This window comes from Pongo abelii, chromosome X, assembly GCF_028885655.2.
Source record: "Pongo abelii isolate AG06213 chromosome X, NHGRI_mPonAbe1-v2.0_pri, whole genome shotgun sequence".
NCBI classification, from domain to species: domain Eukaryota; kingdom Metazoa; phylum Chordata; class Mammalia; order Primates; family Hominidae; genus Pongo; species Pongo abelii.
The window spans coordinates 54,985,693-55,057,781 of record NC_072008.2 but is presented as its reverse complement, the minus strand read 5'-3'; the positions used below and the strand labels follow the sequence as shown (position 1 = coordinate 55,057,781).

General features: G+C 43.6%; 2 protein-coding genes across 4 annotated transcripts in view; one reads left to right on the top strand and one right to left on the bottom strand.

The window, feature by feature from the left end:
- The window catches only part of MAGED2 (MAGE family member D2), an 8,274-nt gene extending 3,909 nt beyond the window's left edge, over positions 1 to 4,365 (bottom strand). Inside the window, 6 exon segments of one of the 3 annotated variants that reach the window (NM_001131194.2) lie at positions 445 to 524; positions 786 to 849; positions 970 to 1,278; positions 1,886 to 2,377; positions 2,722 to 2,795; positions 4,295 to 4,365. In NM_001131194.2, the coding sequence (NP_001124666.1) occupies positions 445 to 524; positions 786 to 849; positions 970 to 1,278; positions 1,886 to 2,377; positions 2,722 to 2,766 (990 nt within the window). In that variant the 5' untranslated portion in view covers positions 2,767 to 2,795; positions 4,295 to 4,365. 3 annotated transcript variants of the gene reach the window in all.
- A 9,457-nt stretch (positions 4,366 to 13,822) lies between these two features.
- ITIH6 (inter-alpha-trypsin inhibitor heavy chain family member 6) lies at positions 13,823 to 56,778 on the top strand. Its single transcript, XM_024240901.2, has 13 exons — positions 13,823 to 13,969; positions 14,980 to 15,134; positions 19,852 to 19,962; positions 20,803 to 21,050; positions 23,236 to 23,405; positions 37,698 to 37,814; positions 45,806 to 45,977; positions 46,736 to 48,769; positions 50,596 to 50,688; positions 51,730 to 51,765; positions 51,931 to 52,044; positions 54,315 to 54,692; positions 55,589 to 56,778. The coding sequence occupies exons 1-13, from the start codon at positions 13,868 to 13,870 to the stop codon at positions 55,798 to 55,800; spliced, it is 3,942 nt and encodes a 1,313-aa protein (XP_024096669.2). The 5' UTR covers positions 13,823 to 13,867; the 3' UTR covers positions 55,801 to 56,778.
- Positions 56,779 to 72,089: the final 15,311 nt, after the last annotated feature.

Below are 72,089 nucleotides of genomic sequence, written 5' to 3'. Positions count from 1 at the left end.
TGCTGCAGCTCCCTATGTACCTAGGAGTTTTGCATGTGTGAGAAATCAGTGAGATAATGCACACAAAGTACATAGCTAAGTGCCTGGCACCCGGTAAACACACTGCAAATGTACCATTGTCATCATCATCTTTGTGATGAGTGGGACTCTAGGGAGACAGAGAATGGGGAATGAAAGGGAGAGGTGAAATCTCAAATACATGGCAGGAGCTGCGGACAGAAGGCAGGACTAAGTTGGGTGTCTTGGGTCCTAGCTGTACTTTTACCATTGACTTGCTGTGTGACCCATCGCTAATCTACACCCCTCCCTAGGCCACTGTCTGCCCCTCAGCATAGTGATGGAGCTGGATTAGCAGGTCTCTTTGGTTCCCGAGAAGGGACTCGTACATTTTTGTTGAATTCAAGGCTTCCCCACTGTGCCCATCCCCCAGGGCTGCCCCTTCACCTTCTCCAAGGAATAGCCTGCTCGTTCAATGATTTCAGGGTACACATCAGTGTATTCTTTGATGATGTCCTTCAACATGTCTGTAAGGGGAGAGTGTTGTGAGCACCTGACTGAAGAGATGCCAGGTGGCCCTGATGCCCAAGCTATAGACTCTTTGCCAACCACACCAAGGGTGGCATAACCCGGTTCTGTGCTTATCAACAGAGATGCCAGCACTGCCAAATTAAAACTTTGGGAGGACAGAGACATGAGCATAAGAGCAAGGGATATCCCCCAGCACAATGGTGTAAGGGCAATGGAGGGCAGAGCTCAGGGCAGAGGGAGGATTGGTAGGACTTTACCTGAGCGCTTGATGGGAATCTTTGTCTGGTCTTTAGCCAAAAGGTACTTCACCAAATCATTTGCCTGGCAGAGTAGAAAAAGATGGAAAGACCAAAACAAGTTTGCAGAAAACTTGAGACGATGGCAAAGAAAAGGGCAGCCAAGGCAGTAGAAAAGGCAGAGTAAAAACGACAGAGTTCTTACCCTCCCTTGCAAAAGGGCCACATCCCGAGGTGGTGGTGCTTCAGGCTCTTGGGATGACTGGAGCTTGGCAGCTCTACGGCGAGCCTTGCCCCTACGGGCTTTAGGTGATCTCAGGGAGAGCAAGGCTCTCCGGGCCCAAGCAGCCAACCGAGTCCTTGATGCCCTGCGGGCCCAAAAGGCTATGGGACCCCTTGAAGCCCTGCGGGCCATTGAGGCCATTAGGGCCTTTGAGACCCTTCGGCCACCTGTGGTTCCAGAAGCCTGACTCTGATCACTGCTGCCATCCTCTTCCCCATCCAGATGCTTCACCTGTATCAACAGAGAGGAAGCTCAACATCACCAGATGAAGCAAGTGGTCCTTTTCCTCTCCCTATCTCTTCCAGGAAGCAGCCGCTACTCCCACCCCTGTAGTAACAGTCTGACTCAATAGATGTTGGCCATGCTGAACCCTGGGTTTGTTTCTCACTGACTTCCAAGCAGGTGTATCATCTGCCTAGCAGGCCAGGAGCAAACCAAGGGTGGGTGGAGGCTGAGTCTTCTTCTCTTTCTGTGCCCACTACTGGCTCTGCTTGAACCATCCTAGACAAGCCGCTTCACCTCTCTGGAACTCAGCTTCCTTCTCCCTAAAATTGGGGCTATGAGAATTACTTTCAAGATTTAATGAGACAACCTGCATAAATGTGCTTAGCTCAAGGCCTAATACAGGGCAGCTACTATGTAAACATAAACTGCATTACATTCAGATTGCACCTCCCCATCAGTCTGCAAGCTCTCTGAAGACAGGAATTACATCACATTACTCTCAGTGCCCCCCACAGCCCTGATGAGCACAGGGATCTTTCTAAATGTTTGTAGAACAAATGAACCAACTGAGAGAGGAGTAGAAAACCAAGGGTGGTGACTGCAGAGGTCTTACCTTTCGGGCTTTCTTGGCTTTGACCTTGGGCCGAGTATCCTGATTCTCCTGAGACTGGGCAGCTGCACTCTCAGGCTCAGGTTCATCTGCTGAGGCCTGAGAGGGTGCAGCCTCAGTCTCCTGGGCCTTTGTATTGACCTTCGTATCAGCCACATGGCTGACCTTTTTGGTCTCAGTGGCAGGCATTGTCACAGCCTGCGGGTCAGCATTCTGTTTCTTGGTGTCAGCTGCTACACTCTTGTTTTCAGTTGCCAGAACCTGGGTATCAGTCAGCTGAGTAGTAGATGAGGCCTGGGTGGCAGGTGCCTCCTGAGCCTCCGGGGTCTTTGAGACCTCTGTGGCCTTTGAGACCCCAGAGGCTTTTGAGACCTTCACATCCTCTGAGACCTCCAGTGCCTTTGAGGCCTTCAGTGTCTCTGGGACCTCCACATTCTGGGTCACTGTCAATAGAGTCTGCATCATCGAGCTACTGTCCTTTTCTGAAGCTTCAGCCTGCAAGAGGAAGCAGGGAAGTTCACAGACCTTCTCCCCACCCCCAACTAAGCAAATGGCTCCAAAATTCCAAGGCCACACTTCTCTGACCTGTACTGACTCCTACCTGCGGTGTGCTCTGACCACCTCAGCCCAACAAGGCCTCCCTTTCCTCTGAGCAAGAACTGATGGCAGAAGAGGGGCCCGCCCACCTTCTCTCCCTCCCTCCACTGGGCAGGGGGACACCCAGGCAGGAAAGTAGGTGGAGAAGGACAAGGATGGGAGGGGAAGAGCCAAGGGACTTGGGGCAGCAACAAGGGCTGAAGAGGAAAAGCAGCTGGGGAAAGGACAGAAAGAGGCCTTACCTGGAAGCGAGTTAGACCCGCACCACTCTCGCTTGTGTCAGACATGTCTCAATTTGGCCTGGCAAGAGCTGAGCCTGAAGGGGAGAAGGCCTGGGTCAAGTTGAAGCCCACTGAACGTCCTCTCCCCTGTTGTGCCTGGAGGCTGATCCTCACCTTCCGTAGGTCCCCAATTCCAACCCCCTCCACCACCCCCAACGACTCCGTTCTCAGATACAAGAATTCAAAGCTTCTAAGTCTCAATTCTCTGCAGCCGCACCCTCCCCTTCGCCAGGAAGATGTGCCAGCGCGGCAGCTCTGAGGACCCCGCCCCTTTTCCCAGTGCACCCCCCACCCAGCCGCAGGTCGATAGAGCGCATGCGCGTCGGCTGCAGGGCCGATCTCAGCCCCGCCCGCTTTCCCAGCACGAGCCCTTTCTTTGATGTCCACCGTGCACATGCGCATTCAGCAGCTCGCTCTTCTCGGTGCTAGCCCTTCTCAACACGCCCCTTTCTAGCGAAACATAGTGCGCATGCGCAATGGTCGTGGTCTCAGTCTGGCACTCTGCCCCGACACACGCCCCACTCCAGGTCCGCAGTACCATTCGGTCCCGCCCCCTGCCCAACAAGCCTTCCTCCAAAATTGTCGCAGTGTCTGGTGGGCCCGGCCCCTCTCCTACTCACGCCCTACCGAGTCCAGTGTCTCTTGGCCCCGCCCTTCTTCCTAACACGCCCCCCTCCAGACAGGCGCATCTTGGTTCCGCCCCTTCCCTATTACACCCCCTCCTCAAATAAATATTGAGCTAGTGATTCCATCTTGGGCCCGGCCAAACCGGGTCCAGTCCCCTCCCTTCCCAGCCGGATGGATCCGGTACGATCCGGTCCTTATGGCAGGTTTTCTCCAGATCCCAGAGGGTGGGGCCGACCCCTAGCGGGGCTCCCATCCAAAAGCCGGCCCGGCTGCTCACCTCGTCCTCCTACAATTCCCGAGTGCGTCCACTCACTCCAAGCCCCTCCGAAACTCGGAGACCGCCCTCCCCTCTCTAGGCCGGAAGTGGTCCCGCCCCTTTCCGCCTCCCTAGGGGGCCTCCGTCCCAGCCTGTCTGCCCCTCCCCCGCGCCCTACTCCTCATTCCTTATGCCCCCCTCCGTATTCCCTTAGCCTGGCTCCCTACTCCCTATTCCTACCTCACATTTCCTATTTACTCCAGAATTCCTTCTTCCCATTCCTTACATCCTCCTCCGTGTTACGTTTGCACACCCTGCCCCTCAGTATTCCTTAACCCCTCTCTGCATCCCCGATTCTCTTCTCTGGATCTTTACTCCCCCTCAGTGTTCCCCTCCCTCCTTGTATTCCTCGTCCCCCTCCCAACATTCCTGGTTCCCCGTTTTTCTCCCCTCCTCCCTCCGCTAGTCTCTGCTCCCAGTCTGTACAGCCTACTACTTTCTCGGTCGTCCTCATTGCCTACACCCCACTCCAGGTCACCTCTGCTTCAGCTGCAGTGGTGCAGTAAGAATTGCTCATCTGCCTGGCTATGGGTTCGAGGGGTCTGAAACCACTCTCTGACCTCCATAAACCCCATTCTCAACGCCCCTCACCTTGTCCTCCAGCGAGTTCGGGATGCGTCTGCCTTCTCTAAGTCCCTCTCGAAGTCTCAGCCTCCTGGACTAGAGCTGCAGACAGCCCAACCCAGCCCAGCCCCTTTCCGCAGCCCCCTGCCACCCCCCCTCGCCTTCCTCGGGGGTGGGGCAATGGGGCCCCGCTCAGGGCTGTCTGACGCCAAAGCCCATGTTTATGCCACTGTACCAGGCTCAGTCTGAAGCTCTTCCAACCCAAACCGCCCCCTGAAAGCAAGTCATTCATTGAATTTATTTTTATATCTTCATTTTTTCTTATTACAAAGGTAATATGTTGTTGTTTTGTTGTTGTTGTTGTAAAAATTCAAACAATACAGTAATATATAACACACCAATGAAAGGCCACTCATCTCCCAGAAATAACCACTATTAACATTTTGCTCTCCAGATTTTTTTTCTATTTGTATACTAATTATTCAGGTTCTCTCTCCGACAAATGGTACACTATACATACCTTCTGTTCTGCTACCTGTTTTTTTCCAGTTATATATAAAACATCTTTCCGTCAGTGCACATTTTTCTAAACAGCTGCATGATCTTTTCTTGCATAGATGTCCCATAATTTATTGAACCAGTCCAGTACACATGTACATTTAGATTGTTTGGGGCACTTTTTTTGATGGTATTTTTTGCTAGCTCAAATGCTACAAAAAAGTCTTCCATTTTGATGCAAAATTTGTCAACTTACTCCTAAAAAGTACATGGAATAACATTCCCACCAGCAATGTCTCTCCTGTACGTGTCACATATTACAAATATTTTTCATGTTATTTATGATAACTTTTGCCAAACAAAAATGTTTAATTATTATATAGTCAAATATATCCATTTTTCCCTCATCACAACTGGATTCTGCTGCTTGCTTAAAGATGCTTTTCACACTCCTATAACAAACCCTGTTTTTTTTTTTCAAGCACTTTTGTGGCTTTATTACTTACATTTAGATGTTTGATCATTTCAAAATTTATTTTCTATACGGATTCAGCTTGATTACGCTTCAAAATCACAGTCTCTTACCCCTACATCATGTGCAAACTAATCCATCTTTTCCCTCTCTGCTTTGAAATGGCACCTCTATCACATAATAAATTCACATAAGCAATTGGATCTATTCAAGAGAACAAAATAAGATGTAAAATAATAGGACATAGACAAATCATCATTAATTACTGAATATATAAATGCAGACCTGGAAAACCCAAGAGCATCAACTAAAAAGTTATTAAAAACCATAATAAAATTCAGCACAACTGTTAGTTGCAGAAATAATGTTCAGTGCCTTTCCACATATAAATGTAATTCAAATGGACACAAGTCTTCTGCTTTATGTGGTCACCTTTTACTATGTAAATAACATATCATGAATCCCTATGTTCCATGGATAATTCAAGATAGACAAACACACAAATTTCTTGCATATTCAAGGCAGGCTTCTGTTTTCCTGTCTTTTCTCTTTCTCTGAATTATTGCTTTCTCCAAGTGTGTGATATCAGCTCACCATGTTCTTGACTCCTAGATTTTCTCCCTTATCCACACTAGACATAGCCCCTCCTTTTCTTCTACTTCTGGCACCTCAAATTCCCCACCCCTTCCAAATCGTGGCAAGTTGGCAAGTTTTGAATGCCAAGATGAGGACTTTGGTGTTGATCCTGGGAGCACCCAGGAGTTATTAAAGGATTCTAGGCAAGGATACAGCATAGGTTTGTGTTTTAGAAAGAACACCTAGCTGCTATATGGAGTATGGATTAGGTGTTGTCTTGGAAACAGGGAGAGTACTTATGACTTTTGTAGTCATCTAGGTAAGCAATGATTGTGCTTTGGCCTAGAGTGGTGGCAGATAGTGAGAAGTGATTGAATCGAGGAGATAGTAAAGAAGTAAAAAGTAACTGGACTTGAGTAACTGGATTGTGAAGAGAAGGGCAAGAAGGAGGGGAGTGTCAAAGGGAACTCTTGGCGATCTGATTTGAGAGATTGTGTGAATGATAACCCCTTTCACTGAGATCAGGAATACTGAAGGAAGAGCGGGTTTGAGGAGCAGGTTAGACGAGAACTGAACATTGCTTTTGAGGCACTTGTGGCATGTCCAGGTGGAAAGTACTACAGGCAGTTGAATATACATGTCTGAAGCTCAGAGAAGTGGTCTAGGCTGAGGTTATAGATCTAGGAGTCATCAGTACATAAATAGTTCTTGAATTCATGAGAAAGGGTAACAGCACCCTGGTGAATGCATAGTGCTAGAAGAGACATGGGCCCACGGAAGAGCCCTGCAGCCCAACAGCATCTTTGGTATAGGAGGAGGAAAAGAAACTCATGAAAGAGGCTGATAAGGAGTGACCAAAGAGGCTGATAAGGAGTGACCAAAGAGGCTGATAAGGAGTGACCAAAGAGGCAGAGAGAAAAACAGGAGAGGGCCGGACACGGTGGCTCACACCTGTAATCCCAGCACTTTGGGAGGCCGAGGTGGGCAGATCACCTGAGGTCAGGAGTTCAGGACCAGCCTGGTCAACACGGTGAAACCCCATCTCTACTAAAAATACAAAAAATTAGCTGGGTGTGGTGGACCACACCTGTAGTCTCAGCTACTCGGGAAGCTGAGGCAGGAGAATCGCTTGAACCCGGGAGATAGAGGTTGCAGTGAGCCGAGATTGTGCCACTGCACTCCAGCCTGGGTGATAGAGCGAGACACCATCAAAAACAAACAAACAAACAAAAAACAAGAGAAAGGAGTGTCACAAAAGTAAGGGAAGAGATTGTTTCAAAAGGAGGGAGGAGTCAAGGTCAATAGTGATGAATGGTGCCAAGAATCAAGAAAAGTAAGACCTGAAAAAATGTCTGGGGATTTTGACGATCAAGTGGTGGTCTCTGGGGACCTTGGAAGGAATAGTTTCAGTGCACATGTTTGTGGCATAGCTTGCTAATTGCTTACCCTGATATTCATCCTCCTCTTCTTCCTTAGTAATAAGCCATCTGATTTTTAGCTAGATACATAGCCTCCCAGAATAAAGGCCATGAGGACTAGGGTCACACTCTAAGGATACTGGATTAGTGAACTAAAAAGAACCTGGATCCGTAACAATTTCATGAAGCCAACGTGAACTGCCTACCTCTGGATTTCTTTTAGGTGAGGCAAATAGATGTATGTCTTATTTAAGCCATTGTTATTTCAGAGTCTATTCCATGCAGTAGTTTCCTGATTGCAGTAAGTTGAGATATGAATAGCAGGTGAGGTATACATGACAATGGGTATGGAATGCTTTCCCAAGAAATGCCTGAGCTTGATTTCAAGGCTCTCCCAAAATCCAGCCCTGACTGCTTTTCCAGCCCTTTTCCTGCTGTTTTTCTGAGAGTACTAGATATAGTTGCCTATATTCCACCTAAACAGAACACTTCACTATTACCAGATATGCCCTGCCTTCTCTTGCCTAGGAGCCTTTGTTATGCAATTTTGTCCCCACGGGGAACACCCTCTGCTACAACTACCCTTCTGGTATATCTACACTCGGTTACAACCTCCAACATTTTAAGTTTCACAATGTTTTAGGTCTCAGTTGTGGTCTTTGGAATCCTGGGGTAACTTAAAGGAATACAGAGTCAGAATGTTAGGAGATATTATTGGATTCAGGAAGTCAGGAAAAATCTCAGTCCAAATCCATCAGAGAGGCATTCCCAAAGATTGTCAAACCCAAACTTCCCCAGACCCCTCTCAATTCCACCACCTTCATAACATAATACCATTAACACCCTTATCTTATGACCTGGGGATCAGAGGATAGGAGGCAACCTTATCGGGGGAGAAAAGACAAATTAGTTCATAATCTTTACCCTTTGACCAGAGAGATTTCCTCCCACCTTCTCCTTGTGAACTCTTGGAATCTTGATCTTCAGCATCCACCCATAAACTCTGAAGAACCTAGGTCACTGGGTCTCAGGCCCATTTCTAGCACCCATAGATCAGTAGAGAAATATCTGAGACCATATAGATCCTACATATCAACTAAGAGGAAAGATGAAAGGCTGTTATCATCAGGCAGCTCTGTTCTGGAGATAAGGAAAGGCAGGCTAAGGATGGCTTAGTGCAGAATGTCGAGACGGAACTGTCTAGTCCCACAGGCATCCAAGACTCCAGACTCTTGAAGCTCAAATGGAAAGCCCAGAATATCCCCACCACCAATCCTATCCTAGCACATTTACTTTCTCCCAAACTATACAGAATCCATATCTCTGAATTTTGGAAAATTTGGGAGAGGGTAGCAAAGGTTTCCTTTTAAGGCTGCCTGTCACTTCTTTAGTCATTTAAACCATGCAGCTCAGCATAGAAATCAACTTTAAACTGGACATCAGACTTTCTTGTTCTTCAGATTTCCACAACCATTCCCACCACTGTGAAAGGCCTAATAATTGTTCCTTCTCCCAGGCCCCATGCCCCACCCCTGTTGGACCCTTTCTGTCCCCCAACATGCTGGCAACTTCTCTCCTTTCCATTTCCAGGCTTCTATATTCTCTCTCTCTCTCTCTCTTCCCCCCACCTCCCCCAGGGTCTCACTCCGTCACTCTGGTTGAAGTGCAGTGGTGTGATCCCAGCTCACTGCAACCTCCACCTCCTGGGCTCAAGTGATCCTCCCACCTCAGCCTCCAGAAGTAGCTGGGACTACAGGCACATGCCACCACGTCCTACTAATTTTTGGGGTTTTGTTTGTTTGTATTTTTGGTAGAGATGGGGTTTCGCCATGTTGCCCAGGCTGGTCCCAAATTCTTGGACTCAAGCGATTCACCCGCCTCAGCCTCCCAAATTGTTGGGATTACAGGCATGAGCCACCGTACCTGGCCTATGTCTTCTTTCTTGAGCTGCTGGTGAAATCTCATTTTTCCCCTTTTATATGTAGGGCAATTTAGTTAACTTTGTTTCACTCTAAGCCCTAAGGGTTACCTTTCCACAGCAAAAATGACATTTTGTCAAACAAAAGACAAATTTCCCATAGATGAGGAAACCTGCTACCCACTTTTGGACTAACCCTCATTCTCCCCTGTTCTCTGTATATTGAGTCCTTCCTTAGCACAGGCTTGTGAGCTATGATTAGGCCATTCAACAGAAAATGAGCACCAACTATGCATTAGACACCTCTACAGAGGTGGCCCTTGCTCTTAAGGGGTTTATTTTTATACTGTGTGAACATTAGCCTCATTTCACAGATGGCAATATTAAAAGTGAGAGGGGTAACTTGCCCAAGGCAAGGCAACCAATGAGTGGCACAGAAAGGACTTGAACCCAAGTCAATGGAATATCAAATACCAAAGACTTAACCACTACACTATACTTTGTCCAATGATTTAAGTCCCAGAATATCCTTTCCAACACTCTTCACAGACATATGCTAGGCACATTACAGTATGTTTTTCATCTATGGAGGCACGTCTAACTGACTATCCATATGCCCATTTAGATATTGTCATAAGTGTCATAGGAAATATAATTATTTCATTGTTTTGAGATCAACATGCAGTTGTTAACATTTGATTTTTATGAATTTCATGCTTGTACATGACAACAAATGAAATAGTACAGAAGATCACGTGATAAAAACGAATAGTCCCCTGCCTCAACCCTCCCCATCTCCATCCCATCCCCTCAAAGCCAACTTTTAACAGTTTTTAGTTTTAGCTCTACTGTTGGTTCCCTTTACAACTCTAGATAATATGTATGTAATGTTTCTTTTTTAAAAAAAATTAGACAATATCCTATTGACTCCCAGAGATGGCAGTAAGGATTTTGTTTATGTACTGTGCCTCACTTTTCCCTCTACTCCCCTGCAATGGTTAACACTGATGTTCCTTTTTTGTTTTTGGTTAATTTTATAACTTGAAAAAAATATACTCAGCCCTCTATTTTGTATTCCATCCATTTTGACAGATAATTTTGACTCCCCATTTTTTAAGCCAAGGATATTATGGCTACAACCCTCCGCCTGCCCATTCAATGTCCCACATTGTCAGTTTTATCTTTCCTTTTACATTGCCCTGGTTATTAACGTTTACATTCTGTTCTGCAGCCACAATCAGATCTTCCCTACTTTGTCTCCCCAGGTTGACTCTATGACCTGAAACCCAATAAACAGCATTCACATTATCATGGCTATGTAAATATTTTTCAAAATCTAGCCAAGTAGTGAGCCTGGAATACACTTCCTTCTCTTCAAGTTCAATGTCACAGTCTTTGGGCCTCTCAGAGGAGAATGTTTCTAGCATCAAGGTCAAATGGAATCTTTCTTATACTCTTATCAGCTGCTCATAATCATGTTACATTTTATTTTGCTTTGTATTTGGCCAAGACTTTCTTGAATAATTACACACACACACACACACACACACACACACAGTTTCTAAAAGCTTTTCTTTTTTCCTTGAATTATATGCTTTTATTGTATTCACTCATTCAACAAGTATTTTTTGAGTGTCTACTACGTGTCAGGTACTGTTCTAGAAGATTAGGCTAGGGCAGTGAAGAAGACAGATAGCAATCCTTGGCCCCCATGGAGCTGATTCTAGTAAGGGACAGAAATAAGATAAATCAGTAAAACGTATCCAAATTAAAATGTGTGATAAGTGCTATGGAGAAAAATTTCAGTTTTAAATAGGCTGGTCATAACAGTGTGTTGTATATTTCAAAATAGCTAGAAAAGATAAGTTGAAATGTTCCCAACACATAGAAATGATAAATACTCAAGGCAACGGATACCCTAAATACCCCGACTTGATTATTACACATTCTATGCATGTAACAAAATATCAATGTATCCCATAAATTTGTACAAATATTATGTATCAATAACAAAAAAAATAAAAATAAGTAAATAGGTTGGTCAGGGAAATACTCACTGAAAAGGTAGCATGTGGGCAAAAACTTGCACAAGGTGAGAGAACTAGCCAAGTGGATACTTGGTGAGAAAACATTCCAAGCAGAAAGAACAGTCATTGCAAAGGCCATGGGACAGGATCATGCCTGGCATTTTTTCCCCATGCCTGGCACTTTTGAAGAACATAATGGCCAGAGTTGCTAGAGTGATGGAGGAAGGCAGGAAGGGAAGTAATAGGAAATGGGGTCAAATGGGTAATGAGGGCTTGCCTCACCGACCCCTCTCACATAGGGCCATGTAAGCCACAAGCGGGATCCACAGGAGAGTTTGGAGCAAAAAGGGGACAGGATCTGACCTGGGTTTCAAAAGGATCCCTCTGGTTGTTGTAAAAATATACTGGTGGGAGGCAGAAAAGGGGATGATGAAGGCTGAAGCAGGAGGACCAGTAAGGAGGCTGCTGTAGTCATTGCTTGAATTGGATTCACTGTTTCCTGGATTCACTGTTCTGGGCAGCTGTCTGGAGATCCTCCTTCAGGTGTAGGAAATTATTATAACTTCTAATATATCTATTTTTTTGAGACAGGGTCTCACTCTGTCTCCCAAGCTGGAGTACAGTGGCACAATCATGGCTCACTGTAACCTCGAACTCCTGGGCTCAAGCAATCCTCCGCCTCTGCTTCCCAAGTAGCTGGGATTTACAGATGAGAGCCATCACGATTGGCTATTTCTTTTTACTTTTTTTTGTAGAGTCAGGGTCTCATTATGTTAGCCAGGCTGATCTCAAACTCCTGGCTTCAAGCGATCCTCCCACCTCAACCTCCCAAAGTGCTGGGATTACAGATGTGAGCCACCACATCTGGCCTAATATGTTTTCAATAAAGTTTCCTTCATTGTTTTGTTTTCTCTATCTAGAACTCTTATTATTTGAATGTCTAATTTGCTAGATTAATCCATCTCTCTTAAATTTTCTCTCACATTTTCTGTTGCCTTGGCTTTTTGCCCTACATTCTGGGAGATTTCCTCATTTCCTGGTCCTGGGAAATTTATTATTTCAGTAACTTATTTTTAATTTCTAAGGAATCTCTGTTTTCTCTGATTGTTCCTGTTTTATGGCATCTAGTTCTTGTTTTATGAGTGTTATATCTTCTTGAATCTTATTCAGAATAGTATCAATTTTTCCCCTGAAGTTCTCTTTTGTTTCCCAGATCCTCAAATTGCTCTAGGGTCAGTTGTTCTATTTGTTTCTTTTAGTATTTTGCTTTCATGCTACAGGCTTCCTTAATTTGCTTGAGGCTCCTTGGCTACTCATTCATATTTAAGAGAAAAGGACTGGGTAGCTGATGGAAGTTTTCTCTGTTACTGTATAAGCAGAGCTGTTCTCTAGCTAGGACTCTCCCTCATGAGGAAATCCTGAGAGGAAACTTGGTGCGGACTTGTGGGTGGTGGCAACTGACAGGTTTTGGGACCCACAGATGCCAGAATGAGAAGACTTTGTTGTGATGCCAAATGCCCTAGGACAAATCTGAGTGTTCCTGGGGCAGTTTGTAAAATGTCATCAGAGATTTTGCCCCTGAGAGTAAGTACTGGAGCTGTCTGTGCTCCCTGTGTGGATGGGTAGAGGCGGGAGGGCCAGGGGCAGCAGGATTCTGACTGAGGCTGATAGTCCTTGTGCAGACCTTCAAGTACTTTCCTTTTTCTCAGCCCCATTCCTCGCGCCCCCCCCATCCTCCACAGGACCTGCAGATCCTGAGTCCAGAGCACCTCAGCGTCTCCCTTCTCCCTCCACTCAGGTCTCTGAGGACAGGGAGCTTTCCAGACTTTTGATCTCTGTCATGCCTCATCCTGCCCTCCTAGCAGCTATTTACTGATCACTTACCATGTGCCAAGCATTCTAAAAGTACAAACTCACTTAATCTTCATAAGAACTTTATGAAGTAGGTGCTATTACTATTCTTATTTTATAGATGAAGAAACTGAGGCTACAGAGAGGTTAATTAACTTGCTCAATATTATACAGTCAGTAAGTGGCAGAACTGAGATTCAAACCCATGTGGTCTGGGTCTAGAGCCTGTATTTTGAAACCACTATGTTATATTCTTTCTCAGTCCTGCCCCAGCCTGTCTTGGCCTCTGGCTGTTCTAGAGATTGTAAGTCTTATTATGTCTATGGGACCCCTAAATTGTTATGGGATCCTGAGTAAGTCCCTCCCGGCACTAGGCTAAAGTCAATACCAGGGAAGACCAGTATTGGGGGCTTACCTTGCCAATCCCTCTCTCATCGCCACTACCTTTTTAAGATGATCAATGCTAAGTGACCTTTCTCTGGCCCCAGTTACTGGGCTCCTGTGGATGTTTATAGGAAAGAAAAACCCCACCCCGAGCCAACACAGCAAACAGACAGACCCAGCACTCTGGTATGTTTAGTTTCCATTCATCTTACAGCTGGATGAGGGGAAAAAAGGAAGCATGGAACTGGCCCTTCTCCAGGCAAGATGCCAGCCCCAGCTCTTGGACAATCCTGACTTGTGTGAGCCTCAATGCCACATTCAGAGCCTTCCCCACCCTTCAGGATGGTCCCTCCCTCTCAAGAGAAGGGATACCTGGAGGTTTAAAAGAGCAAGGGTTTGGAGATTGGGTTCAGATCTTCTGGATGTGAACAACAGATCCAGGCCAGAGGTGTCATCATGTCTGGGTGGAGGTACCTCATCTGTGTTAGCTTTTTGCTGACCATTCTTCTTGAACTGACATACCAGGGACCCCCTGTCCCTGCTTCATCAAGCACAAAGGTCAGTTCTGGGATGAGGGAACAAAGCTTGGGGATTTGTGATAAAATTAGCTTCTTGGGGGAAATTTGGGAAGGTTATTCAGTGTGTTTCTTCAGTCCTATGACTGAGAAGCTAGAGCCAGAGAAAAAAGGTACTATTTGCTGAGCACATGTCAGGTGCTACACCAGGGATCCCAGAATTATTATTTCATTTAGTCCTCACAGCATCTCTGTGAGATGGGCTATATTATTATCCCCATTATAGAGAAGAGAAAACAGAGGTTCCAAGGTTAAGACACAGTTAGGAAGTGGCAGAACCGTCTGATCTCAAATCGTCCTCATTTCCCACTGCCCCACACTGGGAAGGACCTAGCTCTGCATCACATGTGGGTAGATAGAGGGACCATTGCCTCAAGAAAGGAGAGGAAGAAGATAGATATTGTACTTGCTGTGTGCCCTCATCATGGATGCCAGATACTTACCATGCTTGCGGTGCATGATTGTGCTTATAAGTGCAACTCTTTACACCTGAGATCCTAAAGGAGAAAAAAATCAATATTTATCACAGTGCCTTGGACAGAGTAGGATTCAATGAATGGCGGCTGCTCTGCTATATTCTAAAGCCTTGCTACTCAAAGTGAAATCTGTGGACTAGTCCCAGCATCATCCCATGGGAGCTTTTTAGAAAGATAAAATCTCAGCCCTCACCCTAGTCTTGCTGAATCAGAATCTTCATTATAACAAGCTTTCCAGGAGATTCATGTGCACATCAAAGTTAGAGAAGTGCTTGTCCAGAGAGGTCCCTTGATCTCTAATCTTCTGAGTCTTGGGTTCTGAGACTTGATAAAGCTTGCTGAAGTAATCAGGCAGATCCACCAAATGGATGACAGAGGCTGTTTTCCCTCTCTAGGCCTTAGTTTATCCACCTGTATACTTTGAGGCCTGTGTAGGAATCTTGGGTTCCCAAATACTAGCCCATCTACGCTGAGGACATAGTCTACCTAAAACACCTCCTCCTGTCTTCTCTCTCAGCTGTTAATGACAAGCTATTCTATGCGCTCCACGGTGGTGTCTCGCTATGCCCACACGTTGGTCACCTCTGTCCTGTTTAATCCACATGCTGAAGCCCATGAAGCCATCTTTGACCTGGATCTGCCTCATCTTGCCTTTATCTCCAATTTCAGTATGTAAGTCTGCTTCCAAAGTCACCACTTCATTCATTTGTGCATATATTTGTTCATTCTTGTGCTTATTCTGTCAGCAGAGCATAGTGATTAAGAGAATGCACTCTGAGATCAGACTTCTTGAGTCTGAATCCTGGCTCTGCCAGTTTGGGACCCAGGGCAAGCTACTTCATTTCTGGGAGTCTCATTTTACACATCCACAAAATGGGGATAAAATTAGAACCCACTTTCTTTTTTCTTTCTTTCTTTTTTTTTTTTTCATTGTTTTTTGACATGGAGTCTTGCTCTGTTGCCCAGGCTGGAGTGCAGTGGCACAATCTCAGCTCACTGCAACCTCCACCTCCCAGGTTCAAGCGATTCTCCTGCCTCAGCCTCCCAAGTAGCTGGGACTACAGGTGCATGCCACCACACCCGGCTAATTTTTTGTACTTTTAGTAGAGACGGGGTTTCACCGTGTTAGCCAGGATGGTCTCAATCTCTGACCTCGTGATCCACCCACCTCGGCCTCCCAAAGTGCTGGGATTACAGGCATGAGCCACCACACCCGGCCAGAACTCACTTTCAAGGATTAAATGAACTAATATACATGGAAACATATGCTAAAATTAGCTCCAGGCACATATTAAGTAGTTGATAATATTAGCTTTATTGCTTTTTAAACAAACATTTCCTGGTGCTGAGTGTGTGACTTACACTGTGCTGAGTCCAACAGAAAGAGGAAGGTGAACTGCATATAGTCCCTAGTCTCAGAGAGTTCACAATTTAAGGGGGGGATATAAAAAAGGAAACTGGCCCAGCACAGTTTCACTCACACCTGTAATCCCAGAGCTTCGGGAGGCTGAAGTGGGAGGATTGCTTGAGGCCAGGAGTTCAAGACTAGCCTGGGCAATATAGGGAGAACCCATCTCTAGAAAAAAAATAAAAATTAGCAGGGTGTGGTGGTGCATGCCTATAGTCTCAGCTACTCAGAAGGCTGAGGCAGGAGGATTGCTTGAACATGGGAGGTTGAGGCTGCACTGTGCTATGATCTCTGCACTCCAGCCTGGGTGACAGAGTGAGACTGTCTCTAAAAAAGAGCATTGGGTTGGGGAGCAGTGAGTAGATTACTTTAATAAAGTATGCTGAGGAAAAAGAGAAGTCTGAATGTGGAATGGTTGGAATGGTGAAGTGGACCAGAAGACAATGGTGAGTTTCCTATTCCCAGGCTGGTGGAGAAAACCTCAGAGAGATAACGCCTAAACTGAGGCTTGAAATAGGACATCTTCACCAGGCAACTAGGGTGAGGGCAGGACTGGAGGAATCCAGGAAAAAGGAATAAAGGCACAAATGTTCCCTCAATTAGGGGAACTGCAAGTACTTCTGTGTCACTGTACTGTCAGGGACAGACAAGAGGTAAAAGAGCGGTAAAAAAAAAAAAATGAGATGTGAGAGGCAGAGAAAGAGTAGGCTGTGGAGGACTTCCAATGTTAGAGCACCTCCTTGGGTCTCACTTAATGGTCTCCAAACCATCTTATGTGTTTGCACACCTATCAGGAAAAACTTGATCCTATACTCCCAAAACATATATAGTTATTCATTTATGCATTATATAAATATACTGCTGAGCAAATATATTAGGTACATTATGAAGCATATAAATATTAATCCCTAAAGGATAAGGAAAAAGCCCTAAAATAGAGCATGAGTATTATTTTTCCACTCCCTTTCGATTTGTCTCCAGCATCCCCTGGGACATGTGCACCTCTCTTTAGAAATAAGCATGGGCCATAATAAGGAGACATGGTAAGGTTTTAAGCAAGCAGAGGTGATTGTGAAGTGGTAGCAGACTGGAGGGGCCAGCTAGGTGGCCAGGAGCTGAGTAGGCAAACAGGGACAGAATCCACGTAGGGGATGCTGAAGGTGGGAGCAGGACAGTGGTGGTGGATCTGAGAGACTATCGAGGGAGAAACAACCTGACTGCAGTGGAGAGTAAGTAAATATAGATGGTGTTTACCTTTTTTCGGCTTGTTAGACCTGGTAGATGACAGTACCCTGTTGAGGTGATAAACAAGGGAGCTGGAGCAAATAAAGGGAAAGCTTAGTAGGGCCTCAGTAGCCAGTATCACACTTTAGCGTGAATTACAAAAAGGCCCCTGGATTTGGGTAGAGGGACTATCAGATTTACCAGATAAGTGAGCCCACCACAAGCAGAATATCCACCCTTGTTCACCCCGCTTGTCCCTGTTAGTTGGGAGGAGGTTCTTGTGCCATCAATAATCTGTAAAACCTCAAACAGCAGCCCTGGGGTGGGCCTAGGCTGTGCCATCAAGAACCTCCTGGCACTTCCCCTGGAGAAGGATTGGGTTAGAGGAGGGGACTGGTATGGAGTCAGAGCCAGGGAGTTTGGGGGAGAAGTGCTGAGGCAGTCAAGGAGGGCTCCCTGAAAGCAGGATTTCCGTATGGGTAAGATTTGAAGGGACTAAGATCATTGCATGTTGGTACCCAGAGGAATCAAGGACCAAAAAGAGCAGGCGTGAGTTTGGAGTATGGGGGGCTAACCAGAGAAGCTGGCAGTCAAATGATGTAAGGGCCAAGTAGTCAGGCAGAATTTGGATTTTTGCTTCAATTGAAAAAAACACCAACAGATTTTTTAAAAAAAAATTAAGCAAAGCAAGCTGGAGGAAATGTTCTTGGGCAGACTCTGTGGAAAGTATGCTGGCTGGAGGCAGCACACACACAGAGGCCCCAGTGTCCTGCTGCCAGACCAGCTCCACCCTACCCCCCTCACCCCCCAGGAGACCTTGGGAAGGTGCCAGCTCGGCCCACCCCCACACTAGCCCAGCTACAGCAATAATCTGTTTCAGCTGCCTAGAAACACTTCTTCCCTGAGTGGTCTCTTCTGCCACCAGCCTATCCTCCCCCAGTGCTCCTGGAAGCTGCTGCCTTGGTCAAGCAACTTTCCTGATACCTGTGCCTCAGTTACTCCACTTGTAAAATGGAAACTGTTGTACTTGCGTCCTACAGAGTTGCACTAACTTTCTCTAGGACACCCAACCATCACTCCTCAAAGGCCAGCTCTGATCCATCCTTCCCCTTTTCAAGATTTGTCCAAGACTCTCCATTCTCCATGGCAAAAAGTCTTTGCTGCTGCATGAGCTCATTGAGTCTTGTGTTCAAAGCCCCCTATTCTCTAGGCCCACTCAACCATTCCAACTTTCTCTCCATACCTCCCTTCCCTGCCCCTCCACTCCAGTCAAATTTAACTACTTGCTGTCCCCTGAAACACATTCTGTGTTTTCCTGTTGTCTGTCCAGGATGTCCATTCCACAAATAATTGTTGAGCACCTCCTCTGTGCCAAGCCCTATTCCAGGCACCAGGGGTGCAGCAGCAAATAAAGTGGTAAGAAGTCAGTCAGATTGTGGATGTCTTCTAAAGATGGAGCTGAAAATCCCTGATGGATTGGATGTGGATTGTGAAACAAAGAGGAGAATCCAACATGACTCTAAGATTTTTAGCTGAGCAACTATGTCCTGAAACAAAGATACCAGAGGAGGAGCAGATTTGGGAGGGGAGAGTTGTCAGGAGCTCAGTTTTGGATATGTTCAGCTTGAGGTGTCTATGGAACATTCTAGTGGAGATGTCAAGTAAGAAATTGGATGGGTATGGAGTTCAGGGCACAAGTCCACACTGGAGATACAGATTTGGGAGGCATCTGTATATAAATGATATTTAAGGCCATGGTGCTAAATGACATCACCTAGAGAGCCAATGTAGAAAGAATAGAGGACAGAAGGGGAGAGGGAGGGAGGGGAGAAGATAAAAGGTTGACAACAGAGCCTTGGAGTGTTCCAAAGATTCAGAGGTTAGGAAGAGAAAGAGCCAACAGAGGAAACTGAGAAGGCATGGCCAGTGAGGATTATTTATCCATATCCTCCCTGTCTTTCAGGCCTAGCTTGAAGGCTACCTTCTCTAGGACCCTTTCCTGAAGACTTGAGCAAAAGTGTTCTCTCTCTTCTTTGAGCTTCTTTTCACTTTATCACCTTCCTTAGAGAAACGGGGAAAATGGGGGTAAGCAAGTCTGCTTGTAACTCATCAGTCTCTGAGCTCCCTGAGGACAAGGCCTCCTCCCTAGTCAGGCCCAGAAGACTTTGCAACAATTTGCACACTTCTTTCACAATTTTTACCACTTATACCACCCATAGTATTTACTTAATATATTTTTATATTAATATGGCCATATTATTTACCCAATATATTTTTTCAATAGGTATACTTTCTGAGATGATCTGAGTTAGTTTTATTCTGAGCAACAATATCTATGAGATCATGGGTTTAATGTGCTAGTTGTAATTTAATAAACATTACTGTAAATACATAACAATTATAATAAAAATATTTGGTTATATCGTACCTAAAATTATGTCGTGTGCCAAAAGGTAGAATTCATTCAACACTTTGGGAAACACAAAACTCTAACAACCAGATCCACCATGTGCTGTGTGGCCTCTATTTCCCCATCTGACAAATGGAGATAATGATAACTACTTCACTCTGTTATCGCCCTCTCCTTTCCTCTTCTTCTCTTTTTGCCGCTCACACTGGGGCTTTATGGCACTGTGTTGTTCTTTCTCTTTCCCTATCTCTATCCTCCTCTTTCTACCTCATGTGTCTCTTTCTCTGTCTCTGACCAACTCTTTATTTTCTCTGTCTCTGCTGTCCCTCCTCTTTCTGCCCCATTAGGACCATCAACAATAAAGTCTACATTGCAGAAGTCAAAGAGAAGCACCAGGCAAAGAAAATCTATGAAGAAGCACATCAGCAGGGAAAGACAGCTGCTCATGTAGGCATCAGGTAAGTCCCCATCCAGTCCAAATCATGACTTAATCATCTTAGCTGTGTGATCAGGGGAGATGCACGTTCTCTCTGGTCCTCAGTCTCCATCTCTGCAGAGTGGGGACATGACCTCTACTTCATAGGATCATGTGAAGATGATGTGAGTTAATGAATATCAGAGCCTGTAACAGGGTGGGTGTTCAATAAATGGAAATTTACTTCCCCATTTCCACTTTTCTACTGTCAGCAGATTGTGGCTTATTTAAGAATTGGCACCTTCCAGGAAGGTTATATGCAAGTGAGATTTTTCTAAATTGAATTTTGTTTCCTGAGTTCCATTCAGTGGGCAGAAATATATTGTCTTCCTTCAATGTTTCCTCCCAGCTTCCAAGAGAGTTTCATAGAGCAAAAACTTTAGCTTTGGCTCCAGCAAACTGAGTTACTGCCATATAAACAAGCTCCTTCAAAAGCATAGGGGAGAGGATAGTGGGAGGGTCTATTTGAAGGGGCTGAGGCATTGTATGTAAATTGAAAACTCTTTGTAAAATGAATCATTAGACCCTAGTTGGTCTGTTCTATATTCAGATCTTCATGGACTAAGTTCCCTTAAGGGTGGACCACCTGTGAGATAATTTCTCAAGCAGAATATTTAGGAGGCTGAATGAGGGAGGGAGGGAGAGAGAGATTGATAAGTGGATGCATGGATGACGGACCATGGGCCAGTGACTCAGCTGAACCAGAAGCCTAGTCAGGTCGGCTGGGACCAGGGTTGGGGGGAGCAAAACTAGGTCATCTAACAGCCCCTGTACTCCTCAGAAGATCCCTTTCTCTTCCCACCATCCTCCATTTCCTGCCCAGGGACCGGGAATCAGAGAAGTTCCGCATCTCCACCAGCCTGGCAGCAGGCACAGAGGTGACTTTTTCCCTGGCCTATGAGGAACTGCTTCAGCGGCACCAGGGCCAGTACCAGCTCGTGGTGAGCCTGAGGCCCGGCCAATTGGTGAAGAGGCTGAGCGTAGAGGTTACAGTGTCAGAAAGGACAGGCATCTCCTATGTGCACATACCACCCCTGAGGACCAGCCGTCTGCGCACCAATGCCCATGCAAGTATGTGGGCAGCACTATGGGTCACCCATCAGACTGGCCTTCACTGAATGAAAACCTTATCGATTCCACTGGGTTTCCCTCTAGTGCCACTTCTGCTCTGTACTCACTGCCAAGTTCCTTCCTGATTCAGTGAGAAGAGGGCATGTTTGAAGGTGAAAATATTTGGATTTTAACCTTGGCCTGGTCCTTACAGGCTGTATGACCTGGCGCATTAGAAACTTCCCAGACTCTTGATCTCCCTAAAAAAAAAACATCAGTGATAAGGGAGGGTTTGTTGGGTGGGCTAATGAAATTAAATCATATGTTAACCATGCTGAAGGCTGTAGAAGCCACACTGGCCAAATCGTGCTTTTCCCTGGATCCCCACTGAGAATGGCAGGACAGTGAGTGCACAGCAAGTGCAGGCTCCCTGGAGGACACCATCTCAGGCCCTGGAGGGAAGAGAAGCATCCTGCCTCAGAGGTTTGCTTCCAATATCACCTAGAGGTTTTGGAAGCCCAGACTGGCTACATCAGAATCACAACATGGGCTCCTAGAAATGCAGATTCCTGGAGCCCAGCCTTCAGGGTCTGGTTCAGTAGCATGGGGGTGGGGCCCAGGAAGCTGTGTCATCAACTAGTCTCAGGCGACACTGACATCCAGCCAGGTTGGAGAATCACGGAGCTGGCCTGCTCACCTCATCTGAGAGATGAGAGGACAGGTGCAGAGAAATCCCTGGCTCATGTGGCAGCCCCTCCAAAGCTGTTTAGCATTGGAGGTCCCAACTCATTCAACTCTGTTGACCCAGAGAGGCACTGGGTGGACAGTGGATGTAACAGACACAGACAGACACACAGACTGGATCCAAATCCCAGTGCTGACACTCCCCTAATGTGGGACGATCAAAGCCAGTCACTCCATTGTTCGACTTCACTTTTCCCATCTGTAAAATGGACGAGATGCCATCTACAGCTCAGGACCACTGTGAGACTTTGAGAGAATTCCTCCCTCCCAACTACGTCGTGCAGAGAAGATTGCACAATCATTCTACTCGTTAGCATTAGGTGGCACTCACTGAGTTGCAGGTATGGCTCCAAACGCTTTACATGAATGGCCTCATTTATTTCCCACAAGCACTGCCTATGAAGTAGGAGCTGCGGTCATGCCTGTGCTGTAGATGAGGAGCCAGAGGCTTAGAGAGAATGAGTCTCTTGTCCAGGGACACACAGCAGCAGCTGGAACCTGGACCCACAGGCCATCTGAGTCCGGGCAGGCCGCACTCTTCAGCCCTAAGCTATAAATGGCAGGTCCCTCCCCCATTCTCCTTAAAGGTTAAAACAGAGGGTAGAACCAATCCTGTGGGGGAGAAAACAGAACAAAGAGCTCTGAGAGGAAGGAAGCCAAGGGAATGTATGTGAGCAGGCGCCTCAGAGAGTATGGGGCTCAGTGTGCCCCTGAGCTTCCTGACAGCTGTGGCAGGAAGGAGGGGGAGCAGAATTCCCAAGTTTCCATTTTCTGGAAAAAAAGGAGGCACAGTGACATTTCTAAATGGACATTTGTCTTGGATTCCAGAGGAGTTGATCTTGTGGCCAGCTCAGCAAACATACGGGACTAGAGATTCATCTGTGATTTCATGAGACTCTAAAAGGCTTGTTCACACACGTGATGCCCAAAGTCAGAAGGCAGAGAGGGAAGAAGAAATATGAAATCCGATCCAGAGGACAACCTTGCTAGGCTGCTGTTTCCCACAGCAGTGGGGGGATGGGAGGAGACCTAGACCTTGTCTGTGTGTCTGTCTGTCTGTCTCCTGGACACACACTCACTGCACTGCCTCTCTGGGAGGAGGCGAGGGCTGCTGGTGTACCTCCGGACATGCCACGCCTCCAAAGACTGGGCCCCAGGTTGCATGGAAAATGAGGCAGGGTGAGATTGCCAGTGAGGGCCACATTGCCAGGGCCTGGGAGCTGATGGCCAGGTTGGGTCTGTCCGGCTGGGCTCAATGGAGGATGCAGAGAGAAGCTGGCTGTGGGACTGGGAGAGGAGCATGGGGCAGGTGGAAAGATGTAGGCGGGAGGCACCAGAGGTTTGGGGAGGAGTTAGACTTCTCACCCTCCCCAGATAGCACCCTTTGTGCTGCCCTTTCTGTGGTTCTTCTGTCTTGCGAGTCCTCTGTACCACCACGCCCCGATCCTCCCCACCCATACAGGTGAGGTGGATTCACCCCCATCCACCAGGATTGAGAAGGGAGAGACCTGTGTCCGAATCACCTACTGCCCGACATTGCAAGACCAGTCGTCCATCTCTGGCTCAGGCATCATGGCTGACTTCCTGGTTCAGTATGATGTGGTCATGGAGGACATCATTGGAGACGTGCAGGTGAGGGGGCCTGGGGAAGGGAAGAGAAGATGCGCTCTGGAGTCAAACAGGCCTGAGCAATGCTCGGGCCTCTCCAGCTGTTCACACCAGTTTCCCTAGGGATAAGCGAGAGCTAGCGAACAAGGATAGGCTGACATGAAAAGACACATGGCTTCAACCTTGGGAGGCACATCGAATCCCCCAAAGGGTTGGAGACTTGGAACTGTCTCCAGTGAATCAAGTGCCCAAAGGACCCATCCCTAACTGAATCAAGTCATAGCCTACTCGAAAACAGTCCTTCTGCAAAGTAAACCCTTGGCCACTAACTGGGCACCCAAGCTTATGGACTCTCATGCGTTCTGCAGCTCCTATACTCTCCTGTGTTCTCTTGGGCTTCCTTGCTCTCTCTCGGCTTTCAACAATCCTTATTGCTTCAGTGGAGCCATCTGCCTAAACAGGGAGCCCTTCAATTCTGAGTTTCCACATTCATGAAGAAAGAGCAGAGGTCCCACACTCTCCCAGATGGGAAAGCACAGAGCACTGATCCCAGGGCCCTGGCTTGAGCACAAGGATGGCAGTGCAGCCTGAGACATCTGGTCCCACCCTTCCTCTCCCACCACAGGACTCTCAACCCCAGCACACAAACCACCCTCCAGCTGCCCCACACCATATCACACCTTTCTCCAAAACACCCAAGCCTGCCTCTCCTCTGTGTGAGCATTTGCTCATGGTGGCCGCTGCCCTGAGAATGACTTCTTCCTCCTTGCTCCACTGCTCAGCATCCTCGTGTTCCTGAAACACTGCCGAAACACCTCCTCCTTGATGACTCCAGCCCACCAACAATTCGTTTGTCTGCCCTGGACTAAAAGTGACCTATGGTTAAACCTTTTCTCCTGCAACATTCATTCATTCATATGTTGAATGAATATGTGAACTAGGCCAGTCGTGTACTCATTGACTCTGACAACTCAGAAGTGAGTCGGACACAGCCACTCATCTCCCTCTGCCATCACCCCATCCTGAAGCACCCAGATACACAGAGCCTTGTCGGTCATCAAATGTTCTAGGTGCTGTGTTTAAGTGTGTCATGGATTCTGCGGGGGTGCCAGTGGAGGAGGGTTTCAGGGCCGTCATCCTAAAGGAGTTGGAATTTAAGTAAGCATGGGAAAGATGAATTGGATATATCTGCAAGTCAGTCGATCAGGTGAAGGGAAGGACATGCAGAGAGAAGGAACAGCATGTGCAGAGGCACAGAGGTGTGGCTCAGTCTGTTGTGCAGGGGGAATAAAAGTTATTCTCCTGCCAGGATAGGAGCCGAGGGTACCTTGCCAGCAGGTGGCAGCAGGGGCTTTAACCTGGTGTTCTGTCATGTGGGTGTGTTTAGCTCATGGAGGTATTCTTCTGCTGGTTTATTCTTTACCATTAACACAGCTGCCAGCGGTTGAAATATAGATGGAAGGCATTGACCAGTACAACCAGGAACTCCCATGCACCGTGAGCCCTTACCCCTCCTGACACCCTGCCAGGAACACTCAGTTCATCTCCCACTTCCTACTTGAGTGTGCCCTTCGTTCAAAGCCGAGCACATCATCAGATCATCTACCCTGCTGGGGCTCACTGGGCACCTAATCTGTGTCATACCTTGTGTTGGCCAACGTTGGGAACCCGGAAGGGTATCACACACACAGCCTACTTGTCTCTGAGTGAGATGCAGAAACCCAATACTGACACTAAGGTAGAAGTGCCCTTTCCATGACACACAAGGTAAGATGGAAGCCATAATGAAGAGGAAAGCCAGTTCCAGAAGGCTCCCTGAGGGCGACCAAGGCTGACCTGTGTGTTATGGATGAATAAAAGTGGGCCATGGGAGGTGGCCTGTGGGAGGGAAAGGCATTCCAGCAGAGCGGGGGCTGCATGAAAAAAGAAACAGGCTAAAACTCACCAAACGTGTGTATGGAATTGCAAATAGCTTGGCGTTCTGGAGCAGAGATTTGAGATGAAAAACCCAAAGAGCCACATAGAAGGCTGGAGAGTCCTGCAGGGCCACGAAAGGAACATGGGATTTGTCCTGTTGGTGACCAGGGAGCCATGAGATAAAATGACATTGTGAGGTCGTGTTTACAGGGTCCCAGCCACTGCCTCCAAGCAGCATGGATGGGAGAGGTCTCAGTAGAAGAAGGAAACCTGAGACGAATGAGGCCTGAGCTTGGGCTTTGTCAGTTAGGGATGAAGAGGAGGGTGGCCTGGAGAAGTATCCAGCAGAGAAAAGCAACAGGAGGCTGATTCACTGCGGGGAATGGGGGCCACCCGAGGATTGAAGGCAAAACTCAGATTTGTCTCCAGAGTGACCATGTGGATGATGGTGCCCCTGACCAGGAAGGCATAAAAGGGCCACGTGGGGGCAGGACAAGGAATTCACTGCTTGGGCAGGATGCATCAGAGGCTTCTTGAAACATCCTGGGGCACATGTCCAACAGTGAATGTGCACCCACTGGTGAGGGGCAACTGTGGGAGCCCTAGACGGGAGAAGAGATGCAGAGTGATTGATATGGGTTCTGTGGTGGAAGCCAAATGACAGAGGGAGGTCACCCAGGGAACGTGTGTGGAGCCAGAAGGGAAAATCCCTGAAGGCAAAGCTAAGGTGAAGCAGCCCAATCCAGCAGCTATGGATACCCTCAGCTGCCCCATCAACTGCACACAGCCTGCCCAGAGCCCCAGTCCCCAGCGGTTCACTCCATTGAGCTGCACCAGCATAATCATTTTCTTTTCATGCTTTGACCTGACAAATATTGGGAAGCACTGCGAAGGGAGTGGGCAGACAGAGGCGGTAGGAGAATAAGGAGAGTTCACTGTCGCAGATCGCAGGGGAAACGACTTTTGAAGACAGCAGAAGTCATCCATGTTCAACTGTGACATTCATGGGCGGGGAAGGCAGTCCCAAGAGACTCAAAATACAGACATTGGGTTTGTTTTTTAGTAAAGTTGTTACTTTTAATTTTTGAGTGTACACAGTAGGTGTATACGGGTTAAGTGAGATGTTTTGGTACAGGCATGCAATCCGTAATAATCGCATCACAGGGTACCGATTCCGTCAAGCATGTATCCCTGTGTTACAAACAATCCATTTATACTCTTTTACTTATTTTTAAATGTGCAATTAAATTATTATTGACTATAGTCACCCTTTCGTGCTATCAAATACTAAGTCTTATCCATTATTTCTCACTTTTCTTTGTACCCATTAACCATCCCTGGCTTCCGCCCCCCATCTCCCCACTACCCCACTCGCCGCAGCCTCTGGTAACCACTCTTCTACTCTCTATCTCCATTTTTCATTTTTAGATGAAATGAAAAATTTCATCTAAATTTCCCACTGATGAGTGATCTAAAAATGCGAGATTTGTCTTTCTGTGCCTGGCTTATTTCATGTAACATAATGATCTCCAGTTCCATTCATGTTGTTGCAAATGACAGGATCTCATTCTTTTTTGTGGCTAAATAGTACTCCATTGTGTATATGTACCACATTTTCTTTATCCATTCATCTGTTGATGAACACTTAGGTTGTTTCCAAGTCTTGGCTATTGTGAACAGCACTGTAAGAAAAAGGAGGGTACAGACATCTCTTGGATACACTGATTTTCTTTATTTTGGGTATATACCCAGAAGTGGAATGGCCGGATTGTATGATGAAGCTCTAATTTTTAGTTTATTGAGGAGCCTCCAAACTGTTCTCCATATGGTTCTACTAATTTACATTCCCACCAAGAGTGTATGGGGGTCCCTTTTCTCTACATCCTCGCCAGCATTTCTTATTGCCTGTCTCTGGGTTAGAAGCCATTTTAGCTGAGGTGAGATGATATCTCATTGTAGTTTTTGACTTTCACTTCTCTGATGATCAGTGATGTTGAGCACCTTTTCATATGTCTGTTTGCCATTTGTATGTCTTCTTTTGAGAAATATCTATTCAAATCTTTTGCCCTTTTTGATTGGATTTTTAGACTTTTTTCCCATGGAGTTGTTTGAGCTCCTTATATATTCTGGTTATTAATCCCTTGTGAAATGGGTAGTTTGCAAATGTTTTGTCCCATTCTGTGGGTTGTCTCTTCACTTTGTTTATCATTTCCCTTGCAGTGTAGAAGCTTTTTAACTTGATGTGATCCCATTTGTCCACTTTTACTATGGTTGCTTGTGCTTATCGGGCATTATTCAAGAAATTTTTGCTCAGACCAATGCTCTGGAGATTTTCCCAAGGTTTTCTTGTAGTATTAATAGTATCATAGTTTGAGGTCTGAGATTGAAATCTTTAATCAATTTTGATTTGATTTTTGTATATGGTAAGAGAGAGGTCTAGTTTCATTATTCTGCATATGGATATCCAGTTTTTCCAGCACCATTTATTGAGGAGACTGTTCTTTCCCCAGTGTATGTTCTTGGCACCTGTGTTGAAAATCAGTTCACTATAGATTAGTGTATTTGTTTCTGGGTTCTCTATTCCTTTCCATTGGTCTATGTGTCTGTTTCTATCCCAGTACCAATCTGTTTTTGTTGCTATAGCTCTGCCGTATAATTTGAAGTCAGATAATGTGATTCCTCCAGTTTTGTTCTTCTGGCTTAGGATAGCTTTGGTTATTCTGGGTCTTTTCTGGTTCCATTTAGATTTTAGGATTGCTTTTTCAATGTCTGTGAAGAATGTCATTGCGATTTTGATAGAGATTGCTTTGAATCTGTAGATTGCTTTGGGTAGTATGGACATTTTAACAATATTGATTCTTCAAATCCATAAACATGGAATATCTTTCCATTTTTTAGTGTCCTCTTCGATTTCCTTTAACAGTGTTTTATACTTTTCATTATAGAGATGTTTCACTTCTTTGGTTAAGTTAATTCCTAGTATTTAATTTTGTTTGTGGCTATTATAAATGGGGTTTCTTTTTAATTTTATTTTTCAGATTGTTCACTGTTGGCATATAGAAATGCTACTGATTTTATTTTGTTGATTTTGTTTCCTGCAACTTTCCTGCATTCGTTTATCAGTTCTAATATATTTTGTGGGATCTTTAGGGTTTTCCAAGTATAAGATCATATCATCTGCAAGCAAGGATAATTCGACTTATTCCTTTCCAATTCAGATGCCCGTTATTTCTTTCTCTTGTCTGATTGCTCTAGGTAGGCCTTCCAGTACATTGTGGAATAACAGTGGTGAAAGTGAGCATCCGTGTCGTGCTCCAGTCCTTAGGGGAAAGGCTTTCAGTTTTTCCCCATTCAGTATGATACTAGCTGTGGGTCTGCCATATATGGCGTTTATTATATTGAGGTATGTTCCTTCTATCCCCAGTGTTTTGAAGGTTTTTGTCATGAAGAAATGTTGAGTTTTATTAAATGCTTTTTCAGCACCGATTGAAATGATCATATGGTTTCTGTCCTTCATTCAGTTGATATAACGTATCACATTGATTGCTTTGCATATGTTGACCCATCCTTGCATCCCAGGGATAAATCCCACTTGGTCATGATGATCTTTTGAGTGTGTTATTGAGTTGTTTGTTAGTATTTTGTTGAGGACATGCACATCCATATTCATCAGAGTCGTTGGCCTATAGTTTTCATTTTTTGATGTGTCTTTGTCTCGTTTTGGCATCAGGGCAATACTGACCATGTAGAATGAGTTTGGAAGTATTCTATCCTCGTCTATTTTTTGTAATAATTTGAGTAGGATTTGTATTAGTTCTTCTTTAACCGTTTGGTAGAATTCAGTGGTGAAGTCATCAGGTCCTGGGCCTTTCTTTACTGGGAGACTTTTTATCATGGCTTTGCTCTTGTTGCATGTTATTATTCTGTTCATGTTTTAATTTCTTCATGCTTCAGTCATGGTTAGGTTGTATGTGTCTAGGAATTTGTCCATTTCTTCTAGACATTCTTTTTGTTAATTTAACTTTTAAGTTCAAGGGTACACATACAGGTTTGTTATATAGGTAAATGTGGGTCATGGGGGTTTGTTTTACAGACACCCCATGTTGTCACCCCAGTATTAAGCCTAGTACCCATTAGTTATTTTTATTTAATTATTATTATTATTATTTTGAGACAGAGTTTCACTCTTGTTGCCCAGGCTGGAGTGCAATGGCGCAATCTCGGCTCACCACAACCTCGGTCTCCTGCGTTCAAGCGATTCTCCTGCCTCAGCCTCTTGAGTAGCTGGGATTACAGTAATGCACCACCCCACCCTGCTAATTTTGTATTTTTGGTAGAGATGGGGTTTCTCCATGTTGGTCAGGCTGATCTCGAACTCCTGACCTCAGGTTTCTGAAAGTGCTGCCCGCCTCAGTTTCTGAAAGTGCTGGGGTTACAGGCATGAGCCACTGTGTCCAACCCCATTAGTTATTTTTCCTGATTCTCACTCTCCTACCACCCTCCAGAGGGTGTTCTGACAGGCCCCAGTGTGTGTTGTTCCCCTCTATATGTCCGTGTATTCTCATTATTTAGCTCCCACTCATAACTAAGGACATGCAGTATTTGGTTTTCTGTTCCTGTGTTAGTTTGCTAAGGATAATGGCCTCCAGCTTCTTCTCTGTTCCTGTTAAAAACATAATCTCATTGTTTTGAATGGTTGCATACTATTTCATGGTGTATATGTACCATATTTTCTTATCCAGCCTATCATTGATGAACATTTAGGTTGATTCCAAGTCTTTGCTATTGTATATAGTGCTGCAATGGACATACATATGCATGTGTCTTTATAACAGAAAAACTTACAATCCTTTGATTATATACCCAGTAATGGGATTGCTGGGTCAAATGCTATTTCTGATTTTAGGTTTTTGAGGAATTGCAACACTGTCTTCCATAGTGGTTGAACCAACTTATACTCTCACCAACAGTGTTTAAGCATTCCTTTTTCTCTGCAATCTTGCCTGCATCTGTTGTTTTTGGACTTTTTAATAGTAGCCATTCTGACTGGTTGTGAGATGGTATCTCATTGTGGTTTTGATTTGTGTTTCTCTAATGATCAAAGATGTTGAGCTTTTTTTCATATGGTTGTTAGCCGCATGTATGTCTTCTTTTGAGAAGTGTCTGTTCATGCCTTTCCTTACTTTTTAATGTGGCTGCTTGTTTTCTTTCTTGTAAATTTGTTTAAGTTCCTTATAGATGTTGCATATTAGACCTTTGCCAGATGCATAGTTTGCAAACATTTTCTTATGTCTGTTCACTCTGTTGGTGGTTTTCTTTGCTATGTAGAAGCTGTTTAGTTTAATTGGATCCCACTTGTCTATTTTTGCTTTTGTTGCAACTGCTTTTGGCGTCTTCATCATGAAATCTTTGCCCTTTCCTATGTCCAGAATGCTATTGCCTAGGTTGTCTTCCAGGGTTTTTATAGTTTTGGGTTTTACGTTTACGTTTTTAAACCATCTTGAGTTAATTTTTGTATATGGTATGAGGAAGGGGTCCAGTTTCATTTTTCTGCAAATGGCTTGCCTGTTATCCCAACACCATTTACTGAATAGGAAACTCTTTCCTCATTGCTTGTTTTTGTCAGGTTTGTTGAAAATCAGATAGTTGTAGGTGTGTGGCCTTATTTCTGGGTTCTCTAGCCTCTTCTAGATTTTCTAACTTATTGGCATATAATTGCTCATAGTAGGCATTAATGATCCTTTGAATTTCTGCAGTATCACTTCATAATGTCTACTTTCTCATCTCTGATTTTATTTATTTGGATCTTCTCTTTTTTTAACTAGTCTGGGAAAAGGTTTGTCAATTTTGTTAAACTTAAAAAAAAACTCTTTTTGTTTCCTTGATCTTTTTATTGTTTTCATCATTTCAATTTCTTTACTTGTGCTCTAATCTTTATTATTTGTTTCCTTCTACTAATTTAGGGTTTGGTTTGCTCTTGCTTTTCTAGTTCCTTAAGATGCATCATTATGTTGTTTACATTTTTCTTCTTATTTGATGTAGGCACTTACAGCTATAAAGTTCCCTCTGAGAACTGCTTTTGCTGTATCTCGTAGGTTTTGGTATGTTGTCTTTACACTGTCATCTGTTTCGAGAAATTTTTCAATTTCTTTCTGAATTTCTTCATTGACCCACTATTCATTCAGGAGCATGTTGTTTAATTTCCATGTATTTCTATATCTTCCAAAGTTCCTTTTGTTACTGATTTCTAGTGTTATTCCATTGTGGTCAGAGAAGATGCTTGATGGTATTTCAATTGTTTTGAATTTTGAGTCTTGCTTTGTGACCTGATATATGGTCTATCTTTGAGAATGAACCATGTGCTGAAGAAAAGAATGCATATTCTGCAGCCATTGGATGAAATGTTCTGTAAATATCTAAGGTTTCTGATCTATAGTGCAGATTAAGTCTGATGTTTCCTTGTCGATTTTCTGCCTGGAAGATGTCCAGTGCCAAATGTGGGGTCTTGAGGACTCCAGCGATTATCATGTTGGAGTCTATCTCTCCCTTTAGCTCTAATAATATTTACTTTATCTATCTTGGTTCTCCAGTGTTGGGCACATATATTTTCACAATTGTTATATCCTCTTGCCAAATCGACCCCTTTATCATTATATTGCTACCTTCTTTGTCTCTTCTTATAGATTTTGTCTCTGTATGGCTCCTCCTCATCTTTTTTGTTTGTTTGTTTCCACTGGCATGGAATATCATCTTCCATCTCTTTATCTGTAGTCTATGTGTGTCTTATAGATGAAATGTTTTTCTTATAGGCAACAGATCAGTGGGTCTTATTTTTTTTTAATCCATTCAGCCACTCTATGTTTTTTAATTGGAGAGTTAAGCCCATTTACATTCGATGAGATTATTGACAAGTAAGGACTTCTGCCATTTTGTTATTGGTTTTCCTATTTTTTGTGGTCTGCTCGTCCTTCTTTTTTTTTTCTTCCTGTCTTCCTTTTAGCAAGATTATTTCTTTGGTAATATGATTTAGTTTCTTACTTTTTTTATTTTCTGTGTATCTGTTGTATGTTTTTTGTTTTGAGGTTACCATGAGGCCTGTAAATACTATCTTATTAATCATTATTTTAAGCTGATAACAACTTAACACTGTTTGCACTAACAAACAGAAAGAAAACTAATAAAAACTCTATGCCTTAACTTCATCCTCTTGCTTTTTATGTCTTTGTTGTTTCTATTTGTAACTTCTTGTACTATGTCTTGAAAAGTTGTTTAGTTAGTACTTTTGATTAGGTCATCATTTAGTATTTCTACTTAAGCATGAGAGTGGTTTATACACCACTGTTACAGTGTTATAATATTTTGTGTTTTTCTGTGTACTTACTATTACCGGTAAGTTTTGTACCTTCAGGTGATTATTCATTGCTCACTAACATCCTTTACTGTCTGATTCAAGTACTCCCTTTAGCATTTCTTGTAGGACAGGTCTGGCAATGATGAAATCCCTCAGCTCTTTTTTGTCTGGGAAACTCTTTATTTCTCTTTCACGTTTGAGGGATATTTTCTCCAGATATACTATTCTAGGGTAAAAGTAGTTTTTTCCTTCAGCATTTTAAATATGTCATGACACCCTCTCAGCCTTAAAGGTTTCCACTGAAAAGTCTGCTGACAGAAATATTGGAGATGTATTGTCTGTTATTTGTTTCTCTTCTCTTGCTGCTTTTAGGATCCTTTCTTTATCCTTGACCTTTGGGAGTTTGATTATAAAATTCCTCAAAGTAGTCTTTTTTGGGTAAAATCTGCTTGGTGTTCTGGCAGCTTCTTGTATCTGGACATTGATATCTTTCTCTTGGGTTGGAAAGTTCTCTGTTATTCTCCCCCTGAATAAACTTTCTACCCCTATCTCTTTCTCTATCTCCTCATTAGGGCCACTAACTCTTAGATTTGCCTATCTGTGGCTATTTTCTGGATCATGTAGGCATGCTTCATTGCTTCTTATTCTTTTTTCTTTTGTCTCCTCTGACTGTTTATTTTCAAATAGCCTGTCTTGTAATTCACTAATTGTTTTTTCTGCTTGAACAATTCTGCTTTTAAAAAACTCAGGTGCAGGCCGGGTGCAGTGGCTCATGCCTTTAAACCCAGCACTCTGGGATGCTGAGACGGGTGGATCACTTGAAGTCAGGACTTTGAAACCAGCCTGGACAACATAGTGAAACCTTGTCTCTACTAAAAATACAAAAATTAGCCGGGCATGGTGGCACATGCCTGTAATCCCAGCTACTCAGGAGGCTGAGGCAGGAGAATCGCTTGAACCCAGGAGGCAGAGGTTGCAGTGAGCCAACATCGTGCCACTGCACTTCAGCCTGGGTGACAGAGGGAGACTCTGTCAAAAAAAAAAAAAAAGACTCTGGTACATTCTTCAGTATGTCAATTGCATTTTCCAGAATTTCTGCTTGATTCTTTTAAATTATTGCAATCTCATTGCAATCTCTGTTATTTTCATCTGATAGAATTCTGAATGCCTTCTCTGTGTTATCTCAAATTTCTTTGAGTTTCCTCAACACAGCTATTTTGAATTCTCTGTCTGAAAGGTCACATATCTCTATTTCTTCAGAATTGGTCCCTGGTGACTTATTTAGTTTATTTGGTAATGTCATGTATTTTCCTGGATTGTCTTGATACTTTTAGATGTTCTTCTATGTCTGGGCATTGAAGAGTTAAGTATTTATTATAGTCTTCACAGTCTGAGCTTGCTTGTACCTGTCCTTCTTGCGAAGGCTTTCCAGATATTCAAATGTACATACATGTTGTGATCTAAGCTGCATCTGCTTTAGGGGGCACCCCAAGCCTTGTAATGCTGTGGTTCTTGCAGACTCATAGAAGTATTGTCTTGATGGTCTTGGACAATATCTGGGAGAATTCTTTCCATTACCAGGCAGACTAATTCACTTTCCTTACTTTCTTCCAAACAGAGTCTCTCTCTCTCTCTCTCTGTTGTGAGCCACCTGAAGCAGGGGGTGTATTGACACAAGCACTCCTGTGGCCACCACCTACGACTGTGTTGGGTCAGACTTGAAGCCAGCGCAGTACTGGGTCTCACCCAAGGCCTGCTGTAACCATGTCCTGGCTTCCGCCTATGTTCACTCAAGACCCTGGGGCTGTACAATCAGAAAGTGTCAAAAACAACCAGGCCTGTGTCCTTCACTTTGGGATAGTGAGTTCCTTCAGGCCCTAGGTGGATCCAAAGGTGCCATCCAGGAGCCAGAGACTAGAGTCAAACTCCTTAGAAATTCTACCTGGTGTTCTATTGTCCTGCTGGCAAACTGGCAGTCAAACCACAAAATACACTTCTTCTCACTCTTCCTTTCCCTTTTCAAAGGCAGAAGAGCCTCACCTCATGGCCACTGCCACCACAGGCTCACAAGGAGTACTGACAGGCAACCACCGATTTTCCCTTAAGGCCCAAAGTTTCTTTAGTCAGCTTGTGGTATATGCTGCCTATCCTTAGCCTCACCTTTCAGGGCAGTAGGCTCTTCTCTGGCCTAGGGCAGGCCCAGAAGTTGGATTCTAGGCCATCCAAGAGCCCATGCCTAGAATCTAGGACCTCAAGAGCCTGCTTGGTGCTCTACACCCTTGTGGCCAAGCTGGTACTTAAGCTTCAAGACAATGTCCAATTTACTTTCTCCTCTGCTTTTGTAAAACATAAGCACTCTCTCCCAATAGCCACCACAGCTTGGAATGTGCATCACCTAAAGCCAGCAAGTCTCAGAGTCTCACCCAAGGCCCTCAGTGTAGTACCTGGGCATTATTGCTGGTTATTCAGGGCCCAAGGGCTCTTCATTTAGCAGGTGAAGAATGCAGCCAGAACTGGGTCCTTCCCTTCAAGGCAGCAGGTTTCCTTCTGGCCCAGGGTGTGTCTAGAAATGTGGTTTGGGAGTTAGGGCCTGGAAAGGGGGTCTCACGACTCTTACTGGTGCCCTATCCTGCTGCAGCTGAGCTGGTATACAAGATCCAAGACAAAGTCTTTTCTACTCTTCCCTCTCCTGTCTTCAAGAAGAATGAAGGGGTCTCTTTTGGAGACACAAGCTGTGGAGCCTGGGGTTAGAGGAGAGGTGATGCTAGCACTCACTTAGCTGCCCTAGCTGCTGTCTCGGTAGGTTGTGTGCCCCCTAAGTCCACTGTCTCTGGGCCTAGTTCAGCACTAGGCCCCTACTAGGAGTTGCAGTCCTTGTGTCTAGGCTGTCTTTCAAGTTTATTTAGAGCCCTAGACCACTTTAGTCCATGGTGGTGAGGCTTGCAGGAACTCAAGTGCCAACTGCTGACATGGGTAATTCACGTGTAGCTAGGGCCGTTTTGAATGCTCCCTCCATATGCAGGCATCAGCCGAGTTTGGTTCAGTTTTTTTTTTTTTACTGCTCTAAGAGGGCAACACTGAGGTCAATGCCTCACAATAGCTGCACTCTCCCTCCCCCAACACACAGAAATGCTCTTGCACACCGTGCCTCCTCTGCTGGGGGCAGAGGTGGAGGGTGGGGTAGGCATGGTGTTGGCAATTCAAGACTGTTCTTTCTACCACTTCAGTGCCTCTTTCATTGATAGGAAGTTAAAACCAGGTACTGAGCTTTTGGTTCTTTTGAAGGTGCTTATTTGTGTGTAGATGGTTGTTAAATTGGTGTCCTTCCTAGGGGGATGACAATCGGTGGAGCTTTTATTCCACCATCTTGCTTCACCCCTCTTCCAGCCATTGAGTTTGGAGGCAAGCTAGTCACGGTTGCCTTTAGTGAGGGAAGTGTCTATGCGGGGTGGGCATGGTAGCCAGTCTGTGGTGGTCCCCAGGAGTGATCTGCATTTAAGCCCATTGAAGGTGCCCACTTTCTCAGCCTGTGATACTTCAGGGAAAAAAGAGGCTAGAGAGAAGTTTGGGAGTGGACTGGGGACAAGAGCTAGTCTTAGTGCATGGAAAAGACAAAAAAATTCTATATTTCAAGAAGACCCAGTGGGGTACATGTTAAATGGGGTTGGAGAGAGGGGACCTGAGGAGTACTGGAGGGGCTGGGCACTTGGAGTGCATGGGGTCCAAGGCAGGACCTCCTTTCCTTAGGCTGAGGGAGGAGGTGTATGGTGATGTGGACCCTGTAGAAGGGTGGGGTGGGCAGTCAAAGTGTCCCTGTCTCCATGCTCTTAATTCTCTTCCCGAGTCAGGTGGGTAGGATGGAATGACTGCTAAAGTGACTGGGAGAGGTTAGTGAGCAAGGTCCTGCCCTTGAGTTATGTGATAGGAAGTGGGGGCCCTGGTGGGCATGGGATCGGGGAAAGGTAGGCATGATTTTCCCAGGAGCGCTCACCGGCCCAGGTATGGGAGGTGACTGGGTTCTGCTGTTGGCTTGGGCAGTTGTAGTGTGGGTGACACAGGCCTTTTTGAACTGTACCAGAGTGCCAGGATTAGCAGAGACAGAGGCTGCAATTGCACATGTGAATTAATTCAAAGGCTGGGGTGGAGGGGGAAGAGCAGATGTCTTCCCATCTCCTCTTTCCTCTTGAGAGGGAAGAGGTAGTGTACAGCCTAATGGTCAGAGAGTGCCTGAAGGGCAGAGAGGAGCAAAAGCCTGTGGCCCTGGGCAGAGCCTGCGTCAGCTTCAGGGTAGCACAGACCCTCAGCCAGCGCAGACATCCCTGAGCTGAGCTGAGCTGAGACTGGTCCTGAGGGGCCCTCCCAGCCCCCCTCCCCTCCCCTCCCCTTCCCTCCCCTTCCCTCAGCTGTCCCAGCCCAGAGGCTCTGCAGAGGGAGGAATGGAGTGGGGGAGGGGAGTCAGCAGCCAATCACATCCAGGACAGCCCAAGGCATCTGTACCTGGTGTAACCAATCCCCTCTGAATAAACAGCTCACTCTGCTTAGGTTCCCTCCTCCTCTCCCTGCTCTGCCCAGCAACAGCAGAAAGGAGGTTTTAGGACGAGAGGGAGGCCCTGTAACTCCCAGCCCCTGGCAGCAAAGAGCTGGGCCCCAGGCTCACTCTATACAGGGAGGTTAAAACAATACTTGGAGTTCCTGCAGCCCAGGCAAAATATCCCTAGGGACCCTCAAGGCTGTGCAAGCCCAATTCTCTCACAGACAGGAACTCATATATTACAGAGATCCTGATACTTGGATTCCTGGGCTACAAGCCAGTCTCATTCCCTCCACAGCTCTGGGGCAGGCCCCGGGATGAAGGTCTGAATAGCTGAGACACGGTTCTGGTGAAGGAGATGGACAGTGAGCAAACAGTCACACGCATGCCTGTTTAGAAACAGTGAGAAGTCCTGGGGAACAAAGCACAGTGTTATGCAGGAAAATAAGAGAGGACCTGATTTAGATTGGCTTTCACTGTCCTTCTTGGTTTTACTTTTTTTTTTTTTTTTGTCCAGATTTACGATGACTATTTCATTCACTACTTTGCCCCTAGAGGCCTTCCACCTATGGAGAAGAATGTGGTTTTTGTTATTGACGTAAGCGGCTCCATGTTTGGTACCAAGATGGAACAGGTAACAAGGATCCTGGAAACCTTTCTTAGTCCTAGTATCAGAAGACCCAGAAAGCAGAGAGCATGGTAACAATGGGGCCCTGGGAGAAGAGATTCCACCATCCCATGACCCTTGAGTCTTACAGGCTTGGGCCTACCCTAGGGTCCTTGTATCTTACGTAACAGGAGCCTGTGGACCTGGAGCCACAGAGTCCTAAGAACATTGACACATTGGTCACTGTGAAACCATTGAGACCCTCAGCCACAAAAGCCCAGGGTCATATAGGACCCTCAAGCTAGAGCACCCTGGGATCCTAGAATCCAGAAGCAAGAAAACCTTAGGTCAGAAAGACTCTGAGTCTTCCTGAGGCCACAAGGTTTTGGGTCTTTGTTATTATTATTTTTTTTTACTTTAAAGGCCTAATAGTATAGAGTACTAGCATTATAGAATTAGAAACCATAGAGTCAGGAGCCATATCGATTTTAATCTTGTTGCACTTCTACCACTGTGCCCATGGGTCAGAGTTCTGAGGCCGTAGACCAAGTGGGCTTTGACTTTAGCCCCTGAATCCATAAAGTTCTGCAGGCGGCATTTCATACCATAATACCCTGGAGCTTTTTGTACCAGTGTCTTGCAATTGTATAGCTTTGCTCCTTAATCTTTCGATCACAGAGCCCTTGGGACCTAAGGCTGAGTTTGTTTTACCAGAGTTGAGCAACCTGGGGAAAAATGGGTAGTACCCCAAGCCAGCTCCCCAGCCCCAGTGTAGGGGGAGGGATCTCCCCAAATCCAGCCCTTTCTAGCCTTCTTGTCTCACTGAGGAGGGGTAAAATCTCAGAAGTCCTTGTGAAGTTTCTATCTCAGGGACACCAATTCACTAAAAGACTGAGACCTCCTCATAAGAGTATAGAATGCTTCCTCTCACTCCACACATTATCACCACATCAACTGGGCTCCTCGGCAATAATGGAAAGTTACAGCTGATAGAACTACAAGCCCAAACCCTATTTAAGAAAATGTTCTTAGGGAAAACCAAAGACAACAGAAGCAACAAAAATACGGACACTAGAAGGGAAGCTGAGGTAAGCGGATCACTTAAGCCCAGAAGTTTGAGACCAGCCTAGGCAACATAGCAAAACCCTGTCTCTACTAAAAATACAAAAATTAGCCAGGTGTGGTGGTGCGCACCTGTAGTCCCAGCTACTCAGGAGGCTGCATTTGGAAAATGGCTTGAGCCCAGCGAGTGGAGCTTGCGGTGAGCCAAGATCACACCACTGCTCTCAGGCTGGGGCAACAGAGCAAGATCCTGTCAAAAAAAAAAGTAGTAGTTTTAGCCTCTGACAACTAAAACTGCTCCAAACAGGAAACATTACCTAACTCATAGCCAGATAAACTTAAAACCCCACACTAAATGCCGTTTAGTTTATTTCCTTTTACCTGATACATCATGTCTGGCTTTCAACCTAAAATGAGAAGGCATGCTAAAAGGAGAAAAACACTGCCTGAAGAGAGTAAACAAACATCACACCCAGACTTCAATATGTCAAATATGTTGAAATTACCAAACAATTTTACTTTTGATTGAAATATTTTTTTCCAATTTTTATTTTCGGTTCAGTGGATACATGAGCAGGTTTGTTACATGGGTAAATTTAGTATTGCAGGTGTTTGGTGTACAGATTATTTTGTCACCCAGGTAATAAGCACAGTATGTAATACATCATTTTTCAATCTTCACCCTTCTCCGACCTTCCACCCTCAAGTAGGCTCCAGTGTCTCTTGTCCCCTTCTTTGTGTACATGTGTGTTCAATGTTTAGCTCCCACTGATAAGTGAGAATATGTAGCATTGGTTTTCTGCTCTTGCATTAATTCACTTAGGATGATTGCCTCCAGTTCCCATCCCTGTTCCTGCAAAGGACAGGATTTCATTCTTTTTTATGGCTGCATAGTATTTCATGGTGTATATGTACCACATTTTCTTTATCCAGTCTACTATTGATGGGCATTTAGGTTGATTCCATGTCTTTGCTATTGTGAATTGTGCTGCAGTGAACATACATGTGCATGTGTCTTTATGGTAGAATGACTTACATTCCTTTGGGTATATACCCAGTAATGGGTTTGCTGGGTCAAATGGTATTTCTGTTTTTAGATCTTTGAGGAATTGCCACACTGTCTTCCACAATGGTTGTACTAATTTACACTCCCACCAACAGTGTATAAGCATTCCCTTTTCTCCACAACCTTGCCAGCATCTGTTGTTGTTGTTGTTTTTTAACTATTTAATAATAGCCATTCTGACTGGTGTGAGATGGTATCTCATTGTGGTTTTGATTTCCATTTCTCTAATGATCAGTGATGTTAAGCATTTTTTTCATATGCTTGTTGTCCACATGTATGTCTTCTTTTCAGAAGTATCTGTTCATGTCCTTTGCCAATTTTTTAATGGGTCAAACCAAGAATTTTAAAACCCATGATTAATATGCTATGGGCACTAATGGATAGAGTGCACCACATATAAGGACAACACATGGTAATGTAAGCAGAGACATGAAAACCCTAGGAAAATAAAAAGGAAATGCTGGATATCAGAAATACTGTAACAGGAATGAAGAATCCCTTTGATTCACTCATCAGTAGACTGGACATAGTTGGGTAAAGAACCAATGAGCTTGAAGATACGTTCATAGAAATTCCTGAAGCTAAAAAACAAAAATAAAAAGAATTTTAAGAAACACCCTAGAATATCCAAGAATTGTGGAATAATTTTAAAAGTGTTAGATATGCATCATGGAAATAATAGAAGGAGAAGAAAGAGAGAAAGGAACAGAAGAAATACTTGAAGTAATAATAGACACAAATTTTCCAAAATAAATTATGCACACCAAACCTCAGGTCCAAGAAGCTTAGGAGAACACAAAGCAGGATAAATACTAAACAATCTACACCTAGGCATATCATATTCAGACAGCAGAAAAATCTTTTAAAAAGCCAGAGGAAAATGTACCTTACCTATAGAGGAGCAAGGATATAAACTATATCAGATTTTTCTTCAGAAACCATGGGAGCAAGAAGAAAGTGGAGTGAAATATTACAAGTGTTAAAGGAAAAAGCCCACCAGCCTAGAATTCTGTATACATCAAAATTATTCTTCCAAAGTGAAAAAAAAATAAAGACTTTCTCAAACAAACAAAAATTTTGGGAATTGTCCAATAAACCTGCTTTGCAAGAAATGTTGAAAGAAGTTCTACATAGAGGAAGAAAATGGTATATCTCAGATACTTGGATCTACATAAAGAAAGGAAAAGTGTTGGAGAAGGAATAAATGAAGGCAAAATAAAATAGTTTTCTTATTAACTGACGTAACAGATAATATTTTTTCAAAATAACAATGTATTTAGTGAATGTAGCTTAGGAATAAGTGAAATTAACGAGAGTAATATTGTATAGGATGGGAGGGAATAATTGGGAATACTCTGTTGCAAGGTACTTGCACTATGCATAAAGCTGTATAGTGTTATTTGAAAGTGGATTTGGATTGGTTGTAAATGTATACTGCAAACTCTAGGGGAACTGCTAAAATTTTTTAAGTCTAATGCATATGCTAAGAGATAAAATAAAACGGGATCATGTAAAATGCCCAATTAAAACTAGAGAAGCCACAAAATAAGTGGAAGACATAAGAATAAAGAATTTTAAAAGAATAGAAAATATTTACAACTATGGCAAATATTAATCCAACTATGTCAGTAACGACTATAATCATAAATGGTTTAAATATACCAATTAAAAGACAGAGATTCTCAGTGTGGATAATAAAATAAGACCCAATTGTAGGTTGTTTATAAGAAAACCACTTTAAATATAAAGATGCAGATAAATCAAAAGCAAAGGGATAGAGAAAGATATACCATGCTAACACAAATTAAAGAAAGCTGGCTGGGGTAGCTGTATTAGTTTTGGACAAAATAGACTTCAAAGCAAGGAAATTTTCAGCAATAAATAGTTGCATTATATGATATAACAATAAAACAAATGTAATGGTGAAGGGGAAATTCTCCAAGAAGACAGACAATCCTTAACGTGCATGCAATGAACAACAACATACCAAAATATATGAAGTAAAAACTGATGAAACTGGAAGGTAAAAATACATGAATCCACTATTATAATTAGAGACTTCATCATCCCTTTATCAGTAATTGACAGATTCAGCAGGCAGAAAATCAGTAAGGACATTGTTGAACTGAACAGCACCATCAATTAACTGGATGGAATTGACATTTCTAGAATACTTTATTCCACAACATTACACATTCTTCTCAAGCTCACATGGAACATTTACCAAGATGGACCATATCCTTGGCCTTAAAACATACCTTAACAAATTTAAAATAATATAAATCATACCAAGTATGCTCTCAAATCAAATGGAATTAAACTAGAATTCAATTACAGAAAGATAGCTGGGAAATCTCAAAGTAATTGGAGATTAAACAGCACACTTCTACAAACAGTCTATTCCTGGTCAACAAGAGGTTCTGACTTCTAGGACCTCATAGGCTCTCACTTTTCTACTGCTCTTCTCAGGAAAGGCAATCCTATTAAGTCTCTTCCCTCTCAATGGAAACAAGAGTATGGTGCTTAGCTCCCTCTCCCAGAATATACGACCTATCCCCAGAGCTCTCCCTATGGCAGGAAAGACTCTAATCCACTTAGAAGCATTCAAGATATTTCCTATCAGTTTAAGGTATAGAGAAAGGTGGGTCTCAAGTGTCCTTCCTGTGGTCTCTGAAATCTATATCTATATAAAGGATTGAAAGCATAATATTGTGCTTAGGGTCACTGGATTTAAAACCTCCCAAATGTGGATTTGAATCCCTTGTCCATCAATGACTAGCTGTGTGACCTTAAGCAAGTACCCACCTCTCTGAGTCTCAGTGTCATCACCTGTAAAATGAGGATACTATTAGTACCTTCTTCATTGTGTTGCTGTGATAATTAAGTGAGCTGATGCATCGAAAGGGTTTAGCACAGTGCCTGGAACATAGCAAGTGTCTTGTAAATGATACCTAATAGTAGATCCTATACACTCTATTCCCTGAACCTCCTATGGGCCTAGCCCTATGCTAGTATTGCCATGGAGAAGGGAGACAAGAAGCAGCAGCATTATAAGCCCTTCTCTCAAAAGGTTCAATATTTGGATAGAAAGTAAAAATATTTCATGTAAAACAGTCAGTTAACAGACTGGGACAGGGAATATCTAAGTGAGAAGGGCAGGGGTCAGGGTTGGCAACTTAAGCAAGAACTTTCCAGAGGAGGAGCAACTGAAAGAACAGTAAAGATGTGAATAAATAAAGGGAAGTTGGAGAGTATGCTATCTAAAGAGCACAAAAGAGCAAGGTTTATGGAGTTAAACTGGAACCTGAGTTTTCTAGGGGCTGGTGAGACTAGCCTGGAAGAAATGGAGGGTGAGGCAGAAGAGCAGATTACAGCAGAACCAAAGCATGCAAAGTCATTGAAAGGCAGCTATAAAGACCTGGGATCCTGTTTGCAGATGACATGATTGTATATCTAGAAAACCCCATTGCCTCAGCCCAAAATCTCCTTAAGCTGATAAGCAACTTCAGCAAAGTCTCAGGATACAAAATCAATGTGCAAAAATCACAAGCATTCTTATCCTCCAATAACAGACAAACAGAGAGCCAAATCATGAGTGAACTCCCATTCACAATTGCTTCAAAGAGAATAAAATACCTAGGAATCCAACTTACAAGGGATGTGAAGGACCTCTTCAAGGAGAACTACAAACCACTGCTCAATGAAATAAGAGAGGACACAAACAAATGGAAGAACATTCCATGCTCATGGATAGGAAGAATCAATATCGTGAAAATGGCCATACTGCCCAAAGTAATTTACAGATTCAATGCCATCCCCATCAAGCTGCCAAGGACTTTTTTCACAGAATTGGAAAAAACTACTTTAAAGTTCATATGGAACCAAAAAAGAGCCCACATTGCCAATTCAATCTTAAGCCAAAAGAACAAAGCTGGAGACATCACGCTACCTGACATCAAACTACACTACAAGGCTACAGTAACCAAAACAGCATGGTACTGGTACCAAAACAGAGATATAGACCAATGGAACACAACAGAGCCCTCAGAAATAATACCACACATCTGCAACCATCTGATCTTTGACAAACCTGACAAAAACAAGAAATGGGGAAAGGATTCTCTATTTAATAAATGGTGCTGGGAAAACTGGCTAGCCATATGTAGAAAGCTGAAACTGGATCCCTTCCTTACACCTTATACAAAAATTAATTCAAGATGGATGAAAGACTTAAATGTTAGACCTAAAACCATAAAAACACTAGAAGAAAACCTAGGCAATACCATTCAGGACTTAGGCATGGGCAAGGACTTCATGTCTAAAACACCAAAAGCAATGGCAACCAAAGCCAAAATTGACAAATGGGATCTAATTAAACTAAAGAGCTTCCTGCACAGCAAAAGAAACTACCATCAGAGTGAACAGGCAACCTACAGAATGGGAGAAAATTTTTGCAATCTATTCATCTGACAAAGGGCTAATATCCAGAATCTACAAAGAACTCAAACAAATTTACAAGAAAAAAATGAACAACCCCATCAACAAGTGGGTGAAGGATATGAACAGACACTTCTCAAAAGAAGACATTTATACAGCCAACAGACATATGAAAAAATGCTCATCATCACTGGCCATCAGAGAAATGCAAATCAAAATCACAATGAGATACCATCTCACACCAGTTAGAATGACGACCATCAAAAAGTCAGGAAACAACAGGTGCTGGAGAGGATGTGGAGAAATAGGAACACTTTTACACTGTTGGTGGGACTGGAAACTAGTTCAACCCTTGTGGAAGTCAGTGTGGCGATTCCTCAAGGATCTAGAACTAGAAATACCATTTGACCCAGCCATCCCATTACTGGGTATATACCCAAAGGATTATAAATCATGCTGCTATGAAGTCCCATGCACATGTATGTTTATTGCGGCACTATTCACAATAGCAAAGACTTGGAACCAACCCAAATGTCCAACAATGATAGACTGAATTAAGAAAATGTGGCACATATACACTATGGAATACTATGCAGCCATAAAAATTGATGAGTTCATGTCCTTTGTAGGGACATGGATGAAGCTGGAAACCATCATTCTCAGCAAACTATCTCAAGGACAAAAAAACAAACACCGCATGTTCTCACTCATAGGTGGGAATTGAACAATGAAAACACTTGGACACAGGAAGGGGAACATCACACACTGGAGCCTGTTGTAGCATAGGGGGAGGGGGGAAGGATAGCATCAGGAGATATACCTAATGTAAATGATGAGTTAATGGGTGCAGCACACCAACATGGCACATGTATACATATGTAACAAACCTGCACGTTGTGTACATGTACCCTAGAACTTAAAGTATAATAATAAAAAAAAAAGACCTGGGATCATAAAGGTCCTAAATATCATTGAATCCCGGGTCATGGAGCCCAGGAACCATATAGCAAATGAATCCTAGAGCTCTAAAAACATGGAGCTTGAACCTTTTAGATGACCAGTGTCCAATATGACTTTCGTGATGATGGAAATGATCTAAAATTCTGTGCTATCTAATATAGTAGCCACTGGCAACATGTGGCTATTGAACACTTGAAATGTGGCTACTGCAAGTAAAGAATTAAATGTTTGAATTTTTCTTTAATTTTAGCTAGTTTATATTCAAATGTAAGTAGCTACATGTGACTATTAGCTCCCATATTAAACAGTGCAGTTCTATGCCTTGGAACCCATAGAGTCTTTTCACCTGAGAATCCTAGATTCACAGAGTCCTGCAGTCAGAGTCTTAAAACCATATAACATTTAGATGTTGATGCCTTGTGTAGAAAAAGCCTTTCCATCTCATAGACCTCAAGTCTTGTCCCATTCTCTTCATTTCATCCATATCCCACAGACTAAAATGGCCATGAATGTGATCCTCAGTGACCTTCAAGCCAATGACTACTTCAACATCATCTCCTTTTCTGACACAGTTAATGTTTGGAAAGCTGGAGGTTCAATCCAGGCCACCATCCAGAATGTCCACAGTGCCAAGGACTACCTGCATTGCATGGAAGCCAATGGCTGTAAGTGTTAGATCTACCCACCCAAATGGGCAGGCTGTGGTGATATGGGAAATTCCTGAAACCCTCTCTTCATTCCCCCATCCTCCTCAACTCTCACAGTGCCTGAAATATCAAGACCACATTTCACACAAATATGGTCCTTTGTCCTCTGTGTTCTCCCATCACCCTTTCCTTGTAGAAAGAGCACAGCTGATTCTCCATGTATCTTAGGGCACATTTCTTTTTGGCCTCAGTTTCCTCTTCTTTAAAGCAAACACTTGAAAGAATTTGCTAAACTTTCCTTAAATCAATAATCTAGATATTTATTTCCAAGTATTTGAGGAAGCTGCTGCCCTGATTCTAGCTTTTAAGCAATCGTCTCTGACAACTACTGAAGTCTCCTCTACCCACTGCCTCCTATCAACCCTGTCCTTTCTTCCCCTGTAGCAAGAAGGTTGGCGGGTGGGGGTGCTAGCCTTGGGAGCCTGCCAGTCTGGCTCAGGAATGAGACATCTCCCCCTTCAACCCTGCACCACCAAGGAAACAGACAAAGAACAGTGTGAGACAGAGAGTGATAAAAGCCAAGGACACGTGGGCCCCAATGTCAGATCTCAGCAAGTCTGGGTGGGAGTGGAGAAGTTGGGAAGGAGAAACAGTGGATACAGCCTGAGCAAAGATAAGGAGCTGTGAGCCTGGGAGGTTGGTGAGGTGCCCAGTGTGTCTGCAATGGGGGTAGAAGTGACCAGAGAAGATGGTCTCACAATCTATTCCCCAATTAGGGACAGACATCAACTCAGCTCTGCTGGCAGCTGCTTCAGTGCTGAACCATAGCAACCAGGAGCCTGGGAGAGGCCCCAGTGTGGGGAGGATCCCTCTTATCATCTTCCTGACGGATGGGGAGCCCACAGCCGGAGTGACGACCCCCAGTGTGATCCTCTCCAATGTCCATCAGGCGCTAGGCCACAGGGTATCCCTTTTCAGCTTGGCCTTTGGGGATGATGCTGACTTTACACTGCTGCGCCGCCTGTCCCTGGAAAACCAGGGAATAGCCCGGCGCATATATGAGGACACTGATGCAGCCCTACAGCTGAAGGGCCTCTATGAGGAGATCTCCATGCCTCTGCTGGCAGATGTGCATCTGAACTACCTGGGTGGCTTGGTTGGGGCCTCCCCTTGGGCCGTTTTCCCCAACTACTTTGGTGGCTCTGAGCTGGTGGTGGCAGGACGGGTGCAGCCAGGCAAACAGGAACTGGGCATCCACCTGGCAGCCCGTGGCCCCAAGGATCAGCTTCTTGTGGTCCACCACAGTGAAGGGGCCACCAACAACAGCCAGAAGGCCTTTGGTTGCCCAGGGGAGCCAGCCCCCAATGTGGCCCACTTCATCCGCCGCCTCTGGGCCTATGTCACCATTGGAGAGCTGCTGGATGCACGCTTCCAAGCTCGTGACACGACCACTCGCCACCTGCTGGCTGCCAAAGTCCTCAACCTGTCCCTTGAATACAACTTTGTCACACCTTTGACTTCACTGGTCATGATGCAACCCAAAGAGGCCAGTGAGGAGACCAGGAGACAGACTTCCACCTCTGCTGGGCCAGACACCATCATGCCCTCATCCAGCAGCAGGCATGGCCTAGGGGTAAGCACAGCTCAGCCAGCCTTGGTGCCCAAGGTCATCTCCCCCAAATCAAGGCTTGTGAAACCAAAGTTCTACTTATCCTCAACTACTACTGCCTCTACCAAGCAGATGCTAAGTTCCAAAGAGTTGGAGCCATTGGGAGAGAGCCCTCATACCCTGTCGACGCCCACATACCCAAAGGCCAAAATTCCAGCACAACAGGATTCTGGCACGTTGGCCCAGCCAACTCTCAGGACAAAACCTGCCATTCTTGTGCCCTCAAATTCTGGTACTCTGTTGCCTCTGAAGCCCAGCTTTCTATCACACCAGAATCCTGATATATTACCCATGAACTCCAGGACACAAGTCCCACCTGTGAAACCTGGCATCCCAGCCTCGCCCAAAGCTGACACTGTGAAATGTGTTACTCCACTGCATTCCAAACCTGGTGCTCCATCGCACCCCCAACTTGGGGCGCTCACATCACAGTCACCTAAAGGCCTGCCACAGTCAAGACCTGGAGTCTCTACACTTCAGGTTCCCAAGTACCCACCACACACCAGACCTAGGGTTCTTGCTCCCAAGACCCGAAACAACATGCCACACCCGGGGCCTGGAATCCTCTTGTCCAAGACCCCTAAAATCTCATTATCTCTTAAACCGAGTGCCCCACCACACCAAATTTCCACAAGCATATCACTTTCCAAGCCTGAGACCCCAAACCCCCATATGCCTCAAACCCCACTACCTCCTAGACCTGACAGACAAAGGCCCCCACTTCCTGAGAGCCTAAGCACATTCCCAAATACAATCTCAAGTTCCACAGGTCCCAGCAGTACCACAACCACCTCGGTCCTTGGAGAACCCCTCCCCATACCCTTTATTCCCACTCTGCCCCCTGGAAGGTTCTGGCATCAGTATGACCTGCTCCCGGGTCCCCAGAGGACCAGGCAAGTTCTGGGACCATCTAGGCCAGGAGTTCCAACAATGAGCCTACTCAACAGCTCCAGGCCTACACCAGAAGGCAGCCCTCCAAACCTGCCAATCTTGCTGCCTTCTGGCATACTCCCTGAGGCCATCAGTCTGCTCCTTCTCCCTGAGGAGCTAGAGCTGCTGTCTGAATCAATGGTGGAATCCAAGTTCGTGGAGTCCTTGAACCCACCAGCTTTCTATACCTTCCTGACTCCTGATGAAGATGGTGAGTGCCATGGGTAAGAGGTCGAGCCATGGGGGTGAGTTATGAATGGACAGTACCAGGAGCTGGGAATCTACAAGGCTTATGCAGACTCCAGTGATGGGGCAGCTGCTTCCTTGCTTGCTTGCTTGCTTTGGGACTTTGGACCAGTTACTTAACTTCTCTGTGCCTCAGTATACATGCACGGAATTAGAGGCCTTGGGAGAGGAGGAGTGTTGAGACTGGGAAGGTTGAACAGAAACAAATTGGCCAAGGGTAAGCTTTGACATTTGTTTTGTTGGACAAAAGAATTGTTGATGCTTCCCAAGCAGGGGAGGAATGCATCATTGGACGAGACGGGTCTTATTGGTTTTTCTGTGCTCTGTGAATAGTCCTGCTTAATGACAGGGGTAGAAGAATTGGGGAAGATAATTAAAATTATCTTTAATTTCCAAAAAAAGTATGAAATAATAAGTTAACATTTGTGAGCTCTTCCTATGCACAAGTACTGCTCTACATACTGTACTTGTCCCTCATTTAATCCTCACAAGAAACATCTTTCTTTCTTGACATCTTCATTTTACACATGAGGAGAATGAAGCACAGAGAGGTAAAATAAGTTTCTCAATGTCACACAGCTAGTCAGAGAGTTGAACTCATACAATCTGGTCACAGAATGAATGTGATTCACCACTCCAGTATCCTGCCTTCCTAAGAGAAGGAGTGACATTTCCTAGGTGATCTTATAGGGCAGGATTGGAACCCACTGAGGGTGCCTAAGTCACAGGGATGCAAATTTGGGTATGACATCCTCTACATGCCTCTCTCCTCAGACACCCCTCTGATATCCTATCCATCCTCAGTTATTGACAATGCTACCTCTAACATATTTACCAAATCCATCCACTTCCCACCACCCCAAGTGTCACTGTGCTACAGCAGACCACCATTGTGTCTCACCTAGAAAACTGTTCCAGGCTCCTCACTGGTTTCCCTGCTTCCTCTCTTGTTCTGTTACAGACCAGTCTCTCCCAGCAGCCAAAGGGATCCTTTAAAGACACAAATCACCTCATGCCCCTTCCCTACTTAAAATCCCTCAAGGGTTTCCCATCATACTTAGAATGAAGTTAAAAGTCCTCTTCATGGCCAGCAGGCTCTGTGTGATCTGCTCCCTACCCCCATTCCCCTATGACCTCACCCTCTCCCACCCATTCTCTGAACTCCAGCCCCACTGGTCTCTACTTTGCCTCTCCAATGAACACCCTATCCCATCTCCACTCAGGGACTTTTCTCAAGCTACTGTCTCTGCTTCATAATCATCTGACCAGCTTTGTCCTACCCCTTCCTGCTGCCCTCATCCCTTCCATTGCCCTTCAAATTCCAGCTCATGCCTTAGATCTCAGCTCAGATCTCCTTACCCACCCTTCCCCAAGCAGGCTACTTCAGGTCTCTGTTTAACTCCCACAGTCACCTCATTATTTTTTTCTAATAGCATTTATCACCATTTGTGATAAATTATTATTTCATTCATGTCTGCCACCCCCTACTAAACTATGAGCTTCACCAGGTCAGAAACTATGTCTCTATTTTTCACCACAATATACCTGATACCTAAGCAATGCCTGAATGAATGAATGAACGAATGGACAAATGAATGTATAAATGCTATAAGGAAGAACTTTGAACATATCTGAGTTGAAAGATTAAGAGGCTGTGGAGAGCATAAGGTCCCAGTCCTGGAGATGGGCAGGTCAGCCTGCAGAGCCAGTGAGGGTTTTCCTTGTCAGAAGGATTGTGAGCCTTTGCCCCGGGAATTTGAAGGGTTTTCTTATTTCTTTTGTGCTTGGAAGGAAGTCCAAACTGGGATGGCAATTCTGAGGAGATCCTGGGAGGAGCTGGAGGCAGCATGGAATCTCAAGGAAGTTCTGTGGGGTTAGCAAAAGGTGAGCAAGGAGCTCCCCTGACAAAGATCCCCTGGGCCTTCATTTCCATTCCATTAGAATTCTTATTGACATTGTGGGAGACCAGAGGGAAGTAATGTATTAGTTTTCTATTGTTGTGTAACATTTATCACAAATTTAGTAGCTTAAAACAACACCAATTAATAATCTCACAGTTCTGTAAGTCAGTAGTCTAGAAATAGCTTAGTTAGATTCTCTGCTCAGGGTCTCACAAGATTGAAATCAAGGTGTCTGTCACACTGAGCTCTCATTCTCTTCCACACTTATTCACGTTGTTAGCAGAATTTAGTTATTTGTGTTGCTGGGACTGAGGTCCCTGTTTTCTTGCTGGCTGTTGGCTGGAGGATCGCTCTCAGCTGCTAGAGGTTACCTGGGGCCACTCTCAGCACCTAGAAATCTCCTGCATTCCTTGTCATGTGGTCCCCCTCCATCTTCAAAGGCAGCCATGGAGCATTCCCCTAATGCCAAACCCTTCTCACACTTTAAATTTCTCTGACTCCTCTGTCTCTGACCTCTAGATGCAAATTTTAAGGGCTTACATGATTAGGTCAGGCCCACCTGGATAATATACCCTTCATAAGTTCAATAGGGTCACATGAAATAACCTATTTCTGGGAGGATATTTCATCATATTCACAGCTCTGGAGATTTTACAGAGTGTGTACACCGAGAGATCCTGGGGGCCATCTTAGAATTCTACCTACCACAGGCAGAGAGCAAGAGAAAAGAGCATTTGGGCTGGCCTTGAAGGATAACTAGGAATTCATCCTTGGTAGTTAAGGGAAAGGAAAAAAATCCAGGTGGCAGGAAAAACAGGAGTAAAGGAAGAGAAGGTAGGACACTCATAACAATAGTTTGGTTGGGCTAGAGCACAAAGACTGGAGAGCTAGGCAGGGACTAGATTTCAGAAAAGCCTTAAATGCTGAACATAGGAATTTGGCCCTTATCTGGGAGGAGGTCCCAGAATTCCTAGGAATGTGATAGATTAGTCCCTTCCCAACACAGTCTATCTCTCCTTTGCAGGCACATTGCCTAGCATCTTCACCTTCTCCTCCTCAGGTAAGCCAGTCACCCCCATGGCTCCCCTGTTTGAGTACAGGGCAGCTTGTGCACTGGGACTGGGGCTAGGGAAATAGACATAACCTCTTCCCTTTCCCTCCTCTCTCTTTCCCTCTCCCTTCCATTTATTCCTTTAACTTTAGAGTTGTATCTTCTGCCTTGCAGTGGACGGGGACCCCCACTTTGTGATCCAAATCCCACACTCAGAAGAGAAGATCTGCTTCACACTGAATGGGCACCCTGGGGACTTCCTGCAGCTCATAGAGGACCCAAAGGCAGGTAAGAGCCCCAAGAACTCCATCACCATACACAACAGCTGGATATATCCATGTCAATACCCCTAGACATTTGTGGGTTAATACCCCAGACATATAGCAATGCACCTCACTAACACACAGTAACACACAAGAACACACCAAGACACACACAAAAACACACATGAATACACTCAAACACCAAGATACTCACAGATACACACACAAAAGGGCATAGAGTAAACTCACACAAATATGATGGAACTTCAAAAAGTTTGTGGTAAAATGGAATTAAACGATAAAAAATTAAAAACATAAACATTGTTTCTCAACATAAGCTCCATCAAGTACAAGATAAGCAATGATAGCAGCCATTTTGTCCATCCCTAAAGAACTGAGGGTCCTGGGAATTTAACCATGTTAATGCAGTATTTTATACATTATTTAAAAATGAAGAAAACTGGGTGCCATTTAAAGATTTTTTAAGATTAGGAAACAAAAATAAGTCAGAAGGAGCCAAATCAGGACTGTAAGGTCAATGCCTAATGATTTCCCATCAAAACTCTTGAAAAATTGCCCTTGTTTGATGAGAGAAATGAGCAGAAGCATTGTCATGGTGGAGAATTCTCTGGTGAGGCTTTCCCAGGCATTTTTCTACTAAAGTTTTGGCTAACTTTCTCAAAACATTCTCATAATAAGCAGATATTATCATGCTTTGGCCCTCCAGAACATCAACTAGTAAAATGTCTTGAGCATCTCCCAAAACCAGTTGCCATGATCTTTGCTCTTGACAAGTCTGCTTTTGCTTTGAATGAACCACTTCTACCTCTTGGTAGCCATTGCTTTGATTGTGCTTTTGTCTTCAGGATCATACTGATAAAGCCATGTTTCATTTTCTGTTATACTTCTTTGAGGGAATGCTTTAGGATCTTGATCCCACTTGTTTAAATTTTTCATTGAAAGCTCTGCTCTTGTCTGCAGGTGAGCTGGGTGCAATGGTTTTGGCACCTGTCGAGTTGAAAGTTTACTCAACTTTAATTTTTCCATCAGAATTGTGTAAGCTGAACCAATTGAGATGTCTATGGTGTTGGCTATTGTTTCTGCTGTTAATTGCCAGTTCTCTTCAATTAGAACATGAACAAGATGAATTTTTCCTCACAAATTGATGTAGATGGTCTGCCACTGCAGGCTTCTTCATCTTCAACATTGTCTCATCCCTTGTTAAAATGAGTTATCCATTTGTAAACTGCTGCTTTCTTTAGGACATTGTCCTTATAAACTTTTCATAAAATGCCAATAATTTTACCGTTCTTGCACCCAAGCTTCACCATAAATTGTTCTTCCTTCAATTTTAGCAGAGTTCATGCTGCTCTGATAGGGGCTCTTTTCAAACTGATGTCTTGTCCTTAATGCTTCAAACTAGATCTGGTTCATCCGTGTTGTAACAAATTAGTATCAGTTTATTTTGGTGCAAAAAATTTTGAAATCCATGCATAGTTTTTCATAAAATGCATTTTCCATGAACTTTTTGAAGACTCCTCATACACACCATGGTGTACATATTTTGACACTCCTTTCACCCACAAATATGCAAATATGCACCTAGACACATGGTGACACACAACACATGCCCAGATATACACAATGGCATGCACATCAACACACTTGGGCATACAAGCACTGAATACCCCAAGGTTAATCCCAATTTCCAGGAATTCAACACCTACAGGCAACAAACATACTCTGCTACACTAGTTATATGAAATACACTGATGCATGGAAATACCCGCCAAGCCAAACAATGACACTAATCCAGATGCACACACACTGACACTCCAGATACACATCAGTACAGACCAACACATAACCAGGTACACACAACATACACTATTGCACCAAGACATATAACACCAACATATCCAGAGGCACATACATAAACATACAAGCAAAAATACGCACTCTAACATGCCACCTTCCCCAAACATGCAGATGTACTGATATGCCCAGAGTTACTCATATGAACATAACCAAACACACATATTACACACTCAGAGGCAAACACACATATATATGCAAACAACCACACTGGGGTAAGCATGTGCACGCATACTACATGCCCCCACCCCACACACTGTTCAGGAAGGAGCAGCCAGGTGGACCATGGTAGAAGTAGTTCTCTCAGGAGCTGGCCCTCTAGCCACAAATCTTCACTACTTCATCTGCCCATGCTGTAGGTAACCATGTAAATGACCAGGCAAAAGCCCCTGCTCCAGGCCCACACTCCCCTCCCTCCAGGGCTGCATGTGAGTGGGAAGCTGCTTGGCGCACCACCAAGGCCGGGCCACAAGGACCAGACTCGCACCTACTTCCAGATCATCACAGTCACTACAGACAAACCCCGGGCCTACACTATCACCATCAGCCGCAGTTCTATAACTTTGCGAGGTGAGGGTACCTTGCGCCTGTCCTGGGACCGACCTGCCCTGCTGAAGAGGCCCCAGCTGGAGCTCTACGTGGCTGCTGCAGCCCGCCTTACCCTCCGCCTTGGGCCCTACCTTGAGTTCCTAGTCCTCCGACACCGCTACAGACATCCCAGTACCCTGCAACTACCCCACCTGGGGTTCTACGTGGCCAATGGCTCAGGCCTCAGCCCCTCAGCCCGTGGCCTGATAGGTAAGTGCAGCTGAGGCTGAGAGGAGCCAGGGAGCACCAGCCACCAAAAAGACACTGCCAGGGTGAAAGGCACCTATATCCCCAACCAGGAAGAGGAATCAGAAACAGGCTCTTCCCTTGGGGAGCTCCTCATCTTGGGAGAGGACAGACCCAGGTATGGATAGTGAACACAGGAGGGGATCATTGCTGGACAGAAAGCTGCACAGTGAGCTAGAGAAAACCAGAGTGGGGGAACTTGCCCAGCCTCAGAGCTCAAGAAAGACTTCCTGGAGGAGGTAGACACACCCACACTGAGTCTGAAAGGCAAAACAAAAGTGTGGAGGAAAGGAATGGAAGTTGGAGGAAATAGGGTTGAGTGGTCAGAGTTGAATGCCTGGATGAGGAATTGGGCTTTATCCTGAAAGCAGTGAGGAGCCATGAAGCGTTATAAGCAGAGGAGAGACACAGTCATATCTGGGTGTTACAAAGATCCCTCTGGAGACTGCTATGAAGGGAGGTTGCAGGAAGCCAGGCTGTAGGTCAGGAGACACTGGCAGAACCTGAGGCAGAGGCTCACATCAAAGAGTGACAGTGGGTTGAACAGATATTTTTACCTCCTCTGGGCCTCCTCCCTCCTCTTGCCTCCTTCTTTCTAATCTTCCCTGTCTTCTCCAAACCTGGCTGTCCCCCTTTCTCTGCCATCTCATGCACTTTGGCTCCCTACTTCCATATTACACTCCAGCCCCATCTGGCTCCTGCACAGTTCCCACAATGCCCAGCCTCTTCCCTCTGGTCCTTTGCTGCTCCTCCTTCTTCCTCCTTTAAATCCCTCTGGATTTCCTGCTGGGCCTCCTTGCAGATCTCTGAGCAGGGACTCAGGCCACCTCCCTGACTAGCACTGCATCTCTCTCCCTCAGGGCAGTTCCAGCACGCAGACATCCGACTGGTGACAGGACCTATGGGGCCATGCTTACGAAGGCACCATGGCCCAGATGTGCCTGTGATTCTAGGCAAGAGGCTGCTGAAGGACTCACCAAGGCTGCTGCCCCACTGGGCTTCCTGCTGGCTGGTGAAGCGCTCTCATGTAGAGCTGCTTCTGGGCCACCCCTACCTCTCCTATGTCCTGTGATGGCTTCTGAATTCCAGAGCCAGGAGACCTGAATTTGGGAGATCCAGAAACCAGGGCATGGGGTGAGCCAGGGACAGAGACCCAAGGACATGGAAGCACACACAGGGACACACAGACTCACGCATGTTCTAAGGAACACATATACAAGGGTATACAAACACATAGGCATGCAGAGACATAGAGTCAGGGACTCCTGCATCTTCATGGTCCTTCATGTCTCCAGTCTCACCCCCTCCAAATCCATCCTCCACACCAGCCCTACAAGCCACTTTTGTAAAACAAAAAAATGATCAGTAGTTCTGCTCACAGCTTTCCCTAACTCCTATGGCATATTTAAGACTCTCAGAGTTTCCCTAACAAACCATGCTCACTCCTACCACTGGACCATTGCATGTGCTTTTCCTTCTGCGTAAGACACTCTTCCTTTGTTCCTGTAGGTGAATGTAATTCATCCTTCAAGTCCTAGTTGATACCTCTTCTAGGAGGCCTTTCCTGATGCCTGCCCTAGATTGAGTTTGGTCCTGTCTTCTGGGTTCCTATAGCCCACTCCCACCCCTCCACGCTCACAGTATTTATACTGTGTAGTAATCATCTGTTTACTTGTCTGGATCCCTAACTTAGACTGTGAGATCTTTGAGGGCAAGGACCTTTTCTGAATCATCTATGTATCCCCAGTGCCTCTCACATAATAGGTGCTTAGTAAATATTTGTTAAAAGAATGAATTAGTTAATTAACAAAAAAGGATCCCATAACAGCAATAGACACACATATATACATACTCACAACCAAAGACACAGGATCACACCCAGAAAAACAGTGACAAGGGCACAGATATGGATGGGGAATAGAGGAACAGACACTTATGGAAACACAGGAATCACAAAACAAACAGGGACATAGGGGTATAGAGACATAAAAAGATGGGGACAGGGAGTCAGACTGGCAGAATCAGGGACATAAACTCAGAGAAAAAGGAACAGATGCTCTCTGGCTGTGCCTCTGTGTCTTCGTGGTTTTCAGTTACTGTCCCTGTCACAAAGAGGCAAAGAGTAAAAAAGGTCACTTAGGTACAGACACATAATGAGTAATGTAAAGACACTGATACATAACTATATACAAACTAAGAGATAGATAAACATAGAGATTCAGACACAGAAGCAGAGGTATCAAGACACACAGAGACATGCGGACATAGGTAACCAAGGAGACACTGACCAGGACCACAGTCCAAGACACCAAAGTCAGAGGGGTAGAAACTCAGAGATACACTGACATGCTGATTTGCAGACATGAGGCAGAGAATAGGAGAAGAACAGAGAAACACAGGGCCAGAGACATATAAAGATGTAGAAACAGAGATGTTACACAGACTCAGGCTTGGTGACAAAGATAGGGATATAGGCAAAGGAATACACTAAGAGTGAGACAGGAGCAAGACTCATATGTTCACAAATTCACAGATAAAGACATGGAGACTCAGACACTTGAACAGTTACAAGAAAAGAGATAAGGTTCAGGCCAGAGACATAAGGAGAGGCAAGATGCAGACCCAGGTAAAATGGGGACATTGTGACATAGTGAGAGGGACATTGGGAATTCAGAGACAGAGAACCCAGAACAAGTAGACATATGGATGTGAACCCACAAACACAGTCATATGGACACAGGCTAGACACAGAGACAGAAACACAGGGACATGTCTGGTGAGATAGAAACAGGAACAAGGAAACCTAAACACATAGATCAGATAGACAGAATATAAGCAAATGGGCATAAACATGTGACAAAGAAGTATATCCAGAGAAGCAAGGATGCAAAGACACAGAACCAACATGCACCTGGCAACACCAGAAAAAGTTACACACAAATAGACAACCAAGGCCACAACAGAAGGCATGGGAACAGGGAATCAGACCCAGGTACACAGAGATAGTGGCTTAAAGATAAAAAGATATGGAACCAGACACCAGATGCAAACAGAGAGGCAGGAACACAGAGGAGGTGAGCCAGACCAAAACAAAATCAGGGGCAGAGTGACACAGAAAGAGAAACAGATGCAGAAAGACACCCTGACAAACAGACTCATAGAAATGTCAACAGTCATGGGAACCCAGAAAAAAGACACAGGAACTGAAAAAGAGAGGGACTGAATCACAGAACAACTTAAAACACAACCACAGTAACATAAAGAAACAATAATACAGAGATATTGACAAAAGCTGGGGAAAATAGATGGAGAAGAGGATAAATACAGAAACACAGAGACACAGACATGGAAAGCAAAGTTCCAGAAATGCACAGACTCGGGGACTCACTAACACAGGGCATATGGAAAGAGGCATATGCAGATTTATGAACATGCAGACCCTGGAACACAGAGCCTCAGAGACACCCAGACAGAAGAACACAGAGGGAGGCAGTGTAAGATGGTGGAACAGAAGGCTCCACCTATCATCCCCCGCCTTCCCCGCAAGGACACCAATTAAACAACTATCTACACAAAAAAAGCAACTTCTTAAGAACAAAAAATCAGGTGAGCACTCACAGTACCTGGTTTTAACTTCATATCACTGAAAGAGGCACTGAAGAGGTAGGAAAAACAGTCTTGACTCACCAACACCACCTCCCCATCCTCTAGCAGTGGCTGAGGGGTGTGGAGAGAGAATCTGACTACTTGGGAGAGGGAAAGCACAGCAATTGAAGTGAGGCATTGAACTCAGTGCTGCTCTGTCATAGCAGAAAGCAAAATAACGAACTCAGCTGACACCTGCACACAGAGGGAACATTTAAACCAGCCCTAGCCAGAGGGGAATAGCCCATCCCAGCAGTTGAAATTTGAGTTCCCACAAGCCACACCACCTTGGGCCAAAGTGTTTTGGGGCCCCAAATAAACATGAAAGGAAGTCTAAGACACAAGGACTGCAACTCCTAAGCAAGTCCTAGTGCTAAACTGGGCTCTGAAACAGTGGACTGCGGAGGGGAGGGCACTCAACCGACAGAGACATTAGGCAGGGTGGCAAAGGGAGTACTGGCACAACACCTCCCCTAACCCCAGGCTGCACAGCTGGCAGCTCCAAAAGAGACTTCTTCCTTCCACTTGAGGAGAGAAGAGGGAAGAGTGGGGAGGACTTTGTCTTGCATCTTGGATACCACCTAAGCTACAATGGGACAGGGTACTGGTCAGAGTTGTGAGGCCCCCTTTCTAGGCCCCAGTTCCCAGACAACATTTCTAGACATACCCTGGGCCAGAAGGGAACCTGCTGCATTGAAGGGAAGGACCCAGTTGTGGCAGGATTCCTTGCCTGCTAACTGAAGAGCCCTTGGTCCCTGAATAACTAACAGTGATACCCAGGTACTACGTCAAGAGCCTTGGGTGAGACTCTCAGACTTGCTGGCTTCAGATGAGACTTAACACATTCCCAGCTGTAATGGCTATGGGGCAAGATTCCTTCCACTAAAGTGGAAGGAAAAGTAAAGGGGACTTTGTCTTGCACCTTAGGTACCAGTTCAACCTCGCAGGGTAGAGCATGAAGAGGGCTCTTAGGGTTACCAATTCCAGGTATTGGATCTTGGATGGCATTTCTGGACCTGCCTTAGGCCAGAGGGGAGCCCACTGCCCTAAATGGTGAGTCCCAGGCCAGGCAACATCCAACACACGCTGATTGAAGAGACCTTGATTCTTAAGGGAACATCAGTGGTAGCCTGGCAGTACTCCCTGTGAGCCTGTGGTGGCAGTGGGCATGGGGCGAGGCTCCTCTGCCTTTAGAAAAGTGAGGGAAGATTGGGAAGGACTGTGTCTTGTGGATTGAGTTTCATCTCAGCCACAGTACAATAGAACATCAGGTAGATTTCTAAGGTTTTTGACTCCAGTACCTGGTACCTGGGTGGCATCTCTGGACCTACTCGGGGCCTGAGGGAACTCACTGTCCTGAAGGGAAGGACATAAGCCTGACTGACTTTGCTACCTGCTGATTATAGAGGCCCAGGGTCTTGAGCAAACATAGGCGGTAGCCAAAGAGTGGTTATGCTAAGATTTGGGTGAGGCCCAGTGCTGTGCTGGCTTCAAGTCTGACACAGTGCAGTTTTAATAGTGGTGGCCACAGAGGTGCTTGTTTCACTCCACCCAGAACTCCAGGTGGCTCATAACAGAAAGACTTGTTTGTTTGGGAGAAAGAGAGAGAAGAGAAAAAAGAGTCTCTGCCTGGAAATCCAAAGTATTCTTCCAGATCTTGTCCAAGACCATCAAGACAATACCTCTACAAGTCTGCAAGAATCACAGCATTACTGGGCTTTGGTTGCCCCTAATGCAGATACAGCTTAGATCACAACATCCAAGTCTTTTCTAATATCTGGAAAGCCTTCCCAAGAAGGATGGGTACAAACAGGCCCAGACTGTGAAGACTAGACTAAATACCTAACTCTTCAATGCCCAAACACAGGCGAACATCCACAAGTCTCAAGACCATCAAGAAAAGCATGACCTCACCAAATGAACTAAATAAGGCACCAGGGACCAATCCTGGAGAAATAGAGATATGTGACCTTTCACATATTAAAGAAATGTGATATCAAAGATAATTCAAAATAGCTGTGTTAAGGAAACTCAAAGAAATTCAAGCTAATGCAGAGAAGGAATTCAGAATCCTAAGAGATTGAAATAATGTAAAAGAATGAAACAAATTCTGGGGTTGAAAATTGTGATTGATATACTGAAGAATGCATTGGAGTCTTTTAATAGCAGAAATGATCAAGCAGAAGACAGAATTAATGAGCTTCAAGACAAGCTATTTGAAAATTCACAGTCAGAGACAAAAGAAAAAAGAATAAAAAACAATGAAGCATGCCTGCAGGATCTACAAAATAGCTTTGATAGAGCAAATCTAAGAGTTATTAGCCTTAAAGAGGAGGTAGAGAAAGAGATAGGCGTAGAAAGTTTATTCAAAGGGATAATAACAGAGAACTTCCCAAACCTAGATAAAGATATCAACATTCAAGTACAAAAAGATTATAGAACACCAAGCAGATTTCACCCAAAGAAGACTACCTCAAGGTATTTAATAATCAAACTCCCAAAGGTCAAGGTTAAAGAAAGCATCCTAAAAGCAGTGAAACAAATAACAGACAATGAATCTCCAATGTGTCTGACAACAGACTGTTCAGTGGAAACCATAAAGGCCAAGAGAGAGTGGCATGGCATATTAAAATGCGAAAGGAAAAACACTTTTACCCTAGAAAAGTAAATCTCATGAAAATGTCCTTCAAACATGTAGGAGAAATAAAGACTTTCCCAGACAAACAAAAGCTGAAGGATTTCATCAATAACAGACTCATCCTATAAGAAGTGCTAAAGGGAGTACTTCAATCAGAAAGACAAGGATATGACTGAGCAATAAATAATCACCTGAAGATACACAGAAAAACACAGAATATAACACTGTAACTGTGGTGTGTAAACTACTCTTATCCTAAGTAGAAAGACTAAATGACGAGCCAATCAAAAATACTAACTACAACAACTTTCCAAGACATAGTACAATAAGACCTAACTAGTAACAAAAAAATTAGAAAATGAGGAGATGAAGTTAAGGCATAAAGTCTTTAATCATTTTCTTTATGTCTGTTTGTGCAAACAGGGTTGTTATCAGCTTAAAATAATGGGTTATAAGAAAGTATTTGAAAGCCTCATGGTAAACTCAAACTGAAAAACATGCAACAGACACACAAAAAATAAAAAACCAAGAGACTAAATCATATCTTTTTTTTTTTTTGATACTGAGTCATGCTCTGTCACCCAGGCTGGAGTGCAGTGGCACGATCTCAGCTCGCTGCAAGCTCTGCCTCCTGGGTTGATGCCATTCCCCTGCCTCAGCCTCCCAAGTAGCTGGGACCACAGGCGCCTGCCACCACACTCGGCCAAATTTTTGTATTTTTAGTAGAGATGGGGTTTCACTGTGTTAACCAGGATGGTCTCGATCTCCTGATCTCATGATCCACTCGCCTCGGCCTCCCAAAGTGCTGGGATTACAGGCATGAGCCACTGTGCCCAGCAAAATCATATCATTATAGAAAATCATCTTCACTAAAAGGAAGACAGGAAGGAGAAAGAAGAGAAGACCACACACACATTAAAAAAAAAAAAACCCCAGGGTTATAAGATAGTATTTACAAGCTTCATGGTAACCTCAAAGCAAAAAACGTATGACAGATACACAAAAAACAAGAAAATAAGAAACTAAATCATATCACCAAAGAAAATCACCTTTGCTAAAAGAAAGACAGAATGGAAAAAAGAAGGAAAAGCAGACCACAAAAAAATAGGAAAACCAATAACAAAATTCCAGGAGTAAGTCTTTACTTATCAATAATAACATTGAATGCAAATGGGCTAAACGTTCCAATCAAAAGACATAGAGTGGCTGAATAGATTAAAAAAAAAAAAGATCCATTGATCTGGTGCCTACAAGAAACATGCTTCACCTACAAAGACACATAGACTGCAAATAAAGGGATGGAAAAAGATATTCCATGACAATGGAAACCAAAAAAGAGTAGGAGTAGTTGTACTTGTATCAGAAGAAAATAGATTCCAAGGCAAAAACTGTAAGAAGAGACAAAGAGTTTCACTATATAATGATAAAAGGGTCAATAAGCAAGAGGATATGACAATTTTAAATATATATGCACCCAACAATGGAATACCCAGATATATAAAGTAAATATTATTATAAGCAAAGAGAGAGATAGACCCCAATAGAATAATAGGTGGAGACTTCAACATCCCCCTTTTAATATTGGACAGATCTTCCAGACAGAAAATTAACAAACTCAGACTTAATTTGCACTATAGAGTAAGTGGACCTGATACATATTTACAGAATATTTCATCCAATGGCTGCAGAGTACACATTATTTTCCTTAGCACTTGGATCATTTTCAAGGAAAGACCATATGTTAGGTCACAAAACAAGTCTTAAAACATTCAAAAAACTGAAATAACATCAAGGTTCTTATTTGACCACAATGAAGTAAAACTATTCATTTCTAAATCAATAAGAGAAATTTTGGCAACTATACAAATACATGGAAATTAAACAATATGCTCCTGAATGACCAATGGGTCAATGAAGAAATTAAGAAGGAAATTAAAAATTTTCTTGAAAGAAAAGATAATGGGAACACAACACCCCAAAACTTATGGGATACAGCAAAAGCAGTACTCAGAGGGAATTTTATAGTTATAAATGCCTACATTAAAGATGAAGAAAAGCTTAAACAACCTAATGATGCATCTGAAGGAACTAGAAAAGCAAGAGCAAACCAAACCCAAAATTAGCAAAAGAAATAATGAAGATCAGAGAAGAACTAAAGGAAATTGAAATGAAGAAAACAATACAAAAGATCAATTAAACAAAAGTTTTTTTTTGAAAAGTTCAACAAAATTAACAAACCTTTAGCCAGACTAAGAAAAAAGAGAGATGCATAGAGGTGTTTGTAATATTCTCTGATGGTAGTTTGTATTTCTGTGGGATCGGTGGTGATATCCCCTTTATCATTTTTTATTGCATCTATTTGATCCTTCTCTCTTTTTTTCTTTATTAATCTTGCTAGCGGTCTATCAATTTTGTTGATTCTTTCAAAAAACCAGCTCCTGGATTCATTTATTTTTTGAAGGGTTTTTTGTGTCTCTATTTCCTTCAGTTCTGCTCTGATTTTAGTTATTTCTTGCCTTCTGCTAGCTTTTGAATGTGTTTGCTCTTGCTTTTCTAGTTCTTTTAATTGTGATGTTAGGGTGTCAATTTTGGATCTTTCCTGCTTCCTCTTGTGGGCATTTAGTGCTATAAATTTCCCTCTACACACTGCTTTGAATGCATCCCAGAGATTCTGGTATGTTGTGTCTTGGTTCTCGTTGGTTTCAAAGAACATCTTTATTTCTGCCTTCATTTCGTTATGTACCCAGTAGTCATTCAGGAGCAGGTTGTTCAGTTTCCACGTAGTTGAGCGGTTTTGAGTGAGATTCTTAATCCTGAGTTCTAGCTTGATTGCACTGTGATCTGAGAGACAGTTTGTTACAATTTCTGTTCTTTTACATTTATTGAGGAGAGCTTTACTTCCAAGTATATGGTCAATTTTGGAATAGGTGTGGTGTGGTGCTGAAAAAAATGTATATTCTGTTGATTTGGGGTGGAGAGTTCTGTAGATGTCTATTAGGTCCGCTTGGTGCAGAGCTGAGTTCAATTCCTGGGTATCCTTGTTGACTTTCTGTCTCGTTGATCTGTCTAATGTTGATAGTGGGGTGTTAAAGTCTCCCATTATTAATGTGTGGGAGTCTAAGTCTCTTTGTAGGTCACACAGGACTTGCTTTATGAATCTGGGTGCTCCTGTATTGGGTGCATATATATTTAGGATAGTTAGCTCTTCTTGTTGAATTGATCCCTTTACCATTATGTAATGGCCTTCTTTGTCTCTTTTGATCTTTGTTGGTTTAAAGTCTGTTTGATCAGAGACTAGGATTGCAACCCCTGCCTTTTTTTGTTTTCCATTTGCTTGGTAGATCTTCCTCCATCCTTTTATTTTGAGCCTATGTGTGTCTCTGCACGTGAGATGGGTTTCCTGAATACAGCACACTGATGGGTCTTGAGTCTTTATCCAGTTTGCCAGTCTGTGTCTTTTAATTGGAGCATTTAGTCCATTTACATTTAAAGTTAATATTGTTATGTGTGAATTTGATCCTGTCATTATGATGTTAGCTGGATATTTTGCTCGTTAGTTGATGCAGTCTCTTCCTAGTCTCGATGTTCTTTACATTTCGGTATGATTTTGCAGTGGCTGGTACCGGTTGTGCCTTTCCATGTTTAGCGCTTCCTTCAGGAGCTCTTTTAGGGCAGGCCTGGTGGTGACAAAATCTCTCAGCATTTGCTTGTCTGTAAAGTATTTTATTTCTCCTTCACTTATGAAGCTTAGTTTGAGAAATGGATAAATTCCTCGACACATACACCCTCCCAAGACTAAACCAGGAAGAAGTTGAATCTCTGAATAGACCAATAACAGGAGCTGAAATTGTGGCAATAATCAATAGCTTACCAACCAAAAAAAGTCCAGGTCCAGATGGATTCACAGCCGAATTCTACCAGAGGTACAAGGAGGAGCTGGTACCATTCCTTCTGAAACTATTCCAATCAATAGAAAAAGAGGGAATCCTCCCTAACTCATTTTATGAGGCCAGCATCATCCTGATACCAAAGCCTGGCAGAGACACAACAAAAAAAGAGAATTTTAGACCAATATCCTTGATGAACATTGATGCAAAAATCCTCAATAAAATACTGGCAAACAGAATCCAGCAGCACATCAAAAAGCTTATCCACCATGATCAAGTGGGCTTCATCCCTGGGATGCAAGGCTGGTTCAACATACATGAATCAATAAATGTAATCCAGCATATAAACAGAACCAAAGAAAAAAACCACATGATTATCTCAATAGATGCAGAAAAGGCCTTTGACAAAATTCAACAACCCTTCATGCTAAAAACTCTCAATAAATTAGGAATTGATGGGACGTATCTCAAAATAATAAGAGCTATTTATGACAAACCCACAGCCAATATCATACTGAATGGGCAAAAACTGGAAGCATTCCCTTTGAAAACTGGCACAAGACAGGGATGCCCTCTCTCACCACTTCTATTCAACATAGTGTTGGAAGTTCTGGCCAGGGCAATTAGGCAGGAGAAGGAAATCAAGGGTATTCAATTAGGAAAAGAGGAAGTCAAATTGTCCCTGTTTGCAGATGACATGATAGTATATCTAGAAAACCCCATTGTCTCAGCCCAAAATCTCCTTAAGCTGATAAGCAACTTCAGCAAAGTCTCAGGATACAAAATCAATGTGCAAAAATCACAAGCATTCTTATACATCAATAACAGACAAACAGAGAGCCAAATCATGAGTGAACTCCCATTCACAATTGCTTCAAAGAGAATAAAATACCTAGGAATCCAACTTACAAGGGATGTGAAAGACCTCTTCAAGGAGAACTACAAACCACTGCTCAAGGAAATAAAAGAGGATACAAACAAATGGAAGAACATTCCATGCTCATGGGTAGGAAGAATCAATATCATGAAAATGGCCATCCTTCCCAAGGTAATTTACAGATTCAATGCCATCCCCATCAAGCTACCAATGACTTTCTTCACAGAATTGGAAAAAACTACTTTAAAGTTCATACGGAACCAAAAAAGAGCCCGCATCGCCAAGTCAATCCTAAGCCAAAAGAACAAAGCTGGAGGCATCACACTACCTGACTTCAAACTATACTACAAGGCTACAGTAACCAAAACAGCATGGTACTGGTACCAAAACAGAGATATAGATCAATGGAACAGAACAGAGCCGTCAGAAATAATGCCACATATCTACAAGTATCTGATCTTTGACAAACCTGACAAAAACAAGAAATGGGGAAAGGATTCCCTATTTAATAAATGGTGCTGGGAAAACTGGCTAGCCATATGTAGAAAGCTGAAACTAGATCCCTTCCTTACACCTTATACAAAAATCAATTCAAGATGGATTAAAGACTTAAATGTTAGACCTAAAACCATAAAAACCCTAGAAGAAAACCTAGGCATTACCATTCAGGACATAGGCATGGGCAAGGACTTCATGTCTAAAACACCAAAAGCAATGGCAACAAAAGCCAAAATTGACAAATGGGATCTAATTAAACTCAAGAGCTTCTGCACAGCAAAAGAAACTACCATCAGAGTGAACAGGCAACCTACAAAATGGGAGAAAATTTTCGCAACCTACTCATCTGACAAAGGGCTAATATCCAGAATCTACAATGAACTCCAACAAATTTACAAGAAAAAAACAAACAACCCCATCAAAAAGTGGGCGAAGGACATGAACAGACACTTCTCAAAAGAAGACATTTATGCAGCCAAAAAACACATGAAAAAATGCTCACCGTCACTGGCCATCAGAGAAATGCAAATCAAAACCACAATGAGATACCATCTCACACCAGTTAGAATGGCAATCATTAAAAAGTCAGGAAACAACAGGTGCTGGAGAGGATGTGGAGAAATAGGAACACTTTTACACTGTTGGTGGGACTGTAAACTAGTTCAACCCTTGTGGAAGTCAGTGTGGCGATTCCTCAGGGATGTAGAACTAGAAATTCCATTCGACCCAGCCATCCCATTACTGGGTATATACCCAAAGGACTATAAATCATGCTGCTATAAAGACACATGCACACGTATGTTTATTGCGGCATTATTCACAATAGCAAAGACTTGGAACCAACCCAAATGTGCAACAATGATAGACTGGATTAAGAAAATGTGGCACATATACACCATGGAATACTATGCAGCCATAAAAAATGATGAGTTCACGTCCTTTGTAGGGACATGGATGAAATTGGAAATCATCATTCTCAGTAAACTATCGCAAGAACAAAAAACCAAACACCGCATATTCTCACTCATAGGTGGGAATTGAACAATGAGAACACATGGACACAGGAAGGGGAACATCACACTCTGGGGACTGTTGTGGGGTGGGGGGAGGGGGGAGGGATAGCATTGGGAGATATACCTAATGCTAGATGACGAGTTGGTGGGTGCAGCGCACCAGCATGGCACATGTATACATATGTAACTTACCTGCACATTGCGCACATGTACCATAAAACCTAAAGTATAATAATAATAATAATAATAATAAAAGAAAAAGAAAAAAAAAAAAAAGAATATCCACTTAACATGCCATGTAAGCTATTCATCTCCATGTGGGCAGTTCATCTCTCCAGTAAGCTGCACATCCAAATAAAAGGTGATCTTTGTTGGTTAAAAAAAAAAAAAAAAAAAGAAAATGTGGCACATATACACCATGGAATACTATGCAGCCATAAAAAATGATGAGTTCACGTCCTTTGTAGGGACATGGATGAAATTGGAAATCATCATTCTCAGTAAACTATCGCAAGAACAAAAAACCAAACACCGCATATTCTCACTCATAGGTGGGAATTGAACAATGAGAACACATGGACACAGGAAGGGGAACATCACACTCTGGGGACTGTTGTGGGGTGGGGGGAGGGGGGAGGGATAGCATTGGGAGATATACCTAATGCTAGATGACGAGTTGGTGGGTGCAGCGCACCAGCATGGCACATGTATACATATGTAAGTTACCTGCACATTGCGCACATGTACCATAAAACCTAAAGTATAATAATAATAATAATAATAATAATAAAAGAAAAAAAAAGAATGAAAAAAATAAAATAAAATAAAAGTAAAAAAAAAAAAAAAAAAAAAGAAAAAAGAGAGATGATCCAAATAAATAAAATAAGAGGAGAAAAAAGAGACATTACAAAATGATACTGCAGAAATTCAAAGGATCATTAGTGGCTACTATGAGCAGCTATATGCCAATATATTGGAAAATCTAGAAGAAATGGGCAAATTCCTAGACACATATGACCTACCAAGATTGAACCATGAAGAAATCCAAACATGAACAAACCAGTAACTATTAACAGGATCAAACAAAAAGTCTCCCAGTAAAGAAAAGCCTGGCCAGGCATGGTGGCTCACACCTATAATCCCAGCACTTTGGGAGGCCAAGGCGGGCGGATCACGAGGTCAGGAGATTGAGACCATCCTAGCTAACAAGGTGAAACCCTGTCTCTACTAAAAATACAAAAATTAGCCTACTCAAATTATTCCAAAAAAATACAGGAGGAGGGAATACTTCCAAACTCATTTTATGAGGCCAATATTGCCCTGATATCAAAACCAGACAGAAACACATAAAAGAAAGAAAGAAAGAAAGAAAGAAAGAAAGAAAGAGAAAGAAAGAAAGAAAGAAAGAAAGAAAGAAAGAAAGAAAGAAAGAAAGAAAAAAGAAAAGAAAAGAAAACTATAGGCCAACAACTCTGGTGAGTACGGATGCAAAAATCCTCAACAAAATATTAGTAAACTGCCAGGTACGGTGGCTTACACCTATAATCCCAGCACTTTGGGAGGTTGAGGTGGGCGGATCATGAAATCAGTAGATCGAGACCATCCTGGCTAACACAGTGAAACCCTGTCTCTACTAAAAATACAAAAAATTAGCCGGGCATGGTGGCAGGCACCTGTAGTCCCAGCTACTCAGGAGGCTGAGGCAGGAGAATGGCGTGAACCTGGGAGGTGGAGCTTGCAGTGAGCTGAGATTGCGCCACTGCACTCCAGCCTGGGCAACAGAGCAAGACTCCATCTCAAAAAAAAAATAGTAAACTGAATTCAACAACACATTGAAAAGATCATTCATCATTACCAAGTAGAATTTATCCCAGGGATGCAAGTATGATTCAATGTATGCAAATCAATCAATGTGATGCATTATTATCAACCAAATGAAGGACAAAACCACATAATTGTTTCAATTGATGTTGAAAAAGCACTTGATAAAATTCAACATTCCTTCATGATAAAAACCCTCCAAAAACTGGTTATAGAAGGAACATACCTCAACATAATAAAAGCTATATATGGCAGACCCACAGCTAGTATCATACTAAATGGGGAAAAACTGAAAGCCTTTCCTCTAACTTTGGAAACACAACAAGTATGCCCACTTTCACCACTGTTACAAAATAGAGTACTGGAAGTCCCAGCTAGAGCAATTAGACAGGAGAGAGAAATAAAAAGTATCCAAATGGGAAAGGAAGAAGTCAAATTACCCTTGTTTGCAGATGATAGGATTTTATATTTGGAGAAACCTAAAGACTCCACAAGAAAAGTATTAGAAATGATAAATTCAGTAAATTTTCAGAATACAAAGCCAACATACAAAAATTACTAGTGTTTTTATATGGCAATTGCAAGCAACCTGAAAAAGAAATTAAGATAGTAATCCCATTTACAGTAGCTACAAATAAAATACCTAGGAATTAAGTTAACTAAAGAAGTGAAAGATCTCTGCAATGAAAACTGTAAAACATTGATATAAGATATTGAAGAAGTTATTTAAAAATGGAAATATATTCCATGTTAACAGGTTGGAAGACTCGATATTTTTAAAATGTCCATACTACTCAAAGCAATCTACAGATTTAATGCAATCCCTATCAAAATCCCAATGACATTCTTCACAGAAATAGAAAAAAATAATTCTAAAACTAGCATGGAACCACAAAAGACCCAGAAAAGCCAAAGCTATCCTAAGCCAGAAGAACAAAATTGGAGGAATCACATTACCTGACTTCTAATTATACCAAAAAGGTATAGTAACCAAAACAGCATGGTACTCATGTAAAACATACATGTAGACCAATGGAACAAAACAGAGAACCCAGAAACAAATCCACAGAACTACAGTGAACTCCTTTTCAACAAAGGTGCCAAGAACATACATTGGGGAAAGGAGTCTCTTCAATAAGTGGTGCTGGGAAAACTGGATATCCATATGCAGAAGAATAAACCTAGACCTCAATCTCTCACCACATACAAAATCAAATCAAAATGGATTAAAGACTTAAATCTAAGACCTCACACTATGAAACTACTATAAGAAAACATTGGGGAAAATCTTCAGGTCATTGGTCTGGTCAAAAATTTCTTGAGCAATATCCCACAAGCACAGGCAACCAAAGCAAAAATGGACAAATGGGATCAAAGCAAGTTAAAAAGCTTCTGCACAGCAAAAGGTACAATCAGCAAAGTGAAGAGACAACCCACAGAATGGGACAAAATATTTGCAGACTACCCATCTGACAAGGGATTAATAACCAGAATGTATAAAGAGCTCAAACAACTCTATAGGGAAAAATCTAATAATACAATCTAAAAGGGCAAAAGATTTGAATAGACATTTCTCGAAAGAAGACATACAAATGGCAAATAGACATATGAAAACGTGCTCAACATCACTGATCATCAGAGAAATGCAAATCAAAACTATAATACTTTAATATGATATCATCTCACTCCAGTTCATATGGCTTTTATCCAAAAGACAGGCAATAACACATGCTGATGCAGATGTAGAGAAAAGGGAACCCTCATACCCTGTTGGTAGGAATGTAAACTACTACAACTACTATGGGGAACAGTTTTGAGATTCCTCAAAAAAATAAATAAAGAGCTACCTACCACATGATCCAGCAACTCCACTGTTGGGTATATACCCAAAGGAAAGGAAATCAGCACATCAAAGAGATATCTGCACTCCCATGTTTGTTGCAGCACTATATTCCCAGTAGCTAAGATTTGCAAGCTAAGTGCCCATCAATAGATGAATGGATAAAGAAAATGTGGTGCATATACACAATGAAATATGATTCAGCCATTAAAAAGAATGAGATCCTGTCATTTGCAATAACGTGGATGGAACTGGAGGTCACTGTGTTAAGTGAAATAAGCCAGGCACAGAAAGACAAACATCACATGTTCTCAGTTATCTGTGGGTGCTAAAAATTAAAACAATTAAACTTGGAGATAGAGAGTAGAAGGATGGTTACCAGAGGCTGGGAAGGGTAGTAGGGGGTTGGGGCGGTAAGCGGGAATGGTTAATGGGTACCAAAAATAGTTAGAGAGCCTGAATAAGACCTATTATTTGATAGCACAATAGGGTGACTATAGTCAATAATAACTTAATTGTACATTATAGAATAACTAAAAGAGTATAATTAGATTGTTTGTAACTCAAAGGATAAATGCTTGAGAGGTTGGATATCTCACTCTCTATGATGTGTTTGTTTCACATTGCATGCCTGTATCAAAATATCTCAGGTACCTGATAAATATATACACCTACTATGTACCCACAAAAATTAAAAATTAAAGAGACAGAGACTCATGGACACACAATAGAGTACAGAGGTTCAGGGACATGCAAAGACCTGGGGATGCCTAGAGACAGGAACACACAAACTGGAAAACAGAGCTTCATGGACATCCAGACACAGACAGACACTAGATCAGATGCAAAGACTCAGGGACATGTAAAGATTCAGGGATATGCAGACTCAGGGATGTGCAAAAATTCAGAGACATGTAAAGAATCAGGAACACACAAAAAGTCAGTGATATACAGAGAAAGGGTGCACAAACATTCCAATACAAGGGCTCATCAGATTCCCAGATACTGAGACAGAGATTCACAGGCACACAGAGACAAGGAGACACAGACACTAGAACAGAGGCTCAGGATATACAAAAACTCAAGTACATTCAAGGACAAGGATGCACATACATGAAAACGTAGAGATCAGGGACATGCAG

What these genes read in the sequence shown, in the direction of transcription:
- ITIH6 (XM_024240901.2), top strand. Translation starts at nt 13,868, where the DNA reads ATGTCTGGGTGGAGGTACCTCATCTGTGTTAGCTTTTTGCTGACCATT. An exon ending in TTTATCTCCAATTTCAGTAT is followed by an intron (nt 15,135 to 19,851) that starts GTAAGTCTGCTT and finishes CTGCCCCATTAG; the next exon opens with GACCATCAACAATAAAGTCT. An exon ending in GCGCACCAATGCCCATGCAA is followed by an intron (nt 21,051 to 23,235) that starts GTATGTGGGCAG and finishes CCACCCATACAG; the next exon opens with GTGAGGTGGATTCACCCCCA.